The sequence below is a fragment of the Scylla paramamosain genome, chromosome 39 (genome assembly GCF_035594125.1).
Source record: "Scylla paramamosain isolate STU-SP2022 chromosome 39, ASM3559412v1, whole genome shotgun sequence".
NCBI lineage: Eukaryota > Metazoa > Arthropoda > Malacostraca > Decapoda > Portunidae > Scylla > Scylla paramamosain.
Genome location: NC_087189.1, coordinates 4,677,540 through 4,748,742, shown reverse-complemented (window position 1 = coordinate 4,748,742; position 71,203 = coordinate 4,677,540). Strand labels below are relative to the sequence as shown.

The window sequence follows — 71,203 nt, the reverse complement described above, 5'->3', positions numbered from 1 at the left end:
ATAAAAAGACAATAATTAGATGTGGTATATCAAGTGTCGAACAGATGAACATTATTATTATTATTACTATTCTTTTACTTTTTTTTTTATTTGGCTCTCATAATCTGGCACCTTTACACACATACACACTCACACTCACACACACACACACACACACACACACACACACACAAGCAGGAAAATAACCAACCAACGAACAAAACACACACACATACACACACACCGTAGCGCCGTGAGCACCTTACAACATGACGGTCCGCGCACGCACGCACGCACGCACCACCATGACAAGCAAGCAAGGCACGAGGACCTATTGGACGGGAAGGGCCGGGACAGAGAGAGAGAGAGAGAGAGAGAGAGAGAGAGAGAGAGAGAGAGAGAGAGAGAGAGAGAGAGAGAGAGAGAGAGAGAGGCGGGGGGGTTGGGGAGGGGGGGGCAGGCATTCCCAACCCTGTCAAATCGTAGCAATAAAAATAGGATGACATTCGGTTCTTTTCTAAGCTCCGCGCCGCTTCCGGGTCATTACTACAAAAGCAATTATAGTAGTAGTAGTAGTAGTAGTAGTAGTAGTAGTAGTAGTAGTAGTAGTAGTAGTAACATCAACAAACACACACACTCTAACAACAAGACGGTATCAACAGTAGTAAGCCTCCTATTGGTAACACTCCTCACTACCTCCTCCTCGCGGAAAGACTGGATATTAACCCCTTCACTGCTATCTGACACACCTTTCCTTAATTACGCCTACCAACCACTCTGAGACGTCTTTCCTTGTTCTTCTCCCACCTCCAAACGCTGTACTGCCTAGAAATTTGTTCTTTTTTTTCCATCACGTTATTTCTTGTTTACGCTTTTTTTTTTTTTTTGTGAGAGGCACTGGTCAAAGGCAACAAAAAAATAAATAAATAAAAAGCGCAATGGGGTGCCAGTCGCCTAAGAAAAGACAAAAGGAACATTCAAATTTCAGTCTATTCTTTTCCATCCTATTCCTTTTTGTAGATGTGCTATTAAGGTTTCATATGTCGCTTTTGGTGAATGTGTAGCATAACGCAGTGAAAGGGTTAAGTGCGTGGCTACTACAGGGACCTCGCCACGCCTCCTTACTTCATGGCAAACCAATGATAAACCAAATCTGGTACAGCTATTATTATGACTGACTGGACGACAATCTGGAGTGTAACGGGAATAATAATAATAATAATAATAATAATAATAATAATAATAATAATAATAATAATAATAATAATAATAATAATAATAATGTAATAGGTCACTTTGTATGTAAATATGTGATTTGATTATGCATTTGGTCTTTCTATCGCTAAATATTAGAGAGAATGGACTAAATATTTACTGATTTTATTATTATTTATCTAGGTATTATTTGTATCACGAAATCTTAACCGGCCACACACACATACGCGCACACCCACCCACCCACACACACTCACACATCCACACACACGCACACATACTTCTGAGCACCATTTGCCTTTATATATAGAAAAAAAATAAAAGAAAAAAAAACAATAAAATATATATTAATTTGCATCACTGGCCAATATTTCCCAAACACTGCATACAACACTCCAACATAATGATCAATAAACACTGCTTTGTCTTTTTTTTTTTTTTTTTTTTTGTCGCTGTGGTTTCAATCTGGTGCAAAACATGGTGTCTTTTGAGCCTTGCCTCCCCTCATCTTATTGCTGTGGCTCAGTGTTTCTCAGTGCGGTCTTCAATACATTACAAACAATTTGTAGACTAATCTGAGTATTAGATCTATTTTAACCCCCCAAACGTGCGTAGCCAAAGCCTTCTCCATTCCCATTTTCTACAGCACTGAATCCTATAGGATTGTGTTCCCAAACTAAGAGGTGCAGTTGTAGTTGTAGTTGTGTTCTGCTTCATCACCTTTATGAATTGTAACCAGCTCACATTCGAAGGTTTGAACAAAGGTGCATCGTGAGGAGAGGAGTGCGAGCAGGCTAAGTGGGAAGGACCCCTACCATCCACCCTCACCGGCACCTCACACTTCTCATGACACACCACTGTTCAAACCTCCAAACCTGAACTGGTCACGATTCATCATGGCGATAAAGCAGAATGCAACTTTTGATGACAGCTATACCTATGGGGGTCTTCAGGAAATGTAGGCTGTAGCCCTTGTTGCCTTGCATGACACTCCGTTAGGGCAAAGCGGCGGGCATCAGCAGGCTGCCTCTGGTGACAGCTGTGCATGTTGTCATTGTTCTGATCAGTAATGGCCCCAACTGTTCCTTTTTCCAGGAGCAAATCCAGATCAGATTCACATCCCACTCAATGGTTTAGAGCTGATCAGTGCTACAAATATAGGACGCCTTCAATGGTATAGGAGGGAAAATATCAACTGCTGCAGTTTTAATATAAGAGGTCCACTGCTTGAAACAGTTTATGAACCACTATCGTGTATTTAGACATTAATGGCCAGTCCGTGCTGCTACACCAAGAAAAGTAAATATAAAAGCTTTCACTAACCCAAAACGTAAAATAAATAAATAAATACATATACACATACACACAGATATACATATGTAAGAGTTTTATATGTACTTTGCGCTGCGTACGACTACTGTATATGTATAAAACAATAAGCTGAAATCTTCCCATCCAACTTGCAAGACATGCTTTCATCTACAAGTAAAAGGCCTTTCCTTTGATACTTCCTTTGGACACCCCTGTCGCGTTGCCGGGGTGGGAGGAGGGAAAGATTAGAGGATGGGGAGGGAGGGAAGGGAAGATTAGAAGAGGGAGAGAGGTAGGGGAAGATTATAGGTAGGAGAGGAAGGAAGAGAGCAGGGAGGGAGGGGAAGATTAGAGGAGAGGAAGAGAGGGAGGGAAAGATCAGAGGAAGGGGAGGGAGGGAAGAGGTGAAATGTTAGCATGGGGACTGAAGCGCAAGTAAAGACTAAACTTCCTTGCTTTCATCCTTTGTTTCATACATTCAACGCTTTGTGAAATGTTAGTGTTGAAACTTGTGAAAAGACTAAACTTCTTTACTTTCATCCTTAGTGTCGTACATTCAGCGCCTTGTGAAATGCTACTGAGAGGACTGAAACGCAACGGCTACTTGTATCATGGAATCTTGAGGAACCTTGGGACTGAAAGCAGAGTGTTGGCTTAATTACCGAATGGCAGGAAGAAGTATACAACATTACCAGGCTAGCACAGAGAGAGCACCGCCTGACCCATGTGACATCTCCTTAACCTAACACGTACGTACTCTCATACGCACTTCACGACCACAGAAGGTTGTGTCATTATAATGCAATCAAATAAATAGTAAGTACATAGTGCTTTGGAATAGTTAACTGCTGTCTTAATTCAAATACAACACCATTAACAAAGGTATACACTACATGGTAGGTGCAGTATGAGCCACTAAACCTCCAAGAATTCACTCCTTATAATTTCTTATATCTGGAAGGCATCTGCTGCAATAACAATCAGTCTCAAATAAATATCAGTCACTCAGGGTTCTTAAAGTGAGTATACCCCCAAAGGAATCATATTACACCAACGGTTATATTTCATCTACTAAGTACATATTCCTGTGGCTCCTCCCTATATCCCTACATGGGGCTGGTGTGATTATAAGCCCCTGTGCAGCAAGACTCGTACATCCGCCCTGTGTGGCATGAGGGAGCATAGGGGGAGCATACCAGGTTATCATTTGCTCTTTTCGTCACTTTTCTCTGGTGTTTGTATCTCTCCTTGAATGCTCTCCTGTCCTGCATCATTTTTACTTTTAGTCTCAGGGTCTTCTTCCTCCTGTGTATTCTTGCCTTTGCTCTCCTCCTCCTCCTTCTCCTCCTCCTCCTCCTTCTTTTCCTCCTCCTCCTTCTTCTCCTCCTCCTTCTTTTCCTTCTTCTCCTCCCCCTCCTCCTTCTTCTTCTCCTCCTCCTCCTTCTTCTCCTCCTCCTCCTTCTTCTCCTCCTTCTCCTTCTTCATCTCCTCTTTCTTCTCCTCCTCCTTTTTCTCTTTCTCCTCCTCCTCCTTCTCCACTTTGCATTCTTCATTCATATATACTTGTGCCTCTTCTTTGCTAGTTTCAACTTCATTCTTGCAATCCTGGTATGTCTCTTCCTCCTCCTCCTCCTCCTTCCCTTCCACCACTTCCTTTTCTCCTACAACTGTCTCCTGATTGGGGGAGGTGCTTTCCTCCTTCCCCTCTCCTTCACTCCCTGTCTGCCCACCATCTTCACTACCCTTCTCTACATCACCATCTTCTTTCAAAGACTTAGTTTCTACCTCCATATCTTCCCTCCTTACCTCTATCTCTTCTTCACCAGCACCCAGCTTCACCTCACCACCCTCTGCTGCAGGAGTGGAGGGAGTGGAGGCCCTGGGTACTTCCTTCATCCCAACACAGTCTCCTACAAGCAGCTCCCCTTCCTCCACCTCCTCATTGCTTGCCTCACAGTACACCTCACCTTCCTCAAGAGACTCTGCATCCCCACACTCATCCAGTGCCTCAAGGTTACTCTTCAATCCTCCGCCAACCTCTCCCTCAACCTCTATGGGAGTCTCTTCGTGAATCTCTCCATCAATCTCCTCAGGAACCTTCATGTCTGTTCCGTCTATTCCAGTTGTCTGTTGGAGTAGGTGAGTAAACAAGTTAATAAATAATACAGGGAGAAATGTGGGGTTCTAAATTAACGTGTATGGTAAATTCTCTCTCTCTCTCTCTCTCTCTCTCTCTCTCTCTCTCTCTCTCTCTCTCTCTCTCTCTCTCTCTCTCTCTCTCTCTCTCTCTCTCTCTGTTGCAATACACTTATAGGAGGGATCTTTCTCATTAGTTTGTCCAGTCCACTCACCACAAACTCATCACTATGTGGCAGGAAGATGGATAGGGAGCTACATGATGATGATGATGATGATGATGATGATGATGATGATGATGATGATGATGATGATTATTATGATGATGATGATGATGATGATGATGATGATAGTGGTGATGGTGATGATGATAATAACAAAAAGGTGAAAAGTGGTAATAATGAAATACAACAAAATTAAAACAAAGCTAAAAAAAAGAAAATGATAACTAATTATGATAAAGATAGGAATAATTGTAAGAACAAAACACAGCAAATATTAAAGAATAGGGAAAAACTGACAAAAGATGGAGATCATAATGAAAATACCAATAAAAAAAATTAAAGTGAAGATGGTGATTAACGAAATGATGAAAACAATAACGACCTTAACACTAAGAGAGAAGTTAATGAACCAAATAAAAAATAAAAATACTAAATAAAATTAATAACAAAAATTCTGATAACACAGGTAAAGGCAAACCCAAATAAATAAATAAATAAATAAATAAATAAATAAATGTTGCATCAGCACTTCAGCAACACCAAAGAAAATAAAGAAAAGAAAAACAGAGTGGAAAAAATAGAAAAAATAAAAACATGAATAAAAAATAAGAAGCTGAAATCAGACAGTGCAATGACAAACCACAAAAAAAAATGAAATAAAAAAAAGGAAAACCCCAATAACCACACAGAAAAGGGGGAAAAAGCAAAAAAAAAAAAAAAAGGAAAAATGAATCAATCAAATAAAAAAGATGATAAAACCACACAAAGCAAAGGCAAACCATACAAATAAATGCTAAAATAATATGTAAATAACACCACACAAAAAGAAAAGAAAAAAAGCTGAAAAAAAATGAAAAATAAAAATCAGCACCACACAAAAAAATAATAAAGGGAAAAAAGAAAAAAATGCGAGAAAAAAAAATAATCACAAATAAAAAAAAGGAAAGTTAAAAATCACACAATGTACCTACACCACTATTCTCACACTAAATGAAATAAATAACAAAAACACTGAAAAAAGAAACACAAAAACTGTAAACACAAGGCCACAAAAATCACCAAAAAAAAAAAGTAAAAAAAATAAAATAAAATAAATAAAAAAGGATGCCAAAATCACACAATGTACCTATTGCTCTATTCTTATGCTTGTCTCCTGGCTTGGCCCCGAGGGTGAGCTACAGCAACTCCCCATCAGATCTGCCTACAGAGACGGGCTGATGTGAGCGTCAATCTTACCAGGAGGACAGAATCTTAGCACTCACTACAGGCAGGCCAATGTGTGTGTGTGTGTGTGTGTGTGTGTGTGTGTGTGTGTGTGTGTGTGTGTGTGTGTGTGTGTGTGTGTGTGTGTGTGTGTGTGTGTGTGTGTGTGTGTGTGTGTGTGTGTGTGTGTGTGTGTGTGTGTGTGTGTGTGTGTGTGTGTGTGTGTGTGTGTGTGTGTGTGTGTGTGTGTGTGTGTGTGTGTGTGTGTGTGTGTGTGTGTGTGTGTGTGTGTGTGTGTGTGTGTGTGTGTGTGTGTGTGTGTGTGTGTGTGTGTGTGTGTGTGTGTGTGTGTGTGTGTGTGTGTGTGTGTGTGTGTGTGTGTGTGTGTGTGTGTGTGTGTGTGTGTGTGTGTGTGTGTGTGTGTGTGTGTGTGTGTGTGTGTGTGTGTGTGTGTGTGTGTGTGTGTGTGTGTGTGTGTGTGTGTGTGTGTGTGTGTGTGTGTGTGTGTGTGTGTGTGTGTGTGTGTGTGTGTGTGTGTGTGTGTGTGTGTGTGTGTGTGTGTGTGTGTGTGTGTGTGTGTGTGTGTGTGTGTGTGTGTGTGTGTGTGTGTGTGTGTGTGTGTGTGTGTGTGTGTGTGTGTGTGTGTGTGTGTGTGTGTGTGTGTGTGTGTGTGTGTGTGTGTGTGTGTGTGTGTGTGTGTGTGTGTGTGTGTGTGTGTGTGTGTGTGTGTGTGTGTGTGTGTGTGTGTGTGTGTGTGTGTGTGTGTGTGTGTGTGTGTGTGTGTGTGTGTGTGTGTGTGTGTGTGTGTGTGTGTGTGTGTGTGTGTGTGTGTGTGTGTGTGTGTGTGTGTGTGTGTGTGTGTGTGTGTGTGTGTGTGTGTGTGTGTGTGTGTGTGTGTGTGTGTGTGTGTGTGTGTGTGTGTGTGTGTGTGTGTGTGTGTGTGTGTGTGTGTGTGTGTGTGTGTGTGTGTGTGTGTGTGTGTGTGTGTGTGTGTGTGTGTGTGTGTGTGTGTGTGTGTGTGTGTGTGTGTGTGTGTGTGTGTGTGTGTGTGTGTGTGTGTGTGTGTGTGTGTGTGTGTGTGTGTGTGTGTGTGTGTGTGTGTGTGTGTGTGTGTGTGTGTGTGTGTGTGTGTGTGTGTGTGTGTGTGTGTGTGTGTGTGTGTGTGTGTGTGTGTGTGTGTGTGTGTGTGTGTGTGTGTGTGTGTGTGTGTGTGTGTGTGTGTGTGTGTGTGTGTGTGTGTGTGTGTGTGTGTGTGTGTGTGTGTGTGTGTGTGTGTGTGTGTGTGTGTGTGTGTGTGTGTGTGTGTGTGTGTGTGTGTGTGTGTGTGTGTGTGTGTGTGTGTGTGTGTGTGTGTGTGTGTGTGTGTGTGTGTGTGTGTGTGTGTGTGTGTGTGTGTGTGTGTGTGTGTGTGTGTGTGTGTGTGTGTGTCAATCTTGCTAGGAGTACAGAATCTTAACACTCACTGGAGACAGGCTAATGTGTGTGCGTCAATCTTGCTAGGAGTACAAAAACTTAACACTCACTGGAGACAGGCTAATGTGTGTGTCAAGGCTAATGTGTGTCGGTCAATCTTGCTAGAACAGGGCTGGTATCCTGAAATGCTTAGCTCTCTCACCACGACTATTCTTTAAGGTTACAGATATCATTAGCCAGATTATGAGTGTTTCTTCTCTTAATAATGTAGAAATTTTGTTAATCTGTCACTAGAACTGTAAAAACACCCTTAAAAAGCCGTGTAACTTCAGCTAGAGCCTTTTGTATGGAGTGGAGATGTGGGTAGAAATGTTTCAGAATATCATCCCAGAATCTTAACACAACAATCACTAGAGACAGGCTAATGTGTGTATCAATCTTGGTAGAACAGGGCCTGCATTCTGAAAAGCTTTGCTCTCTCACCACAACTATTTTTAAGGTCACCGATATGATTAACCAGGTTATTAAGAGTGTTTCTTCTGTTAATAATATAGAAATTTTGTTAATCTGTCACTGGAACAGTAGAAACATCCTTAGAAACTTGTGTAACTTCAACTAGAGCCTTTTGCACATAACAGAAGTACAGGGTTGAAGTGTTTCAGAATGTTGTACGAGAATATTAACACGGCATTCACAGGTCGCAATATGTAAAGCAATGCAAATCAGTTAGCAGCAATATTCAACTGATAGCCAATGATAGGTGAAGATAATGTTAATAATGAGAAGCTAAGCCAGGATGTTTTTTCACCAGTCTCACTTCTACCTTTTGAAGAGACAAGTGGCTGACTTAACAACACCACTGGGCTGATGTATGAAGTACCACCACTACCATCACCACCACCATCACCACCACTTCCAGCATCACGACCTGATCTAATGAAACCCTCACTACCATCACCACCACTGTCACCATCACTTCCAGCATCATAGCTACTACCATAACAGCAACTACCACCATCACCATCACCATCACCATCACCATTATCATCATCATCACTTCCATTAATGCTGTTCCTAACACAATAATCACCATTTCCATTACCATCACTAACACCATAACTGCACTTTACACAATCATCACCATCATTCCCAGTACCATCACCAACACCATAACTGCACTTAACACATTCATTACCTTCACCATCACCATTACGATCACCACTATTCTTTGTCTAACCTAACCTAACCATCTAAAATCATTACTATTCATCACTTAACCATTATAATTGCCACTATTCCTCACACACCCTAACCTGACTTAACCATTACAATCACCTCTATTCCCCACCTGACTTAACCTAACCTAACCTGACCATTATAATCCCTTCTATTCCTCACCTAACCTACCTAACCACCTAAAACACCATTATTCTTCATCTAACTTAACATAACCTAATACCACCACTAGTATTCCTTATGATTTTTCTGTTTTGGAACTGGCATCACAGTGAGCCTTTTTTTCACACTTATTTGCTGCCCTTGACCAATTCCTCTCTTAAAAAGTAAATAAATAAATAAAAAATAAAAACCTAACCTAACTGTGGCCACCCCAGGCAGCTCACCTCCACAGGGCCAGCAGCCACTCCTCCCTCCTGACTGAGGCCTGATGTGTCCAGGCTGTCATTGCCGCTGGTCACATCTGTCCAGGAGTCGTCTGTGGGGAGGTCTGGGAGAGTGGCGGGCACTGGCTGGGATGCAGGGGGAGGGGCTGCCAGGGACTCACTCTCCTGAAGGTACAGTGTGTCAAACAATATATCCTTGAGATATGTTCTTCCACTCCATTACTTACCCCTCACTAACATGTACAGCACCTCCTAAGACTATCAACTATCTCAGCACCTCTAACAAATAAGAGGGCTACATTCTGACACAATGGACAACATTATTTGACACGTTTGGTGAATACAGTGGCAACAGTTGGCAATCCTGCACATGAGGGGATGGCTACCGTGTATTATGACCTGGGAAGGAAGTTGATCGGCATGTCAGCATCACATCAAGCCATGCATACCAACCTTACAGACACCACATGTGACTAGACAGCAGGCTTCACATTGTTCATCATGCCACAGTTCCTACCACACTTCAAAGACAGTTTTGGGAGCTGCTGTACCACAAAAGCATCCTATCTTATGTTTGATATCTATCCTCCCATTCCTTTTCTCCCTTTACGTAAGAAAGCCACTGGAGCAACAAAAGTGCAAGAAAAAAGGCCCACTGACATGCCAGTCTCCAAAGAGATATCAAAAGGATCATCCAAAATTGCAGGACAAGTGTATTGAAAACCTCCCTCTTCAAGAATTCAAGTCATAGGAAGGAGAAGATACAGAAGTTGGCAGGGAGTTCCACAGTTTACAAGAAAAAGGAAGAATGATTCAAAATACTGGTTGGAATTACTTATCCTTCAATAGCATTTCCTAAAGCATCCTATCTTATGTACAATCCTAAAATAAGGAACCTTCAGAAATCTCCTTGAAATCTATCCTTCCACCTGATTACTTGTCCTTCACCAGCACATCCTAAAACATCCCATCTTGAGTACAATCCCAAATAACGATCCTTTCATCCATACACCCTTCAAGCAGCATCCTTCACAACTGTTGTTACTATAATACTAAGTCCTACATTCAGAAACGCTTTGCTCTCTCACCACAACTATTTTCAAAGGCCACAGAGATGATTAGCAGGGCTCTCAAGAGTGTTTCTTCAGTTAATAATGTAGAAATCTTGTTAATCTGTCACTAGAAGCATAAAATACCCTCAAAAACTTGTGTTCAACTAAAGCCTCTGGAATGTAGTGAGGGTGCAGTGCAGAAGTGTTTCAGAATACAGGCCTAACACACATGGAATACACAAAATTTATACCAAAATCTTCCTCTCCTTTTGCCATTCCCAAGAGTCACGAGTTGTTGCCATGTATGAATAAAATCTATACTGAAATACATGAATAAACACACACACACACACACACACACCAATAAAACAGCAACAAAATTTATAACCTTCATCTGAATCAGTAAACAAATCCCAGGGGACAGACTTACCATGTGGGGCTGGGGGTCAACGGGAAGGGAGGAGGGGGCAGGGGAGTCAGTGTGGGGGTCTGTGCTCCCCTCTGCTCCCACTCCCTGTTGGCTTGAGTAGCTGTATGCATTCTGTCAACAAGGAAGGTGGTGTTGTGAGTGATGGATATGTGTGTGTGTGTGTGTGTGTGTGTGTGTGTGTGTGTGTGTGTGTGTGTGTGTGTGTGTGTGTGTGTGTGTGTGTGTGTGTGTGTGTGTGTGTGTGTGTGTGTGTGTGTGTGTGTGTGTATATCCAACTATTTATCTTTAAGCAAAACAAAAATGCATGCCTTTAGAGTAAAAAACACGAGAAATTGGAAGACTTAATTCTATATGACATTTCAACAAAGGCTTCATGTATTGATGTATAAGAATAAAAATGGATAGAAAAAAATACACCAGAGAAAACAGCATGCATTAAAAATTTCCAAAACCAAATTCACCTAAAAGAAAAAAAGTACACAGCAAATAACAGAAAAGCAAAACACAAACAATTAAACAAAAACAATAAAAAAAGATAAAAAAACACAGAAAACATGAAAAACAAATAAAAACAAAACTTACCTCCTTGTTACCATATGATCCTCCTCCTCCTCCTCCTCCTCCTCCTCCTCGTCCTTGTCCCCTGCCCTTCCCTCTGCCTCGTTCCCTCTTGTTACCACCACGCCCCCTGCCTCGTCCCTGCCGGCCTCCTCCTCCCTGCTCACTGCCCTCAACATTGTCCTGGGGTCCTCTTCTCATCCTGCCTGACCCAACCCTCACAAATTTGCCTGTGTGTGTGTGTGTGAGAGAGAGAGAGAGAGAGAGAGAGAGAGAGAGAGAGAGAGAGAGAGAGAGAGAGAGAGAGAGAGAGAGAGAGAGAGAGAGAGAGAGAGAGAGAGAGAGAGAGAGAGAGAGAGAGAGAGAGAGAGAGAGAGAGAGAGAGAGAGAGAGAGAGAGAGAGAGAGAGAGAGAGAGAGAGAGAGAGAGAGAGAGAGAGAGAGAGAGAGAGAGAGAGAGAGAGAGAGAGAGAGAGAGAGAGAGAGAGAGATATTGTAAACCAAGAATGTTATAAATATTTTCTTGCTATGTAGGTTTTCTTGGTCAATTAGCCATTTATTATTATCACTATTATCATTATTATTATTATCATTATTATTATTACTATTATTATTATTATTATCATTATTATTATTACTACTACTGGAAGATGCAGCGGACAGAAAGAACTGGAGGAGACTCATACATGTCACCAACACCTCACTCCAGGGAAACGGCAAGATTACCATTACTATTGCATGAGATCAAACACAAGGAGGGAGTGAGGTGGAAGTGAGGTGGAGGAAGTGGAACAGCAGCCTCACCCTCGCCCTGACTGGAGGCATTGATGGAAATTGTGAAGTGGTCCCCGTGCTCCTCCACGCGGCGGCCTCGAAACACTGTGTCCGGGTCCAGCTCTGCCATTATCTCCTGCTCGTGTTGGGCTAGTGTGTGTGATGGAAAGAGAGAAGAAGGCTGTTGGGGTTAATGGTGCTTTTCTTTTCTTTTTTTTTCCTTTATTTTGTTTTTTTCTTTTCTTTATTTTTTTTTTTTTTTGCATCCTATTTTTGTTGATGTTTTATTTTTGGTTTTATTTTATTGTTTTGTGTTTGGGATTACTGGTGTTTTTCTTTCTTTCCTTTTTTTTTTACTACGTGCTTAGTTTAGGTGTGTTTTTGTTTATATGTTAATTCTGACCGTTTTGTTCTGTTTTCTTTTCGGAATTATTGGTGCCTTTTCTTTTTCCTTCTTTCTTATATGTTTAGTTTATGTTTTCAATGATATAATTTATACTTTAGTGTTTTGTTTTCATTCTCTCTCACTCTAGAATTACTCATATTCTTTTCTTTATGTCTACTCTTTCCATATTTATCCATTCATTCATAAAGGACGTATCAGGGAAGGAAAGAAGGGTGCTGGAATTATATAAACTCAATAAATAAACCAAAATCACTAATCCAAATATCCTCACACACACACACATAAAAAAGGAAAATAAATAAATAAATAAATAAAAATTGCCAATTCAGTATACTCACAATTATGGTCAGGGTTGACAAAATGACTCCTGTTCTTGTTGCCGCCGCCCCTGTGCCCCCTGCCTCCCCCGGCCCGCCGCTCCCCCTGCTGCCGGCCCCCCTGCCCCGGCCCCCTTCCTGGGACTCGCCGGGGGAGCTCATGAAGTCTCCCAGCCGGATTCCTTCACCTGGAAGAGGAAAAAATATAATGGTTAATTGTTTTGGGCCTTTCAGTTTCTTGTTTTGGCTGATTTTTTTTTTTTTTTTTTTTTTTTTCGTTCACCTGGAGGAAATAAATTATGATGGTTCATTTTTCCACCTTTCAGTTTCTTGTCATTTTGATTCTGATTTATATTTATTTATTCTTTTTTTTCTTCTTCATCTGAAGGGAAAAATTTGGATGGTTAATTTTCCCACCTTTCAATTTCTTGCATTTTGATTTTGAATGTTCTAAACCTCCTGTTACCATCACATACAAGAACCCTAAGCTTCCTCATCTCAAGGAAACACTGTTACCACCACACACAACAAGACAACACACACTAAGACCCAAAGCCTCCTCGTCTCAGGGAAACACAGTCCACATGACACACAAGTGACAAATACTGAGGAACTGGCATGAGTGAGGTTGGGGCAAGCAAGGGCAAGACTCACCCTTGCTTCTTGGGTACCGTGGGTCATATGCCGGCCCTGAGTCTTCTCCATCCCTGGGGAGGAAAGAGAGACAGTGGTGAGTTGGCATCTCTCTCTCCAGTGAGTATTGCTCCACTACAGACTCACGGATAACACAAGGGACATTCAGTGAAGATTGAAATGTAGGGAAATCACACAGAAAAGGTTGCATGGTTAGGGAACACAGGCATACAGAAAACACACAAAACATACACAAAACCACACAGAAAGGTCACATGGTTAAGGGACACAGGCACACAGATTGAAACATAAAATCACACAAAAATGCAGTGTGGTGAAGGAAGACATGCATACACTCACAAAAGGATGGTGCTTGCATGCTAAACAGACAAGGATGAGGAGGATAAGGTGGAAATGCAGTGAATGAATGAAGGATTGGTGAACTAAGTGCAGAAGTGAATGAAATCAAGACAAGCAAGTATGGGTGATGCCACTCAAAATTATAATGATAATTATAATCAAACAACACAGGGGAACAAGCAGAGAATAATGCCAAACAAGTGCAGATAAAGAACATCTATGACCTTTAGATTTTTGCTGGATAAAGACAAATACAAACACAGAACAGCTGGATTTAAATCATTACAATTAAGTAAACACACACACACACACACACACACAAGACCAGTCTGCTATTCTCTTCTATAATTCTAGTTTCCACACTGTTCCTCTCACCTTTTCCTCTCCTTTTAACCACTTCAGTGCAACAACCAACAATTCTCTGCGCTGAAGTCACAACACAAGACCCTTACAAGCACATACAGGAAAGAAAAGTAGGAATAAAAGACCCTTCCGCTGCCTGGCCTATAAAACATTTAGAGATGGCTGCAAAACAAGAACCATCACGAGTGGTTTACAATTAAAGCAAAGTGTACCACATAGTAATTAGAGGGTTAAACAAGAAACACATGGCTAGGAAGACAACAAAATCCTTCCCTTACTAACCCTTGATCAATCTTGTCATCACACCATTTGCATTTAAAGCAAGGTGTATCAAAGCAGCAAAAGGTTAAACAAGACACAGAACCCTTCCCAAGATGCACCAAATAGCAGCCAGAGTTCAACAAGACATACAAGGCTAAGAAGAGGACAGAACCCTTCCTAAGATGCACCAAATAGCAGCCAGAAAGTTCAACAAGACATACAAGGCTAGGAAGAGGACAGAACCCTTCCCAAGATGCACCAAATAGCACCGAGTTCAACAAGACATACAAGGCTAAGAAGAGGACAGAACCCTTCCTAAGATGCACCAAACAGCAGCCAGAGTTCAACAAGACATACAAGGCTAAGAAGAGGACAGAACCCTTCCTAAGATGCACCAAATAGCAGCCAGAGAGTTCAACAAGACATACAAGGCTAGGAAGAGGACAGAACCCTTCCCAAGATGCACCAAATAGCAGCCAGAGTTCAACAAGACATACAAGGCTAGGAAGAGGACAGAACCCTTCCTAAGATGCAACAAATAGCAGCCAGAGAGTTCAACAAGACATACAAGGCTAGGAAGAGGACAGAACCCTTCCCAAGATGCACCAAACAGCAGCCAGAGAGTAAATAATACACACAAGGCTAGGAAGAGGACAGCACCCTCCCCTTACCCACCCTTGATCCATTTTGTCATTGTCCCACTCCCTGCGCCATGCCCCTCCATCCGTCCGGCCGCGAGAGAGCCGAGCCTCATCAATAGCGTCCCTCTCAGCCTTCCAGCGTTCGTATTCCTGGTACTGTGTGTGGCCCTTGGGGGAGGTAAGAAAAAGTTAGGCACAGGAGAGATGAGAGTAAGGTAAGCTGTAAGAGAAAAGGATGGGAGGACAATGAGAGAAGTGAGATATAAGGAGTATGATAAGAAAGGAGAGAAAAGAATGAGAGAGAGAGAGAGAGAGAGAGAGAGAGAGAGAGAGAGAGAGAGAGAGAGAGAGAGAGAGAGAGAGAGAGAGAGAGAGAGAGAGAGAGAGAGAGAGAGAGAGAGAGAGAGAGAGAGAGAGAGAGAGAGAGAGAGAGAGAGAGAGAGAGAGAATGAATCAAGTTAGAAGTAAGATAAGAAAAGAGAGAAAAGGATGAAAGAACATGATACAAGAAAATAAAAAAGGGGAGAAAAGAAGGGGAGGACAGTGAAAAGAATGGGACACAAGAGGAGTTGGGAGTAAGATAAGAAATGGGAGAAAAGGATAAGAGGAGAGTGGGAGGAATGGACCACAAATAAAGAGAATTAAAGGAGAAAGGCAAGGAGATCTGAGGATTTAAGAGTAAGGAGAAAAGGATGAGAGGAAAATAGGAGGAATAGAGTGAATGGAGGGAATATAAGGGTGAGGAAATGGAGTCTTCTATCACAGCCATCCCTTGCATTAGTCCTTAGGGAAATTGTTAGTTTACATTGATGGATAAATAAGGTGGTGAGGGGACAGTACAGTACTTGGAGGAACAGTCAAAATAAACTTAATTAGGTTCGTATTACAGCCAAGAATGTATTCTTTATCTTGTGTATTTCTGAGTGGAGAAAAAAATAAGTGAAGCAACACAAAGATATAAGACTGACTTGCAATATCAGATTAATGAAAAAAAGTCTTTCAATCTCTAATATACTCCTGAAGATAAAAAAAAAAAAAATACACATCAAAAGAAAAAAAGAAAACATACATCACCTGAAAAAACATGAGAAAATCCACATGAACCAAAAAGAAAACATCAACACCAACACCAACAACAACAATAACAATAAGCAAGAAACTAATGACAATATATTTTACAAGACTACCAACCCTTCCTCTTCTTCCTCTTCCTCCTCTGTGATCATAGGCATGTCTTCCTCTTCCCCAGTGTCTTCCTTTGTTGTCCTCATAGTCATCATGAGACTGCTGGTGGCTGTAACCCCTCTCCTTGCCCTCTCTCTCCCTCTCCCCTCCACCCCTGTCCTTGTCCCTATCACCATCATCAGGGAAGTATCTTATGTCCCTGTATTCAAAGGTGAACTTCCCCTTACCCTTCTCCTCCCCTTCCTTGCCGTTCCCCTCAGTCTCCCCTCGCTCCTGCTTCTCCAGTCTTATGTCCTGGGAGGCAAACGAGTGGTCCTGCCTGCCCCTGTCTCTCTCCCTGTCCTGCCCTCTGCCTCTGCCTCCCCCCCTGCCAAATGACCTATCAGAGTTGTAATAGGAATCCTTGCTCTCTCCCCTTCCCCTTCCCCTTCCCCTGCCATGGTAGTAAGATGATCCCCTGCCACCTCTTCCCTCCCATTCCCCATCCCTATGATTTTGGTCTTCTCTACTCTCTCCCTCTCCTCCTCCTCCGTCATTTCCTCCTCCTCTCCATTTTCCACCTCCTTTCTCATTCTCCTCTCCTGAACCATCACATGCATCCCCTCCTCCACCTCCTCCTCCTCCTCTGCCTCTTCTGCCTCTCCCTCTCCCACCTCTCTCCCTCCGCCCCCTCTGGTTCTCCCTCCCATCCATGCCATCGCGCTCAGGGTCAGACAGGAAGCGATAACAAGGATCTGGTGGAGGGCCATCACTCTGAAAATGTAAACAAACAGTCAAAGAGATGAAATATTGTATCTCTTATAATGTAGTGATTTTTTTTCCTTCAAGTTGGTAGTGAATGGGTGTAAATAAAGATTAACTGTGTATCATTCTTAAAATGTAAACAAACAATATGCCAGTCAGAGAGATGAAATAATTGTCTTATCTAATGTAGTTTCTTTTTTTTTCTTCAGGTTGGCAGTGAATGAGTGTGAACAAGGATTAACTGTTCAACAGGTTCTGATCTGTGTTTGTGTAAATGAGTTACTATTAAATGCTCATGGTGAAATTCAATGTTTGCAATATGTACTTGTGAATATAATCTTCCTACACACACACACACACACACACACACACACACACACACACACACACACACACACACACAATGCTATGGCTGGTAATAAAGATTTTGTCCTGGAAATGTCAGTACTTCACAAAATACAAGATTGACTGACTGACTGGTTGATTGATTGACTGATTGACTGACCAAGCCCTTGCAAAATCTGGATGTTGTCAAAGATACCCTGAAACATACAAACATACACACACATGCACTACAAAACTGACTGACTGACTGACTAACTGTCCAAAACATACAAAATCTAGATTGTGTTTCTGAAGATACCCAGCAACACACACACACACACACACACACACACACACACACACCTGGGAAAGCCTCTGTCTGGCCGGCATGATGTCAGCAGGGCGGGGTGGAGGGGGGGCAACATGGTGGTCTGAGGCAGGGTCCCGGGGTGGCCTGTCCTGCCTGTCTGGCCGGGTCCTCCCCACCTTCATCACATATGGCTTCACCTCGTCCATGATCACTGTCGAACTCAACTTGTCTGCATTTTTCTTGTCTGCCTCAATTTCCTGAGTGAATGAGGCAAGGTTAGTACTGCTCTCTCTCTCTCTCTCTCTCTCTCTCTCTCTCTCTCTCTCTCTCTCTCTCTCTCTCTCTCTCTCTCTCTCTCTCTCTCTCTCTCTCCCATCACCTTCTTCAATGAATGCTACTAACTCATCTATCTATCTACAGTCCTTTCATGTTGACTTATTTCACTTATTTACCCATTTACCTCCACACAATACTTATTCTTTTATCCTTTCTCTCTATTTGTTACCTGGTGTCTATTTGTATTTCTAAATCTTTTCAACATATATACAACTGCTCATTTACCTTCTTTGTTTAATATTATCAATTCATTTATCCAACTACAGTCCTCTCATTTTGACTTATTTATTTACCCATGTATCCCTTCACAATACTTATCAACTCAAGCATTTCTCTCTATCTGTTACCTGGTGTCTCTTGAGAAGCTCTTCATTCTTCCTCCTCATGTTCTCCATCTTCTGATTGAGGTACTTCTCCTTTCTCCTCCTGCGTCATCTGCTGCAAGAGGGAAGAGGGAGGGGGAGAACTTTTAACAAAGAGCAAGGCAATGACACCTGCTGGGGATGGAAGTTTGACGTTGAGACACAAACACCATGAAATACCATCCCTGTGTTTGTCTGGTATATGGTAGAGGGTGTACAGAGGAAGATCTGAGAGCAATGAACATTAAAGGAAAGACTGCAGAAACTGGGAGAGACTTATAAGATAGAAAAACACACACAGCATGAAATATCATCCCTGTGTTTGTCTGGTACAGGGTGTAGTGAAGGAAGACCTAAGAATAATGAACTAAATGGAAGGGAAAATCTATGACTACAGGAACTGGGAGATGTGAGAACGATAAACTAAATTAAGGGGAAGATCTAGCACTGCAGAAACTGGGAGCATAAAATATTGTCCCTGTATTTGTGTGGTGTTTGTCTGTACCTATCTGGCAAACCTGAGGAGGGTGTATACAGGAAGACCTCAGAATGACAAACAAGGGAAGATTAATGACTGTAAATTGGGAAAAAAACTCATAAGAAAGACATAAACAGCATGAAATATTGTCTGTGTTTGTCTAGTACATGGCAAGCCTGGGAGGGTGTAGAGGGAGACCTGAGAACAGTGAACAATGAAGGGAAGACTGCAATAACTGGAAGACACAATCACCATGAAATATTGTCCCTGTGTTTGTCTGGTCTCAAGTTGGTAAGAAAGGGTAGTTTTTCATTCAAGTAAATGTTCTAACTAGAGCTTAAGTGACTGACTCTCTATGTTTTTTTCTGTCTTTTTTGTTGAGGCAGCATCGAAAGTAAGCTTTTTGATACTTTTTGTGCCTGGCTGTCCTCCCTCACATGTTAAAAAGAAAACAATAAAAAAAAGTAAAACTGGAAGAGACTTCTAAGAATATTCACTGAAATTATGACCAACTATTACAACTACAATTATCACAACCTTCTGTCCCTCAACACATAAGAATATTCAATTAAACTATTATTACTACCACTACTACAATTACTGCAACATCCTGTCCCTCAACACATAAGAATATTCAATTATACTATTATTACTATCACTACTACAATTACCACAACCACCAACCCCTCATCCCGAAACACAAACCCACAAGAATACATAACAAAATCATTATCACTATTACTACAATTACCACGTCCACCAGTCCCTTCCCCTGACACATTCCAGCACCCTCAGCACCTGCAGTGTCTCCTGGTGGGGTACAGGGGAGGGCAGCTCACTCAGCCCCAGGAGAGAGGTGATCTGTGAGGGCCCACCAGCCAGCCTCCCCCCAGCCAGTGATATGCGGAGATCCACATCTTCAGACATTGCTCTTCACTCTTCCTGGTTGTGGTGTGGCCCAGGCTGCTGCTGCTTCATGGAGGCTCTGGCAATGGTGGACTTTGGCGTTTTTTTTTTTTTTCACTTTTCTAGTTGTTTTGGTGCTTCTATCATGAGGATTTTGATGTTGATTTGAACCTTTTGGACTCGTGGTTTATTTTTATTTATTCATTTTTTTATAGTTTAGTTGCTTCTGTCAAGTGTTTTTGAGTGGTTTAAACTTTCTTTTTAACTACTGGTTTATTTCAATGTCTTTTTCACTTTTCTAATAGTTTTGCTCCTTTTTCATTACAATTTTGGCATTGGCTTAAAATTTTCTCATTTTTTTAATAGTTCTGCCAATTCTATCATATTACACTCTTTCTTCATTAGGATGTTGACACTGGTTTTCACTTTTTCTTCCTTCTCGATGTTTACTAAGGTTCTGTTGCTTCTGGTGGTGAGGTGTTGCATAGCAGTGAAAGGAATACATGGTTATCACTTTTTTTTTCACTGCCTAAAAATAGTTTTCCTTTGTGGGATAGAAATAAGACTACTGCTTCTTTTTTTACCCATCACCCACCTCAACATTCTCATCTCTGCTCTTTCAAAACCAACATATGAATACAGAGTTGTTTATACCGACCATGGAGTTTTTGACAATGGTTTTAAATGTGATAACTCTATATAACATTTTTTTTTTTGTTAAGACCAACTATTAAACACACACACAACTTAAAAGATGAATGATAAATATGTACAGTAGTAGTAGTAGTAGTAGTAGTAGTAGTAGTAGTAGTAGTAGTAGTAGTAGTAGTAGTAGTAGTAGTAGTAGTAGTAGTAGTAGTAGTAGTAGTAGTAAATGAAGAACAAGAAGCTATAGTTGCAAAGAGAAGAGGAGGAGGAGGAGGAGGAGGAAGAGGAGGAGGAGGAGCCTATGGTTTAAAATGTACACAAAAATGGTAGTGTAGCGAAGGTAAGGGAGAGAGAACAGTGTACTGGTGTATATAAACAGAAGTATTGTTTGGCCTCCCGATAAACACACACACACACACACACACACACACACACACACACACACGATTTCCATCATACACATTTTCATCACTGCTTTACTTTTACGTAGGGATTAATAAGGGAAGGAATGAGAAATAATGGCTTTTTTTTTCTCTTGCCTTCATTGTTCCTTTAACTTCCATTAACTTTTTTTAATTACGAAAAACTTCTCACTGAAACAATGGACTTATAACAGTAATAATAATAATAATAATAATAATAATAATAATAATAATAATAATGCAAGGGCCACAGAGAGAGAGAGAGAGAGAGAGAGAGAGAGAGAGAGAGAGAGAGAGAGAGAGAGAGAGAGAGAGAGAGAGAGAGAGAGAGAGAGAGAAAAAAGTGAAATGACGAGTGAAGTCAATGGAGGGTGGAGGCAGAGAGAGAGAGAGAGAGAGAGAGAGAGAGAGAGAGAGAGAGAGAGAGAGAGAGAGAGAGAGAGAGAGAGAGAGAGAGAGAGGTTAGTGTGTGTGTGTGTGTGTGACCGCACCCACACCCACCAACATCCACTCACCACCACCACAACCCCCAACCCCCACTATCATTTTCTCCACTCATTACCCGCCACCACCATCGTCGCGTAACGGCACCACCACCATCACCACCACTACATCTCCACTTCAATAACAAAGTAAATAAAAAAGAATGTAAGAGAAAACATGTTATCTTTCTTTTTCTTCCTTCCTTTTTTTTTTTTTTTTTTTTTTTTTTTTTACCTCCAAGGGCGTGTACAAGAAGGCAATCTGTTTACATTCCTCGTCACCTCTCTTCGTCTTCTTGCTGTCTTTACTTCCCCGTGTTTGCTCTAATACACTCACTCGCCTCATTCTTGTCTCTCATACACTCCAGCATTGGCCACAAATTCAACGAACCCTCTCCTGCACTCACCGTAAAATCATTTTCATGCATTCTCTCTTAGTCATCTCATTCCGTCTTTTTGTCTTTACTCCCCCTCATTCTCCACACTCGCCTCTCATACTCCAAGTCAGGCCATAAATTTCAAACGAAGGCTGAATTCATCGCATAATCATACGCATACAATCTCTTAGACCAGTATTCAGAAACGCTTTGCTCTCTCACCACGACTATTCTCAAAGGCCACAGAGATGATTAACCGGGATCTCAAGAGTGTTTTTCATGTTGGTAATGTAGAAATCTTGTCAATCTGTCACTAGAGTCATGAAGACAGCCTTGAAAACCCGTGTCACTTCAACTAGAGGCTTTTGGAAGTGCGGCGCAGAAGTATTTCATGTCATCTCACTTCGTCACTTTCCACTTGGCCGGTCCTTCTGCGCTGATCAACCACCAATACCACCACCACGAGGTTCCTGCATTCTCGTGAACAGAACCAGAACCACATCATAAGCACATGACTCATATCAGTATCCACAATACCTATACCAGCATATACGGTTACACAACGAAGAAAACAAGCACATCAAACAAGAAACAAAGGCAGGAACACCACTTGCGCAACACAAGAATCCGAAAACACTAAAATTTCACGAGATTTAACCACGATAACGATAACCGCTTCATTATGTCACTCCATTGGGCAACACAGTTAGGCTTTCCTCTCTTTCAGTAACACAACGAAGAACACAGACACGTCAAACAAGAAATAAAGGCCAAACACCACTTGCGCAACACAGCAATCCGAAAAACATTTAAATTTCACAAAACTTAACCATGATACGATAACCGCTTCACTGCAAAACTCTACCGAACATTACTGTGATGCTTTCCTCTCTTAGTCTCTCTAGGGATGGAAATGAGAGGTGCGGTGGGGAGGAGGCGGAGGGAACAAACACAGCCTCCGCCACTGTCAGATGCAAGACTGCAAGAGGGAGGGAAAGAGGGAGGAGATGGAGGGAAAGAGAGAGTGAGGGAGGGAGGGAAGGAGGAAGTGAGACAGGCGGACACTCAACTCACGTGAATCATTTCTCTCTCTCTCTCTCTCTCTCTCTCTCTCTCTCTCTCTCTCTCTCTCTCTCTCTCTCTCTCTCTCTCTCTCTCTCTCATAAAAGCCCATTACCTACTTCCGGTTATCACTTCCCACGACTCAAGTTCTTCACAATACTCGACACACACACACACACACACACACACACACACACACACATATCTCGCAATCCTAAGGAAAGGAAGTGCAGGATGAGAGAGAGAGAGAGAGAGAGAGAGAGAGAGAGAGAGAGAGAGAGAGAGAGAGAGAGAGAGAGAGAGAGAGAGCGAGAGAGAGAGAGAGAGAGAGAGAGAGAGATGCGTGGACTAATATCTCTGCTGGAAAGAAAAAAAAGCGTTCTTATATTTCCTTACCATTTGTTTAATTGCATAAACTGATAACTGGAAGGCAGGAAAAAGAGTGACCTTGCCTGTGGAGGGGTGGGGCGTGTTACCTGGGCCAGGGGAAGGGGGGAGCGTGCGTTCCCTGGCTTGGGGGGAGATAGGTAGGGAGGGAGGGAGAGAGTTGAGTCATGCTGTTAAAAAGTATCATTACCAATCTCTCTCTCTCTCTCTCTCTCTCTCTCTCTCTCTCTCTCTCTCCACCAGCAGGTACATACATACTTACACCAGGTTCCAGAGACATGGTGGATAGCTACTCTGTTCCTCTCTCCCTTTCTCTCTCAGATGTTCCTGAAGAGAAGAAAAGAACATCACCGTCATGTTTTATCATCACAAAGCACAACATGAATATCCTCCTCCTCTTTACATCACATTACCTCAAGGCTTCCACTTCAAACACCTATTACAATTCTATTTAGTAACATTCTCCTTCCAAATCCAGCAAGTGATGTGTTGTTATGAGATCAAAGGATTTAACACGAAGGGAAGAAATAATGAGTCAAATCTTGAAAAAGTTTTATTTAAAAGAGATAGGAAGGAACTGGTTGTCAAATAGAGTGGTAGGTGAATGGAATGGACTCAGACTGTTAATGCTGAGTCATTAGGGAGCTTTATAAGAAGATCAGACAGATTTATGGATGAGGATAATAGGTGGCAAAAGATAGGCATGTTTCATACAGTGACTGCCACTTGTAGGCCTGATAGCTTCCTGCACCAACCCTGATTTTCTTATGCTCTTATGTTCTTGAATGTTACAGATACAGAAAATACCAGCAGACCAAGGAGCTATAAAGGAAAGACATAAAATATATCAATAGTGAGTGGAGAGATCTGGAGGCCTGTCATCAGTGGCTGACAGGCTCTGACGTACCAGGGGCCAGGTGGGAGAGGTGAGGAAGTGAGAAAGCCACAACACAAACCAATAGTGAGTGGTGCATTCAAGGAGCTAGACTGACCCTAACACTGCAATCTGAGAGATCCTTCCTTCACCACAAACCATTCCAAGACATTTCCTTCCATTTCACACTCACCTTCCTCGACACACTGTAATGACTAACCTTTAAAAAAACTTTAATTTCTCTTTCTTGTAGATGCTTGTGAAAAATTTATTTTTTTAGTGTTATCTGTGGCAAGAATCTTTGAATATCACAGTGAAAATATTAAGACAAGGACGTTAAAAGCCACTTGGAGTTTACTGTAACTTCCTGGTGAGCTTCTAAATCCACAGAGAAGAGAGAGTGAGTGTGACTTGAATAGTGTCACAAGCAGATAAGTAACTCAACTTCTGACTATACCAAGGAATTAAACACATTAATAGTAGGTGCTGTATTCAAGGATCTAGATTAAGATAAGAAACTAAACACATTAATGATAAGTGCTGTATTCAAAGACCTAGATTAAGAGCAGGAACTAAACACATTAATAGTAAGTGCTGTATTCCAGGATCTAGATTAAGAGCAGGAACTAAACACATTAACAGTAAGTACTGTATTCGAGGACCTAGAATAAAAGAAGTGGGATGATCATATTAATAGCAGGTGCTGTATTCAGGGACCTAGACTAAGAGAAAGGAGGGGTAAAACATATTAATAGTGTGTATTGCATCTGAGGATCTAAAGTAGCTCTTTCTTTAATCATTACCCACTCTGAAATCATCTTTTCTTGTTCCACAGCTACCTGCAAGCATTGTACTAGTTAGAAATTGCAAAATCTAATCTTTCTGGTGGATGCTTATTGAGGCTGCCTTTGGTGGCATGAATCACTGCATACTGCAATGAAAGGGTTAAGGGAAGGGACTGAACGATAATAATGAGAGTTGCATATTAGAGAAATAATAGAACTGAAAAAATAGATAAAATCAGACACAAAACACATAGATAAATAATACACATAAATCATACATTTGAGAAGATGGAATGGAATGATGAAACAACAAAGGAAAATAGTGATAATTGTGAAGATGAGAATAGGAAAAAGATGATGAAATAACAAAGGAAAATAATGATGATTGTAAAGATGAGAATAAAAACCAACAGCAAAGATGAGAATAAAGTTAATGCAAAGAGAACACGGTAAAAGGAGCAGGAACAGACCACACACGCACACACACACTTCCTGTTTCCCTCACAACAACCTGAGTGTTACCTAACCTGCTACACCTGCATTTACCTGGCTTCCATCTCGCTCCAGGTAAAGGTGTTCACCAGGTGTGTGTGTGTGTGTGTGTGTGTGTGTGTGTGTGTGTGTGTGTGTGTGTGTGTGTGTGTGTGTGTGTGTGTGTGTGTGTGTGTGTGTGTGTGTGTGTGTGTGTGTGTGTGTGTGTGTGTATTCTTACCCTTTTTTTTTTTTATCATGTCAAGCTCATAATGTCCCATATTTCAAAAGTTAATTTGTCATAATTATATATCTTTCAAAACTATGAATGCTCCTTGCACACACAGCTTCATCTGTTAGGAAAATTACACTTTCATTTCTTTCTAAGCTTTTTTTGTACAATTTCTTACTGTGTGTGTGTGTGTGTGTGTGTGTGTGTGTGTGTGTGTGTGTGTGTGTGTGTGTGTGTGTGTGTGTGTGTGTGTGTGTGTGTGTGTGTGTGTGTGTGTGTGTGTGTGTGTGTGTGTGTGTGTGTGTGTGTGTGTGTTGTATTTACCTAGTTGTGGTTTACAGGAGGGGGATAATCTCATAGTATCCCATCTCTATATCTGTCCAGTGTGTGTGTGTGTGTGTGTGTGTGTGTGTGTGTGTGTGTGTGTGTGTGTGTGTGTGTGTGTGTGTGTGTGTGTGTGTGTGTGTGTGTGTGTGTGTGTGTGTGTGTGTGTGTGTGTGTGTGTGTGTGTGTGTGTGTGTGTGTGTGTGTGTGTGTGTGTGTGATGCTAACTTCACTTGATGTAGTAGGCATAGGAGCAAATAGCTAAGATTATTTAAAAAGTATATATACTTCAAACACAAATCAATAAGATTTCACCCAATTACCACTCTCAAAATTAAGTGAGTCATTATTTTGTAAAATATTTTGGGTGTACACATCTAGGTAATATTACAAAGTTGTTTTAAGACAAAACTATGCAGTACACAGTGATAAAGATACTGTATACATAATAATAAAACAAAAAAATTAAATGTGTAAATTGTACAAATACTGTATTACTGTACTGTAAGTGTGGGGCAAGTTTACCATTTTTCTCTGCGGTCACATTTCTTTATTATAGCCACCTTAGTTTCCTTAGTGACGCTCCCAAGTACTGCCACTGTCATCACTAGCCTTGTATTGGTTTTTTACTTTGCTTTGGGAACTGGCATTCATGTGTGCCTTTTATTATAATTTTTCATTGCCCTTGGCCAGTGCCCCTCTTACATTAAAACAATAATAATTCAATAGAATGTCAATTTAATGCAAATCAATTTAAAATGGCACCTAAAAGAAAGTCCAAAAATCCATTTAAAATAAATAATTTTGATTTTAAGCAAATTGAAATAGAAGCACATCATTTTCCCACCACAAGAACCTTACCATTAAAACAACATTTCCACTTAGTGCAAAACTGACTTGAAGTGAACTCTCACGTACCCTAACTCACATTAAATAAACGTTCTACTGTAATAATAACCAGTAAGTTGAAAAATATACAAAAAAGATCTTGGAGCACTACCAAACAGGTGTTACCAGAGCACAATACCTGAGACAGGATTTAGTATACTTTATGATCATGAATTAAAGCACCTCTCTCTCTCTCTCTCTCTCTCTCTCTCTCTCTCTCTCTCTCTCTCTCTCTCTCTCTCTCTCTCTCTCTCTCTCTCTCTCTCTCTCCTTTTCCCCTCTCATTCACTCTCTCCCTACATCAGATCAACAGACTCCTCCCTGCTGCCTCATTCCAGCAACTCATGACCACCACCATCACAGCATCTCACACCACACACTTCAATACAACCTAAACATTTCATACACAGGGTATAACCTAGGCTATCATGGAAATAACCCTAAAACCCTAACCTACTAATTACGAGACAGTGACTATTTACTCCTGGGCAAAAATCATGATGCTTTTTAAATCATAATCTATACAATGAAAGGATTAGCAATGAAATTAATGAGGTGAATTAATCTGACCCTAACTTAACCTAACCTAGCCCTGGGATGGAAATGCTAAGGTGATCTCGATATCATTCATACACGAACTGATAAAACATTCAAAGCATCCCATTACTAGCCACAGCACAGTAGTAACATAGCATCTAGGAAGAAAAAATGTTAGTCTAGAAATTAATGAAATATGACTTAATGAAAATTAGCGATTCTTGGATTATTTCACCCAAACAATACTTCAACATGGATACACTAACCATTAAAACAACAAAGCACCTTATTAATAACAACAACACAACATCCACTAGCATCTCAAAAAAAAAAAAAAATAGTTATTCTGAAAATTAGCAGCATGCGGCTTAGCTATTTTTGGATTACTTCACCCAAACACTACTGAAAAAGAATAAAGTAACCATTAAAACAACAAACCTCCCAATTACTTGCCACCACTGCAGCAGTCTACCATCTAAGGAGGAATAGTAAGGTTACTCTGGAAATTTGCAGCAAGTGGCTTAGCAAAAATTAGCAATTCTTGGATTATTTTTATCCAAACACTACTTGAACAGAATAAACTAATAATTAAAACAGACAAATCACCCCATTAATAATTATAACCACTACTAGAACCAAAAATAATGTTAGTCTGGAAATTTGCACCATGAGGTTTAGCATAATATAGCAATTTTTGGACTGCTTCACCCACACAATACTTTAATAGGGATCAACTAACCAACAAAACACTAAAACACTTATTAATAACCACAACACATAAGTAATCTAACATATGAAAAAAAAAAATGTTGGTCTACAAATAATGAAATGCGGCTAAACGAAAATTAGCTGTTCTTGGATCAATTCACCCACACAGTACTTAAACAGGGATCAACTAACACTGAAACAACAAACCATTATTTCAAAACCCACAATCTACCATCTAAGGGAAGGGAAAAATAATGTTGTCTTGAAATTCACGAAAAGCGGCTTAGCAAAAAATCAGCCAGATTCTTTTATTCCACGTACGTTAATTTGCACCAATACACATCTTAACACCACCTCACCTTCTCAATTCACACCAAAAACCTTAAAAACTAGTCCCAAGTGGGCGGCAGAACATCAAAATTTCGCCCAACTTTCTAAAAATCTGCAGACAGTTAAGCAGCACCAGACATATCCAGTTATATTTTCCCTTTATTTCCCTTATTCCCCTATCTCTGAAGCTGGCAGGTGAGGGGGGAAAGGGGGGCGTGGTTCCCTACCTGTGTGCTACCTGTGGGTGTACATGGAGGCTTAAATGAAGAGTAATTACCGGGAAAGTGAGGTCGTCAGCTGGTTTTGTTTGGGTGAGGGAAGGAGAATGGAATGGAGGAACAGCACAGGGGGGACTTCATTATTACAAGGGTTTTGTTAGAGAAAACGCTGCTCTATTTCTAAATCCAATATCCCAGGGTTATGTTATCTATTACACTCTTCTCTAGGGTTTTATTAGTCTGATACACGGTTATTTCTCGGTTAATGGGGAAGTAACTGTGTATTTTACTTTTAAATCCAATATCTGAGGGTTTAATTAATTATTTCACTCTTCTCTAGGGTTTTATTTGATAGATGCTTATTTCTTGATAAGGAGACAGTAATTGTGTACTCTTCTTCTAAATTCAATATCGTAGGGTTTCATTAGTTATTACACTCTTCTCTACGGCTTTATTTACCCGATACACACTTATTTCATTAGTTATTATTTCATTAGTGCCATTGAAACCTCTCCTATATTTGTTAAATCCACTGTTCTTGAGTTAGTTATAGCACATTTCATTGAGTTTTGTTAGTCTGATGGTGAGGCATTCAGTAAAGTGCCCCATTACCTCTGATAAAATCCAATATTTTTGAGGTTTTTCAATTATTACACACTTCGTTTGGGTTTTGTTAAGATTGGTATATTCTTATTTTCCTTTTAGTCAATCAGTAAAGCGCCACACCTGTTAAATCCAATATCCTCCTTGTTTATAAGTTATTTCAGTTCATTATAGTTTGATTTATCTTTTCTACTTCTTCTTCTTCTTCTTCTTCTTCTTCTTCTTCCTTTTGTTGGTCAGTAATTGAGTGTTTAATAATTCCTCAGATTACAGAGCTAAGATTTTATTCATTTATTTATTTTTATTTATTATTTTTTTTATTTGAGTCATCTTTCCTCCAAGATTTTTTTCTACTTACCTCAATAAAAAAAATGGATTTCAGATTATATAGTAAACGCACTACTACACTCCAGGAAAACAGTTATAATATTACATCCGAATAACTTTTTTTTTTATCTCATAATAACCTGTGTGTTGTTACTGGCTAGGCATGTTGTGGAAGTATATTTCATGAAAGGACTGTCACGTGTTGTCCGGGCGGCTTCTTACAGCTTTTCTTATTTCCTTGCGGTCTTGTCTTGGCTTGCAACGTTACCCTCTCAACAGTCATGGGTTATGTTGCTCTCTATTTATTGTACTGAGCCGTACACTATTATTTGCCACATCTTTCCTCCGTCATTAACCACTCTGACATTTGTTCTTGTTCTGCAGCCACCCGCAAACAATATACGGACAAGAAATTGCAAACTATATTATTTTTTTAAGTCCTTTCTTGTACGTGTTTATAAAGATTTCATCCATTCTTCTGTGAGTTGTTGCTTGTCGCAGTGAGAGGGTTAATGTCGCTCTTCTCTCCCTAAGAACAAGAACTTTTCTTTTTTTTTTTCTTGTTACCGTAAAGAAACGGGATGTCAAGTTTGCCTGGGGATAATGCCCACTTCCAAACTCTCTCTCTCTCTCTCTCTCTCTCTCTCTCTCTCTCTCTCTCTCTCTCTCTCTCTCTCTCTCTCTCTCTCTCTCTCTCTCTCTCTCTCTCTCTCTCCGACAGATTTAGGGTATTGTGGTTATATAATCAAGCCCAGCGAAATAACTAAATAAATCCATTCCTGCTCTGTAGGTGCATATCATTATGGTAGCTGTAAACATTTTTCCTTCCCCCCTGCCTCGTGCATACCACACAGCCTACCACAGGAGTGAGGAGCCACGGATATACATCACATCACTCAGCACCTGGTGGAGGCCTAACCAGATCAGTAACCAAAGCATAGTGCCAGGAACCAACCCACACACACCTCCACACATTCTGTCCCATCCCGCTATTTTAAAAACTTTACTCTCACCACAACTATTTTCAAAGGCCACAGAGTTGATTAACTGGGTCCTCAAGCCTATTTCTCCTTTTAATAATGTAGAAATATTGTTAATCTGTCACTAGAACTGTAAAAAAATCCTTAAAAACCAGTATAGCTTCAATTAGAGGCTTTTTCACAGTAGAAGGTGGGGCTGGGAGTGTTTCTCGTGGTTCCTACTTCACAGCCCTTGGCTCCAGCCCCACTTGCTCGCCCCGCCCCGTCCCGCTACTGGTCAGCCCCGCGCCACACACAAGGGGGCGGGACTGGGCATCGGGTAAGCTAGATCTGAGTCTTTTCCTCAGTATTCCAACAGCATCCAGCCGGTATGACCACCCCGCCTCCCTGCTCCTGCCACGGCGCGCGAACTTGCAGACCAACCCAAGAATGTGTGAGGGGCGGGTTTGCAGCTTCAGGGACACGAGCCTACGCCCTCTACAGCTGTGTTTTTAGGGCATGGCAAGTCAGGCGCAAGGCGAGGTGTAAATATACGAGCCAGTGTCCCTTTCTGTGTCTCCTCTTGCTGTTGCTGCTGCTACGGACACCATTGCTTGTTGCTGCTGCCACTGAGGGTATGTAAGTGAGATGTGTGTGTGTGTGTGTGTGTGTGTGTGTGTGTGTGTTAATTCTTGTCTCCATTTTTCTATGTTATCGTCATTATTGTTTTTTTTTTATTCGTTTTCTTTCCGTATTATTCAACTTTTTTTTTCTTTTCTTCTGCTCTTTTTTTTCGTCCTTTTTCTTCTAGAACTACATGTTCATTCTTCTTCTTCTCATTATTATCATTATTATTATTATTATTATTATTATTATTATTATTATTATTATTATTATTATTATTATTTTCTTCCTTCTCTTTTTTTTTCTTTCTACAACTACAACTTCTCCTCCTCCTCCTCCTCCTCCTCCTCCTCCTTCTTCTTCTGTTACTTATTTCTTTCTTTTTTTTTTCTTCCTCTACAACTACAACTTCATCATCATTTTGTTCTTCTTCTTCTTCTTCTTCTTCTTCTTCTTCTTCTTCTCCTTCTCCTTCTCCTTCTCCTTCTCCTCCTCCTCCTCCTCCTCCTCCTCCTCCTACTTATTTTTTCCTTCTACAATTACAACTTGTTATTATTCTCATTCTTCTTCTTCTTCTTCTTCTGCTACTTTTTTTCTTCTACAACTACAATTTATCATTCTTTTTCATCTTGTTCTTGTTCTTCTTCTTCCTCTTCTTCTTGTTCTTGTTTATTACTCCTTTTATCTTGTCTCCAGCGTTCCCACAAAAAGAAAAGGAAAAAACACAGTCTCTCTCTCTCTCTCTCTCTCTCTCTCTCTCTCTCTCTCTCTCTCTCTCTCTCTCTCTCTCTCTCTCTCTACGGAAAATTGAGGCATTACATTTTTTTCCGCACTGAAGCTTCGAAAAAAGGAAAAAAAAAATACACGCAGCCACCGCCGCCGCCGTTCGCATGTCTTGTTCTTCTAACTTAGGTCTGTATTCTGAAGCGCTTTGCTCTTCCACCACGACTGTTTTCAAAGGCCACAGAGACGGTCAGCTGGATTCCCAAGACTTTCTCGTGTTCATAATGTAGAAATCTTGTCAATCTGTCACTAGAACCATAATAAATACCCTTAAAAAATCCGTGTCACTTCAATTAGAGCATATATGAAAGTAGTCGAGGTGAGGGCAAAAGTGTTTCAGAATATGAGCTTTATTCTTGAAAGCCCGACCTGTAATGAATTGAAGAAAACGGGTAGCGGTGTATTGCCTGCCGTGTGTAGATGTCCTTGGAAAATGACAGAAAGATATGTGATTAGAGTTATTGTTGTTATTGTTGTTGTTTTTATTATTAATTTGGAGCTTAGTAAGGTGGTCCACGAGACTATCCCTTTTCCATCTGCACTATCACTGTTACCAACATGACGATAACCACCATCCCCACAATCTATACCATTACTATCAGCACTATTACTATTACCACTATTACCATTACTATCAGAACTATTACTATTACCACTATTACCAGTCTTTTTTTTTAATGTAAGAGGAGCAATAGCAACAAAGTGCGAAAAAAGAACCAGAGTGCCAGTTCCTAAAGAGAAGTCAAATTATCGTACCCATGTCATCTGTGCCTCATTATCATCATGCTCTCACCACCACCACCATTTACCTTACTCATGCCATCTACGCCTCACCACGACCATTAGTTACCATACTCATGCCATCTACACCTCACTACCATCACCATGATTACAACGTAGCCATGCATCCCTCAAGGCTCCCGCACCGGTCGCCTACGGGAGGTGTCGGCAGGAGGAGGCCGTCGGGAACCTGTTTGCATACCCCGCGAGGATGTATCGGGGCCCTCACCCCAGCCTGGCCCGGCGGCGAGGGAGAGGGGGAGGAGAACGGTAACTGTCAGAGCGTGGCCGTGGCGGTGTTGTGAACTTGTGAGGCCGATGCCATGAGGGAGACACTGGCCAGTATTAAGAAACGCTTCGCTCTCCCACTTCGACTATTTCCAAAGGGCACAGAGATGATTAGCCGGATTCTCAAGAGTGTTTCTTCTGTTAATAATGTACAAGTATTATTAATCTGTCTCTAGAACCATTGAAACACCATTGAAAACCTGTATAGCTTCAACTAGAACCCTTTGGAAGTAATGGAGGTGCGGCGCAGAAGTGTTTCAGAATAAGGTTCAGAGAGAGTTTTATACTGTTCATAAATGAAAGCTTATACCAAACACGTATCGATTAAACGGGATCTCTCTCTCTCTCTCTCTCTCTCTCTCTCTCTCTCTCTGGAAGACAAGATGCACGAGGTCATCAAGAAATAGTTCTCCTTATACTGAACAGCAGCAGCCTCGGGAAGGTGATAACCCGAACCAAATAATATTCATGGATTCAACGTTAGATTTGATAATGGAAGATGCGGAGACAGGATTCTGCAGACCACTCCTTGTGTTGAAACGAATGGGCAGCTGTGTCTCTGTGAACACACACACACGGACGTACACATAGAGAAGTAGAAAGTAATGATGATAATGATAAAACAACAACAACAACAGCAACAATAACTATAACAATAATAATAATTACCACAACAACAAAAACAATAATTACAACAACAACAACAACAACAACTACTACTACTACTACCACCACTGCTACTACTACAACGACAACGACACCACCACCACCACCAACAACAACAACAATAACAATTACAACAACAACAATAACGATAATAATAATGATAATTACCACAACAACAAAAACAATAATTACGACAACAACAAGTACTACTACTACTACTACTACAACGACAACGACATCACCACCACCACCAACAACATCAACAATAGCAATTACAACAACAACTCCTACTACTACTACTATTACTACCACCACCATCCCCACCACCACTACCGCCACCACCACCACCACCACCACCAGCGGCGTAAGGGGTGAAGAGAGGAGTGAAGTGAGGGAGCGTACGCAGGTTTGAGACTTCCCCGTGGCCTGAGCGGGTGTAGGCGCCATGCATCACCTGTCTACCACCACAAATAGCACGTGCATAATGTCCAGGATGACTCACTCCTGCGGCTGCGTGAGAAAGGAGGAAGAGAAGGAGGAGAAGGAGGAGAAGGAGGAGGAGGAAAGGGTGGTGGTGGTGGAGCTTTTTTAACGGAAATATTGTTGTTGTTGTTTTTCGTAGTAGTAGTAGTAGTAGTAGTAGTAGTAGTAGTAGTTGTTGTTGTTGTTGATGTTAATGTTATCAATATAATCATTATTTTATACTGGGAGTGTATCAAGAAGGAAGAGAGAGAGAGAGAGAGAGAGATAGAGAGAGAGAGAGAGAGAGAGAGAGAGAGAGAGAGAGAGAGAATTAGTTATTACAAGGTTATATGGCTGCGTGGGAAAGGAGGAGGAAAAGCAAAGAGAGGCAGGAGAAAACGGAGGACGTAGAGAAGGAAGAGAAGGAGAAGAAGGAGAGAAAAAGGAGACAGAGAGACAGGGAGAGACAGAGAGAGACTGCAAATTTAGTTATTACGTCACATAGCGCCACCAGTACCCAGGACAGAACGCTACTTCTCCCGCCAAGAAACTGCATAGGTCCTGAATCGAACCCATGTGACTTCGATTGAAAGGCGAGCAATGTACGTACCATAGAGAGATAGAGAGAGAGAGAGAGAGAGAGAGAGAGAGAGAGAGAGAGATGTGGACGAAACTGAAGTGAGAGAGAATAAAGAAGTGAAGGAAAGAGAGAAAGAAGAAAAAAATAACTGAAGGTGCGACAGGATAAAGACGAAGAGGACAGGTAGGTAGGCAAGCAGGTGAGGTGGTGAGGGGGTAAGGGGGTGAGGGGGGGATGGGGTCATTAACAGGTAGGAGGAACTGGAGTGAGGTAAGATATAATTGAAGGCAACAATAAGGCAGGTGGTCTGACTGGCTGGCTGAGAGCAGGTGAGGGAGTGAGAGAGCGAAAGGGTGTGCATGGGACAGGTGCAGACAGAGGAGTAGGAGGAGGAGGAGGAGGAGAATATTTGTGAAGAGAGAATGCAAGAAAACAAGGAGGAGGACAAGGATGACTGTGATAAAGGAGGAGGAGGAGAATAAATGTGAGGAGAAAATTTAGGAAGACGAGAAGAGGAAGGACAAGGACGATTGTGATGAAAGAGGAGGAGGAGGAGGAGGAGGAGGAGATAGATAGTGACAAGAGAATGTAGGAAGACGATGAAGGACGAAGGGAGAGAAGGAATATGAGAGGGGAGAATGAAAGAGAATGCGAAAGAAAAAAGACTGCAAGAAAAGAAGTGATGAAGAAAGAATGAGACACACAAGAAAGAAGACAAGAAGAACAAGAGGAAACAAGAGAAAGAGGAGAGTACAAAACAAAGAAAACAAAAATTAAATAAAGAGAAGAAACGAGAGACACTAAAGAACAGAAACAGAACAAGAGGAAAACTGAAAGGAGAATAGAAGTTGTGGAGAGAGAGAAGAGATAAAGAAAGGGAGTCTGAAGCAGGTTAAGATAGAACAAGAAAGAGGCAGGCTGGAGGCAGGTTAGGGCGCGAGCTGAAGCAGGATGGGCAGGACAGGAAACGAGATGAGGCAGGCTGGGAGATGAGAGAGGCTGGGGAAGGAGGAAGTAGGCTGTGGGGACACGAGGCAGGTGTGAATAGGTGAGGTAGGTTAATAGGCAATCAGGTTTGAAAGGTATGAATTGAAGACAGGTATGAAAGAGGTAAATTATTTTTGTATTGAAGTTACGGAGTTGTTCACTGTATATTTCGTAAATGTATAACTTTCTCGGATTAAAAGTTATTGTTAGTTTTAAAGCATATTTTCATTCTCTTCTGTCTTTTTTTATATATATAAGAAGTTACGTATTTTCTTATTTCTCATTTTTTTTCTTTTTTTCTTTTGCTCAGGTATGTAGACAAATATATAACGGGGTAGGTGAGGTACGTAACTAAGTGAAAGTAAGGGAAGTATGGAGAGGGTGAAGCAGGTGTGTGAAGAGAGAGGGATAGGTGCGTAGAAGCTGAGACATATGAAAGGTGCTAGGGAAAGTATAGAGGCTGAACCAGGTGTGTGGAGGGAGTGAGGCAGGTGTGGAATGAGGTAAGGAAAATAAAGAACGTAGATAGAGGTTTAAGGCAGGTGTGGAGAGGTGAGGCAAGTGTGGAGTGGCCTAGGGAAAGTAAGAGAAGTAGATAGAGGTTTAGAGCAAGTGTGGGGTGGCCTAGGGAAAGTAGAAGATTGAGGTTTAGAGCAGGTGTGGAGGGGTGAGGCAGGTGTGGAGGTGCTAGGAGGGGATCAAGACATAGCGTGAGGCAGCGTGACTCACCACGAAACATTACCATATGATGGACGCTCCCTGACAGGCGAAAACTCTCCCTCCTACACACACACACACGCACACAAACACCTACACGCACACATCTAGGACCGTACTCTGAAACACCTCTGCGCCGCACCTCCACTACTTTCAAAAGGGTGCTTTTAAGGTTCTAGTGACAGATTAACAAGATTTCTACATTGTTAAGAGGAAAAACAGTCTTGGGAACCCGGGTAATCATCTCTGTGGCCTTGGAAAATAGTCGTGGTGACAGAGCATAGTGTTTCCGAATACAGGCCTATACACACACACACACACACACACACACACACACAACTCGCCTTCCTGCACTCATGCAATGCCTACGCACAGCACACACACACACACACACACACACACACTGACCCACTCTATAATCAACTAGGTATATGTATGCTGCACAAAAAGACATACACATAGAATAACTGAAGTTGTGGTGAACAGTGATAGAAAATAACGAAGAAAAACAGGAAAATATGTAGAAAGGAGGAAAAAGTTTGAGAACCGCCTGAAAAAAAATAATGAGTTAGTTTCCCGTTGAAGACAAAAAAGAGACCAATTATTTTCCTCTCCCTCAAAAAGAAAAGCAGAAAAAAAAAAAAGCGTGCAACACTAACCCAAGCACAACACACCACGACTGTTTTTGAAGGCCACAGAGATGACTAGCCGGATTCCCAAGACTGTTTTTCCTGCTAGTAATGTAGAAACCTTGTTAATGTGTCATAGGACCATGAAAACACCCTTAAATACCCGTGTCACTTCAGCTAGCCCTTTGAAAGTAGTGGAGGTGCGGCTTGGAAGTGTTTCAGAGTATAGTCATGTTGCAGCCATACAAAAGGATAAACACACACACACATACACACACACACACACAGAGAAAACCAACTCCCAATCATGTCACACCATTGTACAGCCGCACCTGACGACACCACAAGCCCCGCGTCACGCCCAGATAAGAAGGGGGGGGAGGAAATCAACTTGCTGAGGCGGGGCGACATTCTTCTCACAACTGGGGGTGACTTGCTGGAGTGTCCGATAATAGTTTGTGTTCTAAAGCGTTCCGGCATCTTTACCTGCAATATTAGCCTCTTGTGGATATAATAATGGTTTTCAATGGTGCTTTCATGATTATAGTGATGGTTTAACAAGGATTCTGTAGAGTTATTGCTGGAAAACGCCCATGAGTTAAACGAGTCTTATTATCATTTTGTGGCTTTTGAAATTGCTGCTCCTTACTTCCCCTACCTGCAATAATAGGCTCTTGTGGAAACAGTAAGGGTTTTCAGTGGTGTTTTCATGATCTTAGTGATAGTTTAACGAGGACTCTGCATAATTATTGCTGGAAAAACAAACAAATATTCTGCGTAGTTACTGCAAGAAAAAAAGATAAGACCGTGAAAATACAACTTATCATCTTCCTAATTCCTAACCCAGTTGCTCTCATCCTGGGGGTCATGGCAAGGATCCAGGGGGGCCATGGCGGGCTGTTACAAATTATACATTTCTAAATAATAACTTTTTCCTAACCAAATTCAAGTTTGCGTGTGTCCGCTAGTCTTTTGTAGTCTAGTGGTGTAAGTTAAGCATATCACAGGAATCTATCAAATGCAAAACAATAATGACTGTCAACTTTGTAATAAAGTAAAGGTGTTCTCATCAATATTTTTTTTTTACTTTTTATTTTATTTATTTTATTTTTTTTTTTTTTTTTTTTTTGGGGGGGGGGATTTGGGAGAAAAATGAAGGGGAGCCACACGAATGTTGAGAATCCATGAAAGGGGGAATGGAGAAAAAAGATTGAGAACCACTGTCCTAGCCTTTATGGAAATAATAAGGGTTTTTCATGTTTTTTTTTTTTTTTTTATGATTCTAGTGATAGTTTAACGAGAATTATGTAGAGTTATTGCGGGAAAATACTCATGAAAACCTGAGCCTGGTGACTGCACCCATGCACGCACACACGCACGCACGCACTTTTCTTGAAACTTGTAAGAATAATACTAATAAATTGATATTACTACAAGAGCCCAAAGAAGATAATAAAATGCATGTCATAAAATTCACTAATACAATTATATAGTAATCTACATGCTCGTACGTCTCTCTCTCTCTCTCTCTCTCTCTCTCTCTCTCTCTCTCTCTCTCTCTCTCTCTCTCTCTGTGTGTGTGTGTGTGTGTGTGTGTGTGTGTGTTGGAATGCAGTTTATCGCCAAGATTTTCACTGGTTATAGAGCGTGACGGCGGCAGCAAGTCGCTTATGCACGGCAGAACTGTGTATTTAAAAAAAATAAATAAAATAAATAAATAAAAAAAACTGTCAGCACCTCCAGTACTTTCATAAGGTTCTAATTGAAGTTACAAAGATTTTTAAGTGCTTTTTATGGTTGTAGTGACTCATTAACGAGATTTCTACATTATCAACGGAAGAAACAGTCTTGAGAACCATACTAATATTATCTCGGTGGCCTTTGAAAACAGTCGTGGCGAGAGAGCAGAGCGTTCCTGAATACGGTCCATAAAACCATCACTAGAAGCATGAACACAACCCCACCTAAAAATTTCAAGAACGACCAATTAAAGAAAACGGTGGATAAGAATAAGAACTGTTTGAGAATTCGGTGACTCGATCCTGTCTCGCTGATTGTCTCGACTCGCTGGTGTAGTCATGAACCTTGTGTCCCCTGTCGAGGGTTCAGCGTCCCGCCACTCCTGCACTCGTTTATATGCATATTCATCACCTCTCACAGTTGGTTCCAGATTAGTACTATCCTCTCCCCTACTGTTTGAGGGCCTGTCTGGATTGCATGCGTGTGATGTGTCGTGTTTGTTGTCAGTTAAGCTTCTCCAGTTCATTATGGAATAGAATAGACGGTTAGCTATTTCGTGCTGTCCACCATAATAGTATTTTGGATATTTCACCTCGCATCGGAACTCTTTCAAATGCACATATCACTTGCCTACAGAAATAAATGAATAAATAAATAAATATTCCTCTCTCAAAAAAGTGGTAGATGAAGGGAATATACTCAGTGATCAGAAGCAGTCGACAAGGAGTTTTAAAAGAGGATTTTACATGGGTGGGAACGATAAGTGGAATTAGGCAGGCATGACTTATACTGTGACCGCCACGTGTAGGCCTAAAGGCTTCTTGCGATTTTCTTTCTTTCCTGGTGTTCTTATGATTGCTCCTTGTAGTTTCTCTTTTTTCTTTTTTTTTTCTTTTTTTTTTTTTTTTTGCGTTCTTGTGATGGCTCCTTGCAGTTTCCTTCCTTTTCTTACGTTCTTGTGTTCTTATGATGGCTTCTTGCACTTTCCCCTATTTTCTTATGTTCTTATGTACAAAAGCAAAGAGCAAACAGAACTGCGTCGCTTTCTCTTTCCCTTCTCCTCCTCCTCCTCTTCCTCTCGTTATCCAGATCCTCCTGTTTGTCCCACTGTTAACATCGAGACGCGAGAGGAGCGGTGTTACAGTGTGGTAAAGAACGATTACGTAGCTCTTTTTTTTTACTTGCCCCCTTTCCTTCCTCCTCTCTCGCAAATCTTCAGATCAAGCAGTCTAAGGTCGAAATTGCACTGTGCCTATCACCAGAGTTTAGAAGGCTGCTGAGTACCTCCTCGCCTCACTCCCCCACTGGTCTGTATTCTGAAACGCTTTGCTCTCTCACTACTACTGTTTTCAAAGGCCATAGAGATGATTAGCCAGATTCTCAAAAGTGCTTCTCCTGTTCATAAAGTAGAAATCTTGTCAATCTGTCACCGTAAAACCCTTAAAAACCCGTGTAGCTTCTAGCCCACAGAGATGATTAGCCGGGTTATCAAAAGTGTTTCTCCTGTTCATAATATAGAAATCTTGTTAATCTGTCACTAGGCCCCCCAAAAAAAAACACCCTTAAAAACCTCTGTCACTTCAACTTGAGGCTATTGAGAGTAGTGTTTCACAATACCCATGAGTCATAAAACTTGGTCTTTGATCAGCACGAACCCTCTCCGCAGTGCCGGTGATCCAGTGTGAGTGCTCCACCGCTGACTGTGCCGCGGCGGGAGTCACCACCTGCACCACCGCCTCGCTCTGCTACTTCCAGCACTTCGATCACCACGACGGCTCGCACCCCATCACCCGCGGCTGCATCACCTCGGGGTAACCTACACCTTACTTCACCCTTCGGCCCGTATTCCGAAACGCTTTGCTCTCTCGCCATGACTAGTTTCAAAGGCCACAGAGATGACTGCTTCTCCTTTCAATAATATAGAAATTTTGTCAGTGAGTCACTTGAACCGTAGAAACATCTTTATATGCCAGTGTAGCTTCACCACGACTACTTCCCAAGACCACAGAGGTGATTGGCCGGGTTATCAAAACTGCTTCTTTTAATCTTATTTATCTGTCACTGGAATCTCAAAAAAAACATCCTTAAAAAACCAGTGTAGCTTCACCATAACAGTTTTCCAAGATTACAGAGATGATTAGCCGGTCTCAACACTTTCTCCTTTTAGTAATGTATAAATCTTGTAAATCTGTCATTAGAACCGTAAAAACATCCTTAAAAACCCGTGTAGCTTAATTAGTGCACCTGCTTCTCCATACATAACACATTACCTTCAGCTTGAAATGATCACCTGTCTCTGTACAATATTCTGATGAGAGTTGTTCCCTTACTTTGTCACATCATCTGTCGCCGCCTCGAGCCTCCTGTCGTCAGGCAAACACCCATTTTTGGCTCCATTCCTAAACCAGTTTTTGTTTATTGTTGCTGCCTCCATCCGAGCCACTCCTGCCTTCTTTCTTTTTATCTTTGTTTTTTTTATTATTATCTTTCTATATTGTTGAACTTGCTCTCATTTTACTCTCTTCATTTACTTTTTTTTGGGGGGGTCAATCAAATATACACACACACAAAAAAAAAGAAAAAAGCTTATGCACAGAATCCTTTTCTTTTTAATTTCTTTAACCATTTCCCGTCAGCATCATTAAACTTTTTTTTCGAGTTTACTTTTTCTGTAAAGTCAAACGCGAAACCGATGCTACCGTACATAGAGTGACTTACAAGCAAAATTCCAAAGCAGTTTTATCACTGTCTCTTGGAGCGTGAACTCCACACACTGCTAGGACGACTGATAAGTAAAAATTTCATAGCTGTTTTTATTTTTTTTTTAAGTTTTCTTTCTCCATGAATACAAAAAAAAAAAAAGCGATGCTACATAGAGCGACTGACAATCAAAATTCAACAGTTTTTTTTTTATTCTTTTCGTTTTCTTTCCCTGGATACAAACACAAAAGCGATACTACATAGAAACACCGATAAGCAAATGTAGTCCATAACTGTTTTTATTCTTTTCAAATTTCCTTTCCCTCTGCATAGTCAAACACAAAAGCGATGCTACACACAATCGTATTCTGAAGCCCTTCTGGCCTAACCTCGACCACATTTAAGACTCTAGTTCAAGTGACACGGTTTTTTCAAGGATGTTTTTAGGGTTATAATGACAGATTAACAAGATTTCTACAGTATCAATAGGAAAAACACTCTTGAGAACCCGGCTAATCATGTGGCCTTGGAAAACAGTCGTGGTGAGAGACCAAAGCATTTCTGAATACTGACAATAGAACGACTGATAAGCAAAATACCACAGTAGTTTTCTTTTAACCTTCGCTTTGCCTTTCCCCAGGAGCGTGAACTCCCTGCAGTGCCTCAACCTCCATCAGGCGGCGCGGCGGAGCTTTTGGCCCTACGTAGTGTGTTGCGGCACCGACTACTGCAACAGGGACCTTATGCCGCCTTTGCCCACCACCTACTTCCCAGTGCAAGGTACATCTCTGCTTCTCTCCCTTAGACTGCAAAGAGTTGGTGTGGATTGGTAAGTGAGATGAAGGAATGCAAGAAACAGGAACAAGACTAGAAGGAAAGAAGAGGAAGAGGAGATAAGAGACAAGAAACAGGGACAAGAATAGAAGGAAAGGGAGATGAGACAAGAAGCAAGAACAAAATTAGTAGGAAAGGAAAGGAAGAGGAGATGAGAGACAAGAAACTGGAAGAAGAAGAGTAAATGGAAAAGAGAGAGAGAGAGAGAGAGAGAGAGAGAGAGAGAGAGAGAGAGAGAGAGAGAGAGAGAGAGAGAGAGAGAGAGAGAGAGAGAGAGAGAAATTATAAAATAGAAGAGAGGAAGGAGTAAAGGAGGAGGAGGAGGAAGAGGAGAGGAAGGAAGAGGAAGAGAAGGAAGTGGGGGTGGAGAAATAAGAGAAGGAAGAGAAGAAGGAAGAGAAGGAAGAGGAGGAGGAGAAGAAAGAGGAGGAGGAAGAGGAAGGAAAGATGAAAGAGTGGAAGGAGAAGGAAAAGGAAGAAGAGATGAAGGAAGAAGAAGAGGAGAAGGAAAAGGACAGTTTCACTAATCCTCACCACTATCCCCAGATGATGATGGTGATGATGGTGATGATGAAGACGACGGCTCACTCCTTCACCATTACTTACGAGTGGCATCTCATCACTCAGCCACCACCACCACCAACACCACCAAGGGCCACCACAAGCTGCCACGCCTCAACACTGTCTGTCTGGTGGTGATTGGTGCTGCCGTTGCCTTCATGGTCACTATCAGCATTGCCAGCCTGTGCATTCTGATCCGATGCAGGTAATGTGACACCAAGCTACTGACCCACTGTTTCTCCTTTGGCTGTTTCCCTGGAGTGACTGGTTGGCACCATGCATGAGTCTCCTCTAATTGTTTCTGTCCCTTGCATCCTCCTCTGTGCCTCCCATCCTTTGCAGTTCTGCCACATTTCCATCCATCTCTGTCTTCCCTGCGATCTTCCCTCAACTGGTTTTCTCCAGGATCTTCTAGTCAGTTCCTGGTCTTTTACTATGTGACAACTGTTTGCTCTATTCCTACTACTACCTGATAACCTGCAGTGTGTACCTCATCTTCCACAGGTCCACTTACACCAGGGCGCCACAAGAGCCACTGGATGTTGGGATGGAGAAGTTGAAGACAATGGAACCCAGTGCTCCACCTCTGGTCTTTGCCTACCACCCTGCATCACCTTAGCCACTCAGCCTTCACTACACTCATCACCAAGACTGACACACAGCCACTTCAACCTCCCTGTGCTCATCTCCAACCCTTTGTGATGACTCACTGAGCATCAACCAGCATGTGGCAAACAGCAACTCAAATTTTACTATTACTCTTCTCCCTCATTTACATCACTGAGGGCTGGAAGTGAGTGCATGCATAACAATGGTCATTTCATCCTCAAATCCCAAATCTCACGGCAGCATCATACAAGACATTCAAAGCGACACAGAGCATCCGTCCTCATGGCTAGGTTAAGGTTCTCCAGTGCCTGGTGGTTAGCTCCCCCGCCACACTCTGCTTGCCTCCTTGCATATCCTTCTCTAAGCAAGTCACGTCACGTCACATTGTCACGCGTGCATCGTTGTAATTTGGCTTAGGATCAGCATCCTGAGCTGCTTTGCAAGTTGTGTTAGGTAGCATCAATAAAGTAATGAATGAAGGAACAAAAGACACCCCAGTCACTGAATGCTGACATGCAGTGACACACAAGTATCTGATTCCATTCCTCATGTGGGATGAAGGAGTAAATGTGTGGATTTTTTGTTTATTCTTGTAAAAATTCTTTGAAAATACAACCAGCTGACTAGCGCAATGAAGTAGCAAGATACTGGGCACTAGTGGGTGAAAGTAAATAAAGTTTCACCATAGAGATGGGAATGTTTTGCTTTCTTTGAGATTCCACTATGCTGGAGTCCAATTTCACTACCCAGGTTTAAATACATATACAGTATATTTATTTCCATAAATATACAAAACTAAAACCATAACCCTAAACCAAAGGGAAAAAAATAAATTATAGGGACTAATGATTTACAAGGAGATACCAAGGACTGGCAGGATGACTTGCAGCTGCATGAGTCTTTCTCCTAAATAACAATAATATTAACAATTCAACATGGAAGAGACTGAGAGAGACGCTGCCCAAACAGGTCAATAAGGCACAGGTAATAGTGTCACCTGCTGGGCTGCTTAACTATTGCCACAGCAGGCACCTTACGCTCAACACAAAATTCAAGCCAAAACTCAAAAAAATCTTGGCACACCGGGTCTGACCTCTGCCTTGGAAGATTGCAACCTGACCTGCCCTACCCTGCCCAATCCTTCCCAGTGATAAGAGCATCACATACAAAACCGAATGGAAGGAAAAAGAAAGAGACAAAGTGAAGAAACGCCTCCTTCACCAGGATGTGCAAGCTCAGTGAAGCACCTCGGGTCTGATGGGTGACCGACGGTCGTCATTTTGAGGGAAAAAAGGAAAATAAAATAGGGCATGTATGGTCCATTCTACAATAAATTAGGAAGAGGTACTTTCTTTCGAGAGACGGACCGGAGGAGGAAATGCCGCTAAGTGACAATAAAATCTGAGGAAGGAAGGAGCTGTCAGGACGCCCCAAGCCGGCTCCCTCAAGCTGTGGTCTCCGGTTTGGTAGGCACGTTATTCTCCGTGGTGGCAGCGTCTATACACTTCCAGAGGCCATACGTCTTGCCCACCGTGGTCTGCCAGAGCCTCAGCGTACCGTCCTCACTCCCAGAGGCGTACAACTCTCCGTCGGGGCTGAATCGCACACAGTGGACAGGCCCAAAGTGACCCTTAAAGGACTCAATCTCCACATTTGTGTTGTAGTCAAATTTGTACATCTTGAAGTCCTCCCCACCACAGATGAAGACAGAGCGGTCAGGATGGAGGGAGGCGGAGTACACGGCTGTTGGCACTGTCACCTCCCTTTGCATCTCCAACCTGCAACACCAATGAGGGCCTCAGCATGTCTCCACACAGCATCCTCACCCTGGCACTACTCTGGCACCACTGACCTGAGCAAATCACAACCACATATCCCCCACAGCCTAGCATTAAGATACCTTCATTTCACCTCACAAAAGATGATTATATAAGCTGGCACTAATATCTACATAACAGGCTGAGATCTTGCTTAAAGTGGAATAGGCAAGACAAAATGTCCTGTATCAAAGAATAAGAATATAAAGGTCTCTTTTCCTGGCATCAAAATATCATACAAAATATTAGACTCACCAACATCCTTGCTTGCTGACACACCATTACAATAATCATCACTATGGATGCAATTCTACCTTTAGTTCTCTAGTCACTAATGCAATTCTGAGCTGTCCAGCACACAAGTTCATCACAACAACACAACACAACAAAACCCTATGGCAGTACACTTGAAACTTTTCTGGGCACCAATACCCCTACAGGCAGAGTGAGACCCAAACCACAGATTGCCAAGCCTGGAACCATGACATACATGTGAGAAAACTAGGCAATCACTCATGATACCCCTGCAGGTGGAGTGTGGCCCCAAATCAAACCTCACTAAGCCTGGAACTATGGCATACAAAAGTAAACTAAAGTCACTTGTGATAACCCAGCAGGTGGAGTGTGTGACCCAAATTACATCTCACCAAGCATGCAAACATGATACAAAATGAACAAACCAAGCAATGACTTACGTTTCAGGGCCGAGGAAGGCCACCTTGGAGCCGTAGGTCACGGTGAGGGTCTTGCCATCACTGCTCAGCTCCATACCAGTGGGGTTGTGGGCCACCTCTAGTTTCTGCACCTCCTGAAACATATCACAGATTCATCTTCAGACTGCTTAATGACCAGAGCTTGCAAAGATAAAAATAACATTCAGAAATTCATACAAAACAAACAAACTGAACAAATTATCCTTAATGACGCTCCTCAGACATGCACACTTACAAACCTGGGTGACATGAATATCAAAACAGAAACACTACATACAGGCATTCATCCATGGCTCATCCAAAATAAATAATAATAAAGTAAATAAATAAATAAATAAATAAATAATTAAATAAAAATTAAATTAAATTAAATTAAATTAAATTTTAAAAATAAAAATCTTCATAATAATAAACCAAACACACACCTCCTCAGAGTGATGTCCCTCAGACATGCACACTTAGAAATGTGGTTGTCATGAATATCAACACAAGCAAACACCATACAGGCATTCATCCATGGTTCATATATGCTGTCATATAAAAAATAAATAAATAAATAAATAAAAATAAATCAAATAAAAAAAATAATAAATTTCTTAACTTTTCCTTATCAAATCCTCTCTGTAGAAACACACACTTTCCACACACTTCCACACCCACACTCAGCACTAATAGTGCCTTCCCAATGTCTCCTCATTCAGTAAGCATTCAAACAACCAGTCAAGTAAGCACCTGTCCAGAAGCCTTGTCCCACACCCTGATGGTCTTGTCCTCGGCACAGCTCAACATCTGCTTCCCCTCATTCATGAAGAGCACATGCTTGAGGCTCCCAGTGTGGCCGGAGAACACCTGTGGGTCTGAGGAGGGAGAAAATATGCCTGCTGTTCACTACTAACAAGAATACATCCCTTGTATAGTAGCACTCACCTTCTTGGCAAGCTAATAAACTGTGAGTACATGCAATTATAATGTGCAGAACATGAGTATTTTAACAATCTGTATGTTGTTAATATTTATGAGTGTTTAGTGTGTAAATGTAGATGTTCAAGGGTTCGGACAAATACAAATTATTTTAACATTCTATGTTTAGCCAAAATTCTTCAGTATTTAGCGTGCGAGTGCAGGGGTTGAAGAGCTCTGGTTTGGTCAAATACAGCAATGTAGGGATTCAAGGACTCTGGTTTAATCAAATACAGCAATGCAGGAGTTCAAGGGCTCTGGTTTAGTCAAATACAGTGATGCAGGGGTTCAAGGGCTCTGGTTTAGTCAGGTACAGTCTCTGTCAGCCTCACCAGCTTCAGGCTTGGCGATGTCAAAGATCTTGAGCAGCTTTTCATTAGAGCCGGTGAGCAGTTCGGTGGAGGAGGGTGAGAAGTCCACTGCCTTGACAATGTGGCTGTGGGAGAAGCTGTGCAGCTCCTCACCTGACACAGCATCCCACACCTGTAATTAAAGGAAAGGTATGTGTAGTGTGTGTATGTGTGTGTGTTATGTGATGCAACAGCCACCACAACACACTCACCTTGACCCAGTAACTGTCACTCACAGTTCTGTTAGTAATGTTTGGGCCTCTTAGCTTATCTAATGCTGATTAAATCTTTTTCCTGCCTCTCACCACTTCCTCTTGTACACCCAAACTGTCTAACAAGGCAACACCATGGCAGGATACTCACACATTCCCTACAATCCTGGATAATCTTTCTGGCCTTTCTTTAGGGACTGACACCTCAGTGGGCCATTTTTTCCATTCTTTTTGGTGCCCTTAGCCACTGCCCCTCTTACCTTTTGTCTGCTAATTGGTACACCTTTCCATAATAACTGATCCTTCTGAGACATCTTTGTTTATTCTACAGCCACCTCCAATCTTTAAACTGGGTAGAAATTGCCAAATCTATGTTTTTAATCCCCCTTCTTTGTTGTAGATTGCTTCTGGTGCTGTTTATTGTTTTGTGTCGCAGTGAAAGAGTTAAATATATAAAAAACAGTACCACACACCTAAGCAAGCATTCCTGACTGCAATATTGAGTTAGAACCTTTCACTGCACATACTACAACACAGCTGTTCCCTGCCACTCCCTGCCCCTGGCTGTGAAGTCTCTATCAGGCTGAACATGAACAGAAGCACTACTCACCTTAGCAACCCAACATTTACTGACTGCCATATTTAGAACCATTAAACATTCACACCATATAAACAATAACAATAACAAACAGTATCCCTTTCTCTGGTAAACTTTGAGTACCCTGCATGCTTCTGTATTTACTCCTTCCTGTGACTTGAAGTCTTTCAAGAGGGAGGTTTCAAGGCATCCTCCAATTGTGGATGATGCTTTTGACCTTTCTTTAGGAACTGGCACCTCAGTGGGCCTTTTCTTTGTTGCCTTTGGACAGTGCCTCTCTTACATAAAAATAAATTAATTAATTAAATAAATAAATAAACAGAAGAAAATAAAATAAGACAATAACAAAAAAACAATAACAACAAACAATAGCACAGAAAAACACACAAAAACAAAATCAATAACAAAAAACAAGAAAAATAACAAAAAAAATACAATAAAACAAAAAATAATGCAAAAATAATAATGCAAAGAATAAAAAAAAAAAAAAAAAAACACAATAAAACAATAAAACAATAAAAAATGTAGCATAACAATAACACAGCCACTCCCTGCCCCTGGCCTCACCTTGGCCGTGAAGTCCGCCGCTGCTGTGGCCGCACGGGAGGTGTCAGCGTTGAGGGCTACTCCCCAGACAGCCCCCTTGTGGCCCTCGAAGGTACCGATCCAGTCACCTGTGTTGCCCTGACGCATCATTGGCTTCCCATCTGTGTGAGGGAGTGCCATGTAAGTGAAGGGGTGGAGAAAAGTACAATAGTTTACATTTTCAGGTACAAAAGCTAATGAAAAACACAATAGTTTAAATTTTGAGGTACAAAAGGTGTAGAAAAGTACAATAGTTTAAATATTCAGATGCAAAAGGTGACAAAAAGTACAACAGTTTAAAATTTAAAGTATGAAAGGTGACAAAAGGACAACAGTTCAAATATTCACGTACAAAAGGGGCTGAAATGTACAAGTTTAAATATTTTCAGGTACAAAAGGCATATCTTGTACAAAACTTACTGCAGAATCCACCCATCTCTCTCTCTCTCTCTCTCTCTCACACCGTGCAGTGTAGTGGTTAGCATGCTCAGCTCACAATCAAGAAGGCCTGGGTTTGAATCATGGGGCACGGTGAGGCAAATGGGCAAGCCTCTTAATGTGTAGCCCCTGTTCACCTAGCAGTAAGTAGGTATAGGATGTAACCTGAGGAGTTGTGACCTCACTGTCCTGGTGTGTGGTGTGTCAATGGTCTCAGTCCTACCCAAAAATCAGTCACTATGAGCCCTGAGCTCTTTCCATAGAGGAATGGCTGGCTGGGTGACCAGCAGACAACCATAGGTGAATTACACACACACACACACACACACACAGATGAACTTCCCCATGCATCTTCATCAACTTTATCACCCCTTCTTTATACAGGGTTTCTGTGTTTGCTGAGTTGCCTCCACTGGTCTCTATTGCCTGCCATGTTGATGTTCAGAGTACTTAAGAACATAAGAACACAAGAAAATAAGGGAAACTTCTCTCTCTGTTTCTTCTTTTCCTTACAATTTGTTCCCAACACTTATACTTAGAATTGTTTCTTCCAACAAATACAATAAAGCCTTTAGTATATTATTATTTCCCACAACTGCTACCATGCAATCTTTATGAAACATGACTATGCATACTCCGAGAAAATGATGGCAGGCACTACTGGGATGGACGGCACTGTGGCTCTGTCCTCCCACCAACACAAAGGGCACAGGGCCACACAGGTCACAGTCACAGAATCCCCTGTTCTTTCTATTCTTGCTGCTCTTCTCTTCATAACTCTTCATCTTGATTTTGCACCTTCTACTTAAAGTCTCTCTCTCTCTCTCTCTCTCTCTCTCTCTCTCTCTCTCTCTCTCTCTCTCTCTCTCTCTCTCTCTCTCTCTCTCTATTTAAACAACTTTGCAGCAGGCTCAAAGCTACATATTTTTAACAGTTATTTAGAAAGTCTACATATAATACACAAAAAGAAAGAAAACATATCCTTCTATATATAAAAAATTAGACATTCTCTCTCTCTCTCTCTCTCTCTCTCTCTCTCTCTCTCTCTCTCTCTCTCTCTCTCTCTCTCTCTCTCTCTCTCTCTCTCTCTCTCTAAGGTTTTCCTCCCCTTTTCATATTTTCTTTTATCTATTCTTATGTTTCTATAATTTTTCTTTCCTTTACCTCAATCATTTCTCTCTCTCTCAATCATCTACACCTTCCCTCCCCTCCCCCCCTCTCTCTCTCTCTCTCTCTCTCTCTCTCTCTCTCTCTCTCTCTCTCTCTCTCTCTCTCTCATCTGTTAACTAATTCACAAGGTCACAACAGTACCTGCCTCCTTTTTTTTCCATCTTGCCTTTTTTTTCATACCTTTTCCTCTTTTTTTTTTTTTTCTCCCTCTGCAGCTGTGAAGGTTAAGAGACACTTTCACTTGTCCTCCAGGTAAACTAAAGGGAGGTTGACTAGTGCACCACAGCTCATGTTTTCACCTGCATCACCTCACTTTCACTCCCACACCTGCCCTTCCCAAACTGACCTGAGTTGAGCTAGTAAGCAGTTCTCAGTTTCAACTCTCAATTTGTTTTTCATTTCCATTTCTCATTTTTATTTGTCTTATTATTCATTCTCATTTTCATTTCTTGTGCTTATTTTTTCATTTTTAGTTTCACTTTTTCATATTTTCATTTCTCAATTTCAAGTTTCATTTTTTCATTCTCATCCTCATTTCTCATTTTTATTCTCACTTTCATTCCTCAATTTATTCTCATTTCTCATTCCATTTTCATTTTTCATTCTCATATGCAATTCTCAATAGTGTCATGCTTCTATTCTCTTACTTCCTCCTTCTTCTCCTTCCCCCTTCTTCATTCCTGCCTCATTTTCATCCTTATTCTTAAATTATTCATCTCTTCTTGCTGTTACTAGGATTATCTTCACTTCTTCCTTCTTCACTTTTGTCTTATATTCTTCCTCCTTCTTATGTGTTTCATCTCTCATTTCCCTGCATTCACTTTCACTTTTCAGTATCACTCAGTCCTAGTACATGTAACTCATTTTCCCTTGACCCATTTTTCAAGCTCACTTTCCTCCCTTGCACTTTCCTACAATGTACATGGCTCATTTTCACCCAGCAGTAACCCAGTTTTATTGTACATGTTCAGCTATCACCGAAGTCATTTTCTGTTGGGTTTCTTCAGCATACCTCACTGTATAGTTTGTATTTATCCTCATTAAACTCATATTCACCTAAACCAATCAATTAATTTGCCTAATTTTGTACCTCTGTTAATAATTTTTTCTTCTTTCTATTTTTGCTAACTTAACTGCTTCTTTTCTCTCTCTCTTTCCTTCCTTCTTTTCCTTACAATCTGTTCCAGGCACTTGTAATTAGGATTTTCTTTCCCCACAAATACAATAAAGCCTCTAGCATATCATTATTATAAAAACCACATCTAACTATCTATTTACCAGACAGGCAATCCCACACCAAGCACCACACACTCATGCACACATCGCTCACACTCTGCCCTGTCCTCAGAAACACTCTACTCTCTCAACACAACTACTTTAAAAGGCCACAGAGATGATTACCTGCATTCTCAACAGTGTTTCATTTGTTATCAGTACATATTTTTTGTTAATCTGTCACTAAAACCATGAACATGCCCTTAAAAAACACTAACTTTAATTAGAGCCTTTTGAAAGTAGTCAGTAGTGCCAGAAATGTTTCAGAATATGGAAAGATAAATAAAAGATAAATAAAATAAATACATATAGAACTTACTGAGAATAAAACAAATATTAGTCAATCCATAACTGCAGCAAGAATAAATACATACAAGTCAAGGTGCATAAATAAATAATACAAAGGTGAGATAGAATTGGCATTTACCTTCTCTCTAATTTGCATCATTTTCACCTGATATCACTGACCAAAGTACATTGTGTTTATATGTAAGTGAAGTTAATAGTGTGTGTGTCCAAGTAATGAATAATAATAATAATAAAGTTCCTTAATTTAACTTTACATGCATTCTTATCTCTCTCTCTCTCTCTCTCTCTCTCTCTCTCTCTCTCTCTCTCTCTCTCTCTTCCAGTAATGAAAAATACTTTATCTACTTCAGTTTAACAATCATGAGAAAATAGAAATTACAATTCCAAGTAATAACAACAACAACAACAACAAGTAATAATAAAAATGAGAATGAGAATGAAAAGAAAATGAAGAAGAAAAAAGCAAAAAGAATTACAACAATGTAAAAAAAAATCACAAGACATATTCCACACATTTATGAACTAGGCGCATACACACACACACACACACACACACACGAGCAGTGGCACTTCCCAGCGCATTTTTCTCCCATGAGGTAACCCACAGCCTTGACAGTGACAGTGACCTTCCTGACAGTGACAATTAATGCAGTGACAACCCAGGCATGACCATCGTGTGTGCTGCAACATTCCTGTGTCTCTGCTCCTCCTCTTAGTTTGGTACACATGGTGACTCTAAGCAAACTTTCTCTTAGCATGGTGTACCTCTTAACCCTAACCTAACCTAAACTTAACTTGATCTAACCTAACTTCCTCTTAGCACGGTGTACCTGTCAACTCTAACCTGACCATAATCTAATGTAACTTAACATAACCCTAACCTAACTTTTCACTTAGGTACATCATTAACCTAAACCTAACCTAACCCTTTGTATGTTATAGACCTTTCATTCCATTGGCCTATGTTCAAGAGAGGAGCCATCAGTGTGTTAATCCATGAGTGGTACAATGAAACTGTCACTACCGGATGTGTGCTATTAGTATTCCTGCGAGGTGATTCCAACTACACTGACCTCAATCACCAATTATGTCAATGCAAACAGCTGAGACTCTCAACATCTGGGAACACAAAACAACTAATAAGAAAACCATGATTAACCCTTTCACTAATATTTGCTACACCTTTCCATAATTATCAATCCATCTGAGGCATCTTTATTTATTTTACAGCCACCTCTAATCTTTGAACTGGCTAAAAATTGTGGTCTATTCTTTTCATACCTTTCCTTCCTGTAAGTGCTTATAGAGATTTAATGTGTTGCTTTTGTGCTGTTTATTGTTTTGTATTGCAGTGAAAGGGTTAAGCGATGAACAAAAACACCACTAACATATGGGAAAATAAGAAAACACCAAATAAAATTAACAAAATTAACCTCTCTCTCTCTCTCTCAATCAAACATTCCCTTCTGGGCATGGCAGTAACCTTGACCCACTCACCACCACCACCACCACTACAACAACACCATGCCTTACCTACCTCCTACAAAAATTAATAAATACATTCTTAGCCAGTGCATAATATTAGGAAATCAATAAGATACTGCCATAAATTCACCATCATACCATCATCACCATCACCCCTCTGCATTACCTATCACCACCATCATTTATTACATCACAACCAGCACAACCACCATCACCACTACCCTCACAATAAGAAGGATGATTGTTAATGAGGCAAGTATAGGACAGCACACTGATAAGGAGGTACAGTTCCAATCTAACCAGAGGGAAAAAAAAAAATACTCGTTTCTTGCTCGTATTTTTCATATCTTCCCCAGACCAGTTTCCTACGGTGTTCCTAGCCACTGCGAGCCACTGTTGACAGCTGCCACCTCGCCACCTCAGGCTGACAGCTTCACAACACAAACATACACTGACACACACTTGTTCCCTGTGCCTAGACAGAAAGAAAGAGAGAGGGAGAGAGAGTGAGAGACCTTAGCCTGACAGATAACGTTCCCTCACGCTTCTACGTCCCTACAATCCCGCTACGCTGAAAATAAAAGCTTCTAGACACTGAACGCCTCCCGTGTGTTGTGTAGGAGAGGGAAAGTTAAAAATAAGGCCGGAACAAAGGAGATAAACAAGAGATAATTTCTGAAACTGACAATAATAAGTAAATACAACAAGGTAGATACATAAATAGCGTTTCTTTCTTTTAGCTTAGTCATTCCTGCATTGCTCTACACACTGAGAGAAAGTTACACACACATACACACACACACACAGTTGACACACACGTACACACAAACACACACAAGGCCGGCACCACACGCCTACACCCTCCACACCTTTACTGGCGGAGATGAGGAAGTAGCCGTCAGGACACAGCTGCGAGAAGGCCAGATGGACCACAGGGCGCGTGTGGCCACTGCAGGTGAGGGGTGTCTGGCGGAGAGTAGCGGCCATAGTCCCTCCCGTCCGCTGTCTTGTGACCTACTGGTAGTGGCAGGTACTGGCAGGGGCCTCAGGGTGAAGTGTGCTTAGTAAGACCGGGACTCTTTGCAACGGGTTAGCTATATGTGTGTTCTGGTGAAAAGATGAAAAGATAAATAGACAGATAGATAAGTTTAAAGTTTACTGTTGTATATAAGAAAAGGAATTCTAGTCAGGACGGCCCCAAACCACGACGGCCCTCCGCGACGGCCCCCCAGGACGGCCCCAAATTCTAGTCAGGACGGCCCTCAACCACAACGGCCCTTGTGTTTATCATACTACTGGCAACACTTTCAATTAGGTGTGAAGCAGATTCAGTGTGTTGGGAAACACTGTGGGTGGTATTCCTAGTCCTTTACCATACTTATCTTCTACCTCCTCCCTCCAACCCTCCCTATCCCCTCCCTCCCTTCCGTCAACTGCCATCAACTGGTGGTGTTATTATTGTTATTGTTATTACACACACCCACACCCAGACACACATGCACACATGCTTGTCGCCTTATCTCCCATCCCATCCCTCCTCCCTCCCTTCCTCCCAGACTCTCCCTCCCAGTCCTTCCCTCCTCCCTCACTGCTATCTCCCTCTTTCCTTTCCTCCAACTACACCCTCCTCCCTCCCTGCTATCACACACACACACACACACACACACACACACACACACACTGAAACAAGTTTCATTAGAATATTGGTGGATGTATAACAAGTGTCCACACGCAAATGGTTTGAGGCCATCAGGGGGGGCCGTCGTGGGGGGCCGTCGCGGAGGGCCGTCGTGGTTTGGGGCCGTCATGACCTGCTACCTAAGAAAAGTACAACTAAGGAGCAGCGAGGTGTCTGGGACTCTTAGCAACGGGATGACTATGTAAATGTTCTGTCAGATTCATACTATTTGGAAGGGAAACCTGAGTTATTTATAGTGAGAGAAAAGAGAAGAGATAGATAGATATATAGATAGGTTTAGTTATCCAGGCTAGCCAGGAACTACACAATGAGAAGAGAAAAATAGTAATGATGAGAAATAGAGAGGCGCCACCGAACAATATTCTGAGTCTGTTTAAATGTATTAATACTTTCTTCTTGTGTGTGTGTGGTGGTTCATCAGTGCCCGCATTCAGAAACTCTATTCTCTCACCACGATTACTTTCAAAGGCCAAAGAGATAATTAGCCGGGTTTTCAAGAATGTTTCTCCTGTTGATAACGTAGAAATATTGTTAATTTGTCATTACAACCATAAAGATACCCTTAAAAACCGTGTAACTCCAACTAGAGCCTACTGAAGGTAGTGGAGATGCGGCCAGAAGTGTTTCAGTACACAGTTTTCAGAAAAGCGTGGGCTTCAAATATACATCGCGACGAACTCTGACTGGTAAGAGCAAGAAACCTCACACCCCGACCTGGTTCCCTGCGCTTACGAGAACAGGTCGGGGCAGGTGTTTGGTGCCCGTCATGAACATAAGAACATAAGAATATAAGGGAAGCTGCCAGAAATCATCACACCTAAACGTAAGCCTACCTGTTTCTGCCTATCATCCCTTTCCAGTTGTCCAGTCTTTTAAATTTCCTTAATCATTCAGCACCAATAACCTGATTACAGAGTTCATTTCATTCATCCACCGTGACGATGATACGGACAGAGGGTTTGTTGCAATGTTTCAATCCTTCGTGCCTTTTTCTGGTAAACTCTGGAACTCCCTGCCTGCTTCCATATTTCCTCCTTCCTATGACTTAAACTCTTTCAAGTGGGAGGTTTCAAGACATTTATTATCTTCTAATTCTGGACGATCCTTGATTTAAACCTCTCTTTTGGGACTGATATATATATATATATATATATATATATATATATATATATATATATATATATATATATATATATATATATATATATATATATATATATATATATATATTTATTTATTTATTTATTTATTTATTTATTTATTTGTTTATTTATTTATTTATTTATTTTTAAGTTCCTTTTGTTGCCCTTTACAGGTGCCCATCTTAAAAAGTAATAAATAAAAAAAAAAATAAATAAATAATGGGTATCTCTATCGCTCCCACCAATGGAATGTCCCGCTTTCGATAATCCACAGAAAGGCTAAGAAATTAATAAGTGCGAGAAAATCTTGAGCAGGACATTGAACCCTTAACCAAGACAGTGACTGTAACCATAACCCTCATCGGACCCCAAGATCAATTTTGGAGTCCTTTTGTACTTCCCGGTCACTTCATTACATGGTTACAGAAGTAATCATGCTGGCTAGTTGCAGGTAACCTATAGTTATGGGAGGGTCTTACCAAATAAGGACTGAAAAAGAAAAATAGTAAACTAAATTAAGAAAATAACGAAATAAAATGAAGGAAACAAATTGAAATAAGTATCAAGACAGCAAGTATAAAGTAATTAACCTATTTATAACATGATAAAGCATGTAATATTAATCATCATTCCCTGCTGTTAGAGACAAAATACTGTAACCAATTATTCTTATATTTCCTTATCAATTTGTTCTTTAGTTCAGACTGGGTGGTGAAAGTAATGAAAATTATTGATTGAGAATTTATTGCGTGTGTATATATCTATATCTATATTTATCTCACAGCTGCCACTATGTTGAGTCAGCCTGCCTCAGCCACCTCCTGCGTGAGCTTAGTGCAGGACACAAATAAAAGGAATCCAGACACTTGCTGGTCGTCTACACTCTACAATTACCAACTCTCTGAAGGCGTCACTCGGTTTCACCCACCAACCGAGAAAGAAGTATAACAAACGCCAACTTAATCCTCCAAGCTGGAAGAATTAGTAAACCACCCTTAATTATACAGAGAATAACTCTCCCTAAGTACGCCTTTGCCTGATGTAATGGCGCCCTCCTTGTCTTCTAACTGTGTTTTAAATGACCCGCTGACTTGTATATCTAATAGTTCATTTGGGTAAGGAGTACAAAATTAATGTCTCAGCTGACTAGATATCAGTCAAAAGGATATCACTCAAAAGAAAAATTATTAAAAATAACCTCGGAAATTATTATTATTTATTTATTTATTTTATTTTTTATTTTTTTGCCCCTGCCACTATTTTTTCCACATTCCTTGACTGATTTCGCTAATGGGATAATAGATACCAAAGTTGTATAGCAAGGGAGAGGAGTGAGGGAATTAAATGTTACTGAGGCAACCTGCAAACGAGATGGCGAGGATGTGCTAGCATACCACTGACCGGGCTGGCAGGCATTCCCTATTCATCTAATCTTTTTCTCAGTCACAGGTAAAATGTCCTGAATTTAAAGTTGTAATAGTGTGGCACTTTATATATGTGTGTGTTGGGGAAGTCAGTGACAATAACTTGAGAGTGAAAAGAAGTGTATTAAAGTGAAATATAAGTGAAATAATGATATGTGCATGTTAGGGTATCAACAGCAGACAAAGCCCCGCCGTGCTTCGTGACGCCACGCCCCACTCCCCTCCCCTCTGTCTTGCAGGAGGTAATGTTTCAGATGAGTGCATTTATCTGGACCATGTTAAGGGTTAAGGGTAAGGGAAGTAACACCTTGTAAAGGCCAGTGTGGATTTGGTGGTCGAGTGTGGTTAGGGCAGTACGTGTCTGGGACCTGCTTTGTCCGCCATCGAGGGACGTAAGATTGCGAATAAGGTAATGATGCGCCGTAAGTGATGGCCAGTCAGTACACCCGGGGAATCAGTCCAGAATTTGGGGTTTTAGCAGGCAGGATTGTCTACCACTTTGAAAGTGTGAGATTTTTTTTTTTTTTATATAAGTTTTCTCTGTTCTTGTTCCCTTAAGTTCATATGAATGAAATTGTGAATTAGTTATGATGAAATAGTGAGTAAATTTTGTTTGTTTTGCAAGGTGAGCTACGCCTATAAATTCATTACTTCGAAGAGACAAAGTGTTTTAAACATAATAAGGGTAACGCTACCAAATAAATATTTTTAATGCTTGGACTTGCTGCAGAGTAACCAAAGTAAAGTAAAGAATTCAAGGTTAGGCACAGTAATATCCTTTTAGAACCTGTTCTGTATTTATTAAGTAGAGTTGAAAGGTAAAGACAATTTTAAAAGTAAAAGTTAATGAAAAAATAAACTAATCTGCTATCCTCCCCGGCACCACACTGGGCTTCCGCAACAGGGCATCCTCTCACACTACCACTGAACCACCGACGCAGACAGACAGAAAACCTCCTATATAAAAAATAGCAATGTGGTCTGCCCACAGTCTTTTCTCTCTACAGTCTTTCCATTTCTAACTATACACCTTCCTCTGTGCAAACTCTTCTTCATTCACCTTCTTTCTCTAATTAAAGTAAAGTAAAGTAAAGGGCATCCCCTCTCTCTCTCTCTCTCTCTCTCTCTCTCTCTCTCTCTCTCTCTCTCTCTCTCTCTCTCTCTCTCTCTCTCTCTCTCTCCTGTTGTTTTGTTCTGTTCTATTCATTATTGTCATCGCTACCTTTACTTTCTATCTCGCTACGTGTAACTATATATATATATATATATATATATATATATATATATATATATATATATATATATATATATATATATATATATATATATATATATATATACGAGTATATATAAAGTGCAACAAAGGAGGAGGGCGGAATGAAAGTATTTTAAAAGCCCACGAAACTCAGTATTAAAGAAAACATGATTGTTATTATTACGAACGTGTATATGTAGCAGCCCTACAGGCCAGCACATGAGCATGCTGTGTGTATGAGGTATCCCCTCACATGTACATGTGTGAGTGCATGTGTGGGTGGCGGCGTTGTGCGCCTCGTTGTTTAGAGGCTGACCCCATTATCTACAGCGCCAATGGAAGGAGAGCTGATACAAGCCTGTAGGTAGCTCTCTGAGGTCCTGGGGTCATGAGGGTGTGTGTGTGTGTGTGTGTGTGTGTGTGTGTGTGTGTGTGTGTGTGTGTGTGTGTGTTATAATGGAATAATTGTTATACGGTACCATTTAATCGTAGTTCTGTGGGTGTGAGTGCATGTATAGTATGAGTAGCAATTATTCTTTCCAGTATTGATGATCTTCGTCTTGCAAGCTAGAATAGGTGTAGTTAAGTGTCACCTGGCAGAGGTGGTGATATGGGAGGCAGGATGTGATGCAGCTTATGGTACTGAGGGACAGAGAGTATCGAGACCGCGACCTGACAAGACGTGCGAGTAGAGTTTGCGTGTGACTGACTGACGGTGCGAGTGCCTGCCGCTCCTGTATCATCACAACAAATGGAAGGAAGGTGACTGCTGAAATTAAGAATGGAAGAAAAAATACAAGTAGAAATTTATGGAAGAATGTAAATAAATTTCGAGGAAAGGAACTGAAAAACAAAAATTTTTAAATTTATGATAAGACTGGTGAGGAACTTCAAGGTAACTGTGTTGAAGAGATAACTTCTTTTTCTACGAATATTTATCAGAAGCATTTAAATAATATTAGAGAAGTGTGGGATGATGAACTCAAGAGAGAATATGAACAGGAAATATATAAGTAACAGAATCAAGAATTAATATTAACTATGATGAACAGACGAGCTACAACATTTGTGATGAAAAAAAGTGAAAACCCTTGAACACTTCTTGAAAGATTGTATAGCATTAAGACCGATAAGAAGAGTTTGAGGTGGAGGAAGCATAAATAAGTAAAATTTTATTGTTTGAAGGAGTGGGAATTGGGGATAGTGATAAGTATAAGGAGTATATTTTAAATTTATGGAATTGCAGAAAGAAACTTTTAGAGAGAGAGAGAGAGAGCAGTGACGGAAAAGTGCAGGAGGAGCAAGGGGAGCAGACCAAACCAGCACCATCACAAGATTATTAGAATTCGCCAAAGTCCGTTGCTGTTGCAAAAGCTATATCGGACGATATTATCTAATCTGATCTGATAGAGTTAACCGGGCCGCCCGAGTCGCTTTGCTGAACGCACTCGCAGCCTCTGTAGTCTTTGTCACCGACACGTGCCCCGAACCCAGCAACCCCTTGCCTGCTGGTGTGAGAACGTTTCATGATATTCTTTTCCCTTTCTTTTGTGACCAAACAAAGAAAAGGGATAAAAATAGAACTGCCTTACGTCAACTTTAAAATAAGTGCTATATTATAATGATCTGAAAAAGATGTACTTATTACTTGCTGTATAATTCCATGCATATATGAATTGTCTCGAAAAGTTATTTTGAAAATAAAGTAAGGGTGAGTGTACATACGTATTTCAATTTTTCTTTGCACTGTATTCTGTGCTCAGTGAATACTTATTAATTTCATAAGTTATACTAGGTATTTTTCTTTTTTTCCACTCAAGAATTAGCATTTTTCTACATTATATATATATATATATATATATATATATATATATATATATATATATATATATTACAAACGTACCTACACTTAATTACATTCTTGCTCACTACGAAATGTGGCAACACATTACATTTTTTTTTCTGGGCTGCATAACTACCATAACTTTCAGGGAATGTACTATGCTTTATTCTTATCTTAATGGCACTAAATAAACTCAAAGACTTCCCTATCAACTTTATTTCCATTTTACCCTAATGCTCCCTGTGGTGTTTGGCATAGGAAGGAGTTTTGGCGCGTGAGTTGGGGAAGGGCAGCAATTCCTTAGTATCACCACATTTCTCCACTGCTGAGGGGTAAGGTGTTAACTTAGTATCTCATGGTCCACTTGAGGGAGGGAAGGGCGTGGCTGGATAAAGTCATGGGTGAAGTCGAAGGTTAATGCTTGGATTAGGGTGGTTACTGTTGCCAGGGAAATATAAAAACAACAGTGCACCCCAGGCCAGCCCAGCATTCAGAAGCGCATTGCTCACTCACCGTAACTATTTTCAGAGGCCTCAGAGACGATTTGTTGGTAACTCAACAGTGTTTCCCTCGTTCATGTAGAAATTGTCACTAGAACCTTAAAGTTTCTGTAAATTTATAGTTTAAGCCACACTTATTACCACGTAGTGTGTAATGGCTTAAACTATAATAAAACCAAAGTTTCGGCCTTGGAGAGGTCGCAATAATATCCTGTTTGATTTGTCTCATGGTTCTGTTTCCATACGCGTGCATAAACTGCCGCGTTTTATAGTAACACCAGGCAGGTCTAGTGGAAAGTCTTAGCTGTGCTGTATCCTGGCCTACAATATGTGTTTGATACGCGTCCTGTTCCTGGTTTATCTTTCCATACGCGTGTACAAACTGCTTTTTATTGTAGTGACGCCAGTACTAGGCGGGCACGGGGCAGCGGGAAGGGGGAAAGTGGTGGGTGTGGGTGTTATATAACCCCGGGGGGTGGAGGGGAGAGATGGAGTGAACAAGAGTGAATATACGAACAGAATTGTATGTATGTACCATTCTGTTCAAGTTTTATTTGCATCCTGCTCAAAACTTCATTACTATGCTCTGGAAATTGTGGCTTAAAACATTCGAATAATATTGAAATGACACTGGCGTTGTCATCCAAGAGCTAGGTTAGGTAAGGTTCAGGTTAATTTAGTTTGTTTATTTCACTGCTGAGCCCTTCACTGCGTAGATCACAATTTTAAAAAGTCATATTTTGCTTGGAAACAAATAGTCACTGTCTCACAATTAGTAGGCCAAGGTTATCACAATATCCAAACATTTTCTCACTTACAATAATTTCATTTGACATGTAAAAGTTTCAAAGATCACTCCAGCCAGTATGTACTGTCTGGTAGTGACAGTGCAGTGTAACTAAGAGCTTTTCCAAGGTGCATCAGACACCATGTATAGACTTATTATGCCTGACTCACAGCTTGGATAGGCACAATCCACTGTGTGCTGCTGAGGTAATGCCTTGACACAGCTGTGAAGGACATTTCTGAACAAAATCTTATACCACAGAATAATTTCAGTCAGAACATTTGCTGGGATACGCTCCGACTCACAGCCTTGAAAGCACGGCAGACTCACTGAAGGCACCACCAGGAAGAATGAAGAAACTAAGTGCATAGCGGGTTGATTTGTACACAGTATGATATTTAGAAGTGGGTGTAGAGCATAAAGAAATGTCTCCAAGTGGTTTGTGATTAGGAAACCATGTGCCAACCAGTGGTGAAAGTGTTAGTACATGTTGATGTGTGCATGCATTACCTGTCAGTGTTTTTATTTATGGATTTATATATTTGGTATTATTATTTTATATAGTATAAGAAGAGCAATGGCCAAGGGAAAAGAGAAAAAAAGCCACTGAGGTGCTGCACCGGTTCTGGAAGAAAGGTCAAAAGTGTCATTCATAATTGGAGGATAAGTGTCTTGAAACCTTCCTCTTGGAAGAGTTTGAGTCATAGGAAGGAGGAAATACAGAAGCAGACGGAGTTGATGCATGTTTAGGTGTACCTGCATTACCTGTCTGTATTTGGCCGGCAGAGCGGCAGCATGTCGTCCACCAGCCAGAAGCACCGTAACTTTGTGGCTGAGCCCATGGGGGAGAAGGAAGTGACGGAGCTGGCCGGCATCGGACCTGTGCTGGGTCAGCGACTCTCCAGCAAAGGCTTCGATAAGGTGAGTCCAGCACACCCTGCTGTCACCTGCATGCCTGGTAGAATAGAAGTCATGCTCAGAGTGCAGCAAATAGGTGTGTGCCAGTAATGATTCTTGATCAAGGCCCTTTCATTGTGTCAGTTTCCTGTCAGGTGGACCTGGGGGTCCCAATCTATTCATATCATACAACCAGCAGTCATTCTAGATAGTTGGAAGTGAGCTTGAGTGAACCTTGAGTCACAGTGTGCAGTACCAGTAGTCTTGCTCCAGGCTCACTATTGTTATCACTGAGTATGTTATAAATACTGTGCCTGGAGCTGAAAGGGACCAAGTTTTCAGTGTGGCTATGGCGTGTATCAGGCCTGAGTGTAACCTTTACATTTCCTTGCCCTACATGGTCACCTAACCTTGCATTCTCCCTCAGGCCCATGTTGTGCTGGGTCAGTTCCTGGTCCTGAAGAAGAACAAGGAACTCTTCATTGACTGGCTGAAGGACACAGCCAACGCCAACTCCAAGCAGGCTGCAGACTGTCACCAGTGCCTAGCAGACTGGTGTGAAGAGTTCTTATAAACCCAGGCCTCTGCATCCCCTCCCTTCCTCCCTTTCCTTCCCCTTTTCTTGCATTTTGGCCAACCTTAGGCTTCACCAATTAAAGGACTATCTAGAAGAATGGTACTTTATTTTTAAGATTATTTTAAGAATTCACGACTTTCATGCATGCCTTTACCATTTATTTTGTTGTATGACATTGTTTGCTTGTGGGTTGAACATGCATAACATTAGTAGTGTGGGAAAACAACTTTTTTTCTTAAGTTTACAAGTTAGAAAATAATTACTTATACTGAGTAAAGATAGCGTTTTGTCAGAGTTCTTGTCATTTTTGCTTTGTGTATTATTCCTTGCACCTTGCCTTCTTTGAATACCTTGTATAATTGTTTCATGAAATGGAAGCCAGTAGTGAGCTTTAATTTACTTTGCAATTGTGTTCCAGTGCTGTTCAATGTGTTCTTTATTGTAATAAAATTGGCATTTTAAATTGGTCTTCCATTCCTTCAGGTAGGCAGTGTCACACCATCATCACTGCAACACACACACACAAACACATCATTTTTTAAGATCCCCATCCTCCTGTCTTCCTGTCTTGGGTTGGATGGCTCCTAAGCTTGTGTTTGGAGCTAAAGGTTTCCTCCCCCTGATGGGGAAGAGGTTTGATTTTGAGTTGACTTAACCCTGGGGAGTCATTCCAAGGAAAATCTGAATACGTTGTCACCCCAATTAGCAAAGGCAAAATACCAGAGGCACCTCCTGAGGAGGAATTGTAGTGATGGAACAAAATACAGATATGAGGTTGTGATCGGAGGAGCTCAATGGAGAAGATGGGTGAGGGCATAAGCAGAAGGATTAGAGGTGAGGAAAAGGCTAAGAATGTTGGGTATATCTCCAAGACAGGAATACAAGAAGGGTGTTGCACCAGTTGCTATAGGTCTTTTTTTGGAAGATAGCAAAGTTAAAAACCATATAGTTCCCCAGGATGATGAGTGAAGGGAGAGGAAAGCCAAAGCTGGTGGTGAACATTGAAGTCTCCAAGAATGGAGAGCTCTGGAAGAGGGAAGAGAGTCAGGACATGCTCCACTTTAGAAGTCAAGTCAAAATGTTTTAGTCAGGAGTTAGGTGAGTATACAGCAGATAAATTTAGTTTGAGGGTGACTCTGTAGTCATAGCCAGATGGTGGAAAACTCATAAAATTCAAGAGCATAGGCATGAGGGCTGGTTAAGTCATTGCACACATAGATGCTACATTCAACTCTGGATTGAAAATGAGGATAGAGAAAAGAGGGAACAGAGAATGGGCTACTGTCAGTTGCCTCAAACATCTGTGTTTTGGTGAGGAAAAGATGTGTTAGTAGAGGAGAGGTGGTGATCTACAGATTGAAAATTAGATCTAAGGCTGCAGATGTTGCAGAATGTTGCAGGGGTGTGTCAAGATACTTAAGATTGATGCCAGAACAGTAGTTCTTGACATCTTTACAGATGGGGACTCTGAGGCTGGTGTAGGAGATGCCATGAAATTTTGAATTTTGAACAAAGGGTGTGTATGTGTGTGTGTGTGTTTTTATGTTAAGTGCATGTTATGTGAAGGAAGAGAGTCGTCTTCAGAGGACAGGCTGTGAGTCGGAAAGTCACTGCACCCCCTGATCCAGTACAAATCAGTACGGTGTTTGGCACCTCAGAGTAATTATCATTTTGGCAGGTGTCTACTGCCTCCTGCCACACTTTATGTGTGAGTGTAATGTGTGTACATTTATATGTGTGCATATATACAGTATACCTGTACACAAAACCAAGGTGATGACATTGCCCTGAAACTACCTCTTCTTGAAGCTGCATGTTCCCCACACACCCATTAAAAATCTCTGTGAATAACACAGTGGTGTGTACCATTAGCCATGTAAAATGGATGGTTTATAGTAACTTATGAACACACCCTTAACATAATTATTCCCAAAAATCCCTGGATACTTGAACAATAACCCAGCCTTCTTTCTTTAGACGGACTCTTAGTCTCCAATTTCTGCTCGTGCTAATGTTACAACCTCATTCAATACTGTCAGTACCATTAGATCCTCCTACAATATCTTTGCCTTCATTCCAAGTATCCTACAACATTTTTCATTCTTCTCTGCATCTATCTTGCTTCATTCATTCTGAACTAAGTACTTGTGTTCCTCCATTCACAGCAACATGCAAGCCTAAGCACTTGAAATGGTTTTCGTGAGAGGGAACATGGACCTCCTCAGCGAGGAGTGAGTTGTTCTTAAGTGTGAGGGGATTGTGACTGACTGGGAGCTATGATGAAATTAAAGGGCAAGGTACAGTTAAGGACACCAACCCTCACTCCTGGCAGAGACCACCTGCCACCACTATCAACTAATGATTGACAAAAATAACAAAATAATGATTAATTAAAATTGATTTTATTCAGCAGAAATTGCTCAATACTGTGGAAACTATAAACTGATTATAAGAAGTACCCACATAGTGGGAAAGACAACTTTTTTTTGTAAAAGTACGAAGTAAAACTTAATAGTACTAACAAGAAAAATGACCATAACACAATAAACTTAAAGTGCCAGTTGGAGCCACACCATCATGCATCAAGACAAGCAGCAAGACACCACCACTGTTACATTCAGGCAGCCAATAAATATGTGGAGGCAAACTTTCTGTAGCATGTTGGTTTCACTCTGGCTGAAAAAAAAAAATGGCATCAGGAGGCAGATGACTGGCAAGAGGAAGGAAAAGGGAAAATAAAAAAAAGTAGTAAGACTGACAGCCAATGTCCATGTTGATGGAGGCAACACAGATGTTTCTGTGGCCCTGCAGCATCAAGCCTGTCACACCCACACAGGATTATATAGCAAAGAAATATTGTGGGAGTTACACACCTTCAGCTCCTCCCTTGATATGGTGTCGGTGGTGCTTGGGCGGGTGGGCATGGCTGCTTCACCGCACTTCATCAGTTATGGAAGAGTAACAATAATGAAGCAAACAGCATGCCAGTAGTCTCTGCAGTATTGGAAATAAACTATTGGCAGATACCTTCCCTCATTGGGCAGATGGCAGCACTGAGTTACTGTAGCTGCTTAATACTTGTAATATATATACTTGCCACCAGGCTGCAAGTACAAAACATTTTTTTCCTTTTTGAGAGCTTCACAATACAGCAGATTACAGAGAACTTTTCTTCTACAAAGCTTAAACTCTACTTACCATTATTAAGCTTTCTGTATCACATTTAGGGCCCTAAGCATCTAGGCTGGCATACACTGAGGACTGAAGCAACAGCATGTCAACCGTACACTGGTATAAATGTTGTGGAAATATGAAAAAATAGTCTTTACACTCCGTCACTGGATATATCACTAAGGCGATGCAGCCGTGGGGCGCTACACTCACCAGGGCCTCACGCCAGGCTGACACCGGCCACCTGGAGGTATTGCACCACATGGGCCTGCACCTCCTGGCTCACTGCTGCCAGTCGCCCCTGGATAGTGCCAGGGTTGGCCTGGGACACCTGGGCCAGCCGCTGGGCCAGGTACACCTGTGGGTTGTCTATCTGGCCCTTAAGAGGATCCGATTCTCCTCTCATGGCATGCTTGAGTCTGTTGGAGGAGCCCTGGAAGGATGGGATGTCCTCCACCTCAATGAAGTGTTCTCCAGCAGGCAGTGAACTGTCCTCGGGGCACTCCAGCAACCTGACCACCGACTCCAGGATGGTGCCCCACCGATCCCTGTATGCCCCCGAGTACACCATTGGCTCGGCCAGCGCGTTGCTCAGCCCCACTGCACAGATCTTCTTGTCTGTGTCCCCGGCCACCTTCTGGAGGTCAGGCACCACGAGGCGGTCAACAACCATGCCAAACATGTTGGCCTGCAGCGTGTCGATGATCTGGATGAGCCGGGCAGCAGAGTGCTGGCAGGCAAACAGGCTGAAGAACACAAGCAGCGACCGCACATACTTGGTGGTCTTGCTGGAGGTGAGGCGGCGGAACATGATGGTGAATATCTGGTTCCAATAATTCTCCAAGACCTCCTTTGGCATGTGGAGCAGCATGCACTGGATGAGGTAGAAGCCCTCATGGTCATTGGTCTTGGAGGCATTGAGCTTGTTGAACACCCCCAGCACAGCCTCTAGCTTGCCCATCTGCACTATCTGGCCATGTGCCTTCTCCACGTACGCCTGCAGCAGTCGCACCATGGGTGCCACATAGCCTGGCCGCTCCCACAGCACCGGCATCACCAGGAACGGCAGCAGTGACAGGTATGCCTCAGGAACCTCCCCCTTCTGCCTCTCCAGCAGCAGTGAAATGATCTGGAAGATGTAGGGGATGAGGCTTTCCAGTTCATTCTGGAGGATCTCCTGGAAGATGGGGAACAGGTTGCGGTCAAACTCCCCAACAGCGCCGTCCACTGAGCCGCAGACAGTCTTGATGACGAGGGAGAGTGTCTCAAAGAGGTAGTGGACAAAGTGCGGCTTGACAGTGTTCTTCACCACGTGCTGCAGCTTGAGAACCAGCTGTGGTACCACCAGGCCGGCATGCTGCATCAGGTCGCCCTCGATCAGGTTGGTCACGGTGGCAATGGTCTTCATGATGTACTCATTCTGCGCTGAACCCTCCTTGGCCAGCACCCCCAGGAGATTGCCGTACAGTGTGCCAGCCAACGGGGACACGTCGCTGCGCTGCACCGCCAGCTGCCCATTCACCCGCAGCAGGAAGATCTTGTTGATGGCGTCAGCAGCATAGGTGTGCACCACGGCAGATTCTGAGGTGAGGATGCGAATCATGTCGGGCACGCACACCTTCACCGCCTCGAAGGGAAGAACACTGCGGAAACTGATGACATACTTGATGGCCTCCGCCTTCAGTATGGGGAGGTGGTTCACTGCAAGGAAAAGTGATGATAAACATACATTTCTTTGGCTCAATTTCTCTTCTCTTCACACTTCACAAGTTGCACCATCTTTCACCTGCAGCCATACTACACATGAAACCATTTTTTTGCAATGACCACTGGGTTCCTGCCCTCACCCCTGTATTCACTCCTCTACACCATAGATCTCTTCTGAACAACCCACCACAACACTGTTCTTTCACTGCATTCCAGACACCTGTCTCTCTTTGTTACACCTTTATTTTGCCCAACTCATTACTCATTTCCAAAACTCCCTTGTCACACACCACTTCTCAAATCTACTTATTACATTTCCTCCACCAGTTAGTAGTCAGACAAACATTTCCATTCCTTCCAGTTACAGTACAACTTATTTCAAGTCAGTCTCCCGGTGAGTCAGCAAGGTTCTAAAATATTTCTCTTCAAAGCCTTCCACATCAAAACAAGTCATCAAATATGAACCAAAGTTGGCACAATGGCAACAAGCACAAGCCTAATTCAGCATCACATAATGCCTGACTGACTCCTCACACTATCACTATTTTGTTCAACTATTCAGGAGACAGAAAAGTTGGCACTCTGAAAACACTCATTGATAATTCCAGAAAGCTTCTCTTTCCTTCATTCCTTCTGCTGTCTACCTGGCTCATGAGCACTCTCAATTATCCAAGCTTCACCTTTGTCCTTCCATTCCAGCACACCCTGCTGCACTTCTCACCTCACCAGTAAGACACTGCTGATTGTAAACAACAGTAACACACAACATGCAGCAAACCCACAACTGCTCCTGGGCAACACAAAACACTAGAGGAATGTACACACACATCAGCAAAGTTATTTCCCACCACCCCTCAGGCTGCTGCTGCCATGACTCTTAAGCCAGCAAGCCTCCTGCCGCTCCCCAACTCACCATCCTGGTTCTGCAGCTCAGGCAGGATGTGACCTTGGTAAAATTCTGTGATGTTGACCAGTTCGTTGACCTTGGTGGTGCCGTGGCGGGCTGTCTGCCCCTTGGCTGACAGTGTGGTCACCAGGTATATTGCTGCCACCTTGTTACGCCAACACTCCGTCGGCTTCTCTGCATAGGTTGCCAGCATGGACTGTGCAGGACATTTGAAACGCTTATTTATGGTCTGTTACATGTTACATTTTAGTACAGATTGTTTACACTGTTGACATTTTTTGGGGACTAATACTGTCAGTTGGTCTATTTTTTCTGTTCTTTTTGTTGCTCTTTGCCAGTATCCCTCTTACATAAAAATAAATAAAATAATAATAATAAAAAAATCCTGCAGTAATGAGACACACCAGGCAATGTTTCTACCAAACCTCCACAAACAAAATGGCTGAGCCTCACCTGTACATATTGGCCAAACACCTGGGTCATACGAGCCTCAAAGTGCCTGGACAGTACCCTCACAAAGTCCACAGCAGCCCTCCGCCGCGTCTCTGTGTTGGCGCCCTCCAGCTCTTGAGCTACCCACCCATCAGGACTGTCCACAAACAGTTCCTCATCACAGGCTGTGGGCAGAACACTTCATTACACCTCACCGCCACTCACCTCACACCCAGTGGGGAAAACAACGCATCACTTCAAGGAACAATGATGAATAGGTAGGAAATTTTAGTTCTCTTTATTTCCTTTTAGTTAGGGATGAAAAAGTGAAGTGGCTGGCAGAACAAACACAACTGTTGAGACCATGACAAACTCCACACTGGTAATGTGTTGAGTGTCCTGGCAGCAGTCTAGCCCTGGCTACTTCCTCTTACACCCTCATCCTTCAGATAAATTCCTCAAGATCTCAAAACTTAGGACACTATACTACCAACTGACAGGACATTCTGGCCACTGTTTACTTTTCACCCAGAGGTAACATCCCTGGGGCTATAAGGCAAGACTATGGAAATTATGACAATCTTTTATCCTTCAACAGTACTGATGACAAGGAGATGGGCAATGTTCAACATGACTCATCCCTTCACAAAGGCAGCAGGCATGAGGGGGAAGAATTTGATTGACTGATTGAAAAAAGAGAGTTGGCACCACAATATCATGATCACATGGTGTCACTACAAAATGTTCAAAGCAACTAAAATGGCAGCTTAAAATAGTGAGAGTAAGAACAAAATTGTGGTGAGGGTAAAAAAAAAAAAAAAAAAAAAAAAAAAAAAAGTCACAACAAATTATAAGATATAAAAGGAATGGGACTAATGAGTGAGAAGTGAAGTGCTACAAATGAAGAAGTCTGGTATTTGAATGTATTCATTTACAAAAGGGAAGGGAAGGGAAGGGAAGGGAAGGGAAGGGAAAGGAGCACTGAGGTGAAGGTTACTCACATCTTAGGTGCATGTTAGGGAGGATCACCTTCTCACAGATGCCAGAGAGAACTTGCTCGTTTTCGAAGAGACCCTTGCTGTGGTCTCTCTCAGCCACGGCACACAGGAACTGGATGGCAAGACTCACCATCTGTGGGCCAAGGAGGAGGAGGTAGGTGGTGAAGGAGGCCATATGGGAGTACCGTGTGTAGGTCTGGTGGCTTTTTTGCAGCTTCCCTTATTGTCTTGTGTTCTACGAATGCTTCTGTATAACCATGAAGTGAAATGAGCCATGGAGAGGGGTGGCAACTTACCCTCATACTGAACACCAGCATTAAACTTTTAGGAAGGCGTGGAAACTTAGAAATTCACTCCAACAGCAACTCAACACTAATGAACTGTTAGAAGGGTGCAATGACTTAGAAACTAATCAGCAACTTAACACCAGCACTGAACTGTTAGGAAGGCTTGGAAATTTAGAAACTCACTCCAACAGCAAGTCACCCTCGTACTTGACACTGCCATTAGACTGTTAGAAAGACCAGCACTGGGAAACTTTTCTCCTCACTGGTACTCTGGAACATCCTGCCTGCTTCTGTTATTTCCCTCTTCCTATGATTTGAGTTCTTTCAAGAGGGAGGTCTTGAGACACTTCTCTAGTTCTGGTTAATCCTTTTTTGCCTTTTCTTCTTTGGGGACTGGCACCTCATTGGCCCTTTTTATACATATTTGTTGCCGTTGGCAAGTGCTCCTCTTACAAACAAAAATAATAATAATAAAATACAATAATTAACAAATAGTAAGTCACCCTCACATTCTGCTGCAGGAAGAGAC

At 41.6% G+C, this 71,203-nt stretch overlaps 5 protein-coding genes across 8 annotated transcripts in view; 2 read left to right on the top strand and 3 right to left on the bottom strand.

Annotated features, from left to right (window-relative positions):
- Positions 1-12,795, bottom strand: part of LOC135092094 (ABC transporter F family member 4-like) — a 12,827-nt gene extending 32 nt beyond the window's left edge. The window contains exons 1-6 of the mRNA XM_063990307.1: positions 12,661-12,795; positions 11,947-12,066; positions 11,168-11,373; positions 10,586-10,696; positions 9,104-9,268; positions 1-4,632 (exon numbers count right to left, since the gene is read on the bottom strand). The exon at positions 1-4,632 is cut by the window's left edge and continues 32 nt beyond it. Of these exons, the coding sequence (XP_063846377.1) occupies positions 3,709-4,632; positions 9,104-9,268; positions 10,586-10,696; positions 11,168-11,373; positions 11,947-12,046 (1,506 nt within the window). The 5' untranslated portion in view covers positions 12,047-12,066; positions 12,661-12,795 and the 3' untranslated portion in view covers positions 1-3,708. The remainder of the gene's footprint in view (positions 4,633-9,103; positions 9,269-10,585; positions 10,697-11,167; positions 11,374-11,946; positions 12,067-12,660) is intronic.
- A 17,772-nt stretch (positions 12,796-30,567) lies between these two features.
- LOC135091982 (uncharacterized) lies at positions 30,568-43,171 on the top strand. Its single transcript, XM_063990084.1, has 5 exons — positions 30,568-30,811; positions 40,099-40,243; positions 41,773-41,912; positions 42,513-42,732; positions 43,032-43,171. The coding sequence occupies exons 1-5, from the start codon at positions 30,568-30,570 to the stop codon at positions 43,144-43,146; spliced, it is 864 nt and encodes a 287-aa protein (XP_063846154.1). The 3' UTR covers positions 43,147-43,171.
- A 537-nt stretch (positions 43,172-43,708) lies between these two features.
- Positions 43,709-54,229, bottom strand: LOC135092092 (serine-threonine kinase receptor-associated protein-like). Its single transcript, XM_063990301.1, has 6 exons — positions 53,918-54,229; positions 48,354-48,493; positions 46,959-47,109; positions 46,399-46,523; positions 45,649-45,761; positions 43,709-44,914 (listed from the first exon to the last, which is right to left on the bottom strand). Exons 1-6 carry the CDS (start codon positions 54,033-54,035, stop codon positions 44,581-44,583), a joined length of 981 nt encoding a protein of 326 aa, XP_063846371.1. The 5' UTR covers positions 54,036-54,229; the 3' UTR covers positions 43,709-44,580.
- A 2,955-nt stretch (positions 54,230-57,184) lies between these two features.
- On the top strand, positions 57,185-63,635 carry LOC135092093 (barrier-to-autointegration factor-like). 4 transcript variants are annotated; one of them, XM_063990302.1, is made up of 3 exons: positions 57,185-57,338; positions 62,485-62,619; positions 63,023-63,635. In XM_063990302.1, exons 2-3 carry the CDS (start codon positions 62,494-62,496, stop codon positions 63,167-63,169), a joined length of 273 nt encoding a protein of 90 aa, XP_063846372.1. In that variant the 5' UTR covers positions 57,185-57,338; positions 62,485-62,493; the 3' UTR covers positions 63,170-63,635. The 4 variants fall into 4 exon arrangements, with proteins under 4 accessions (XP_063846372.1, XP_063846375.1, XP_063846373.1 ...); XM_063990305.1 differs by lacking the exon at positions 57,185-57,338 and adding an exon at positions 57,410-57,555; XM_063990303.1 differs by lacking the exon at positions 57,185-57,338 and adding an exon at positions 60,611-60,743.
- A 1,923-nt stretch (positions 63,636-65,558) lies between these two features.
- LOC135092091 (exportin-2-like) overlaps positions 65,559-71,203 on the bottom strand; it is a 13,958-nt gene continuing 8,313 nt past the window's right edge. Inside the window, 4 exon segments of the mRNA XM_063990300.1 lie at positions 65,559-68,044; positions 68,964-69,153; positions 69,411-69,574; positions 70,391-70,520. Of these exon segments, the coding sequence (XP_063846370.1) occupies positions 66,564-68,044; positions 68,964-69,153; positions 69,411-69,574; positions 70,391-70,520 (1,965 nt within the window). The 3' untranslated portion in view covers positions 65,559-66,563.

What these genes read in the sequence shown, in the direction of transcription:
- LOC135091982 (XM_063990084.1), top strand. Translation starts at nt 30,568, where the DNA reads ATGACCACCCCGCCTCCCTGCTCCTGCCACGGCGCGCGAACTTGCAGA. An exon ending in TGTTGCTGCTGCCACTGAGG is followed by an intron (nt 30,812 to 40,098) that starts GTATGTAAGTGA and finishes CCCTCTCCGCAG; the next exon opens with TGCCGGTGATCCAGTGTGAG. An exon ending in CGCGGCTGCATCACCTCGGG is followed by an intron (nt 40,244 to 41,772) that starts GTAACCTACACC and finishes GCCTTTCCCCAG; the next exon opens with GAGCGTGAACTCCCTGCAGT.
- LOC135092092 (XM_063990301.1), bottom strand. Translation starts at nt 54,035, where the DNA reads ATGGCCGCTACTCTCCGCCAGACACCCCTCACCTGCAGTGGCCACACG. An exon ending in CATCGCCAAGCCTGAAGCTG is followed by an intron (nt 46,524 to 46,958) that starts GTGAGGCTGACA and finishes CTCCCTCCTCAG; the next exon opens with ACCCACAGGTGTTCTCCGGC. An exon ending in GGGACAAGGCTTCTGGACAG is followed by an intron (nt 45,762 to 46,398) that starts GTGCTTACTTGA and finishes GATATGTTTCAG; the next exon opens with GAGGTGCAGAAACTAGAGGT.
- LOC135092093 (XM_063990302.1), top strand. Translation starts at nt 62,494, where the DNA reads ATGTCGTCCACCAGCCAGAAGCACCGTAACTTTGTGGCTGAGCCCATG. An exon ending in CCAGCAAAGGCTTCGATAAG is followed by an intron (nt 62,620 to 63,022) that starts GTGAGTCCAGCA and finishes ATTCTCCCTCAG; the next exon opens with GCCCATGTTGTGCTGGGTCA.